The sequence below is a fragment of the Chiloscyllium plagiosum genome, unplaced genomic scaffold (genome assembly GCF_037043375.1).
Source record: "Chiloscyllium plagiosum isolate Xiang-an unplaced genomic scaffold, Cpla_swu_hap1 HiC_scaffold_23, whole genome shotgun sequence".
Classification (NCBI taxonomy): Eukaryota; Metazoa; Chordata; class Chondrichthyes; order Orectolobiformes; family Hemiscylliidae; genus Chiloscyllium; species Chiloscyllium plagiosum.
Genome location: NW_028270161.1, coordinates 64,232,415 through 64,303,129, shown reverse-complemented (window position 1 = coordinate 64,303,129; position 70,715 = coordinate 64,232,415). Strand labels below are relative to the sequence as shown.

The window sequence follows — 70,715 nt, the reverse complement described above, 5'->3', positions numbered from 1 at the left end:
GTACTGATGGAGGGTCAGTACTGAGGGAGCTCTGTACTGATGGAGGGTCAGTACTGAGGGAGCTCTGTACTGATGGAAGTTCAGTACTGAGGGAGCTCTGTACTGATGGATGGTCAGTACTGAGGGAGCTCTGTATTGATGGAGGGTCAGTACTGAGGGAGCTCTGCACTGATGGTGGGTCAGTACTGAGGGAGCTCTGTACTGATGGAGGGTCAGTACTGAGGGAGCTCTGCACTGATGGTGGGTCACGACTGAGGGAGCTCTGCACTGATGGAGGGTCAGGACTGAGGGAGCTCTGCACTGATGGAGGGTCAATACTGAGGGAGCACTGCACTGATGGAGGGTCAGTACTGAGGGAGCTCTGTACTGATGGAGGGTCAGTACTGAGGGAGCTCTGTACTGATGGAGGGTCAGTACTGAGGGAGCTCTGCACTGATGGAGGGTCAGTACTGAGGGTGCTCTGTACTGATGGAGGGTCAGTACTCAGGGAGCTCTGCACTGATGGAGGGTTAGTACTGAGGGAGCTCTGTACTGATGGAGGGTCAGTACTGAGGGAGCTCTGTACTGATGGAGGGTCAGTACTGAGGGAGCTCTGCACTGATGGAGGGTCATTACTGAGGGAGATCTGTACTGATGGAGGGTCAGTACTGAGTGAGCTCTGCACTGATGGAGGGTCAGTACTGAGGGAGCTCTGTACTGATGGAGGGTCAGTACTGAGGGAGCTCTGTACTGATGGAGGGTCAGTACTGAGGGAGCTCTGTATTGATGGTGGGTCAGTACTGAGGGAGCTCTGTACTGATGGAGGGTCAGTACTGAGGGAGCTCTGCACTGATGGAGGGTCAGTACTGAGGGAGCTCTGTATTGATGGAGGGTCAGTACTGAGGGAGATCTGTATTGATGGAGGGTCAGTACTGAGGGAGCTCTGTACTGATGGAGGGTCAGTAATGAGGGAGCTCTGCACTGATGGAGGGTCAGTACTGAGGGAGCTCTGTACTGATGGACGGTCAGTTCTGAGGGAGCTCTGCACTGATGGAGTGTCAGTACTGAGGGAGCTCTGTACTGATGGAGGGTCAGTACTCAGGGAGCTCTGCACTGATGGAGGGTCAGTACTGAGGGAGCTCTGTACTGATGGAGGGTCAGTACTGAGGGAGCTCTGCACTGATGGAGGGTCAGTACTGAGGGAGCTCTGCACTGATGGAGGGTCAGTACCGAGGGAGCTCTGTACTGATGGAGGGTCAGTAATGAGGGAGATCTGTACTGATGGATGGTCAGTACTGAGGGAGCTCTGTACTGATGGAGGGTCAGTACTCAGGGAGCTCTCCACTGACGGAGGGTCATTACTGAGGGAGCTCTGTACTGATGGAGGGTCAGTACTGAGGGAGCTCTGCACTGATGGAGGGTCACTACTGAAGGAGCTCTGCACTGATGGAGGGTCAGGACTGAGGGAGCTCTGCACTGATGGAGGGTCAGTACTGAGGGAGCTCTGCACTGATGGAGGGTCAGTACTGAGGGAGCTCTGTACTGATGGAGGGTCAGTACTGAGGGTGCTCTGTACTGATGGATGGTAAGTACTCAGGGAGCTCTGCACTGATGGAGGGTCAGTACTGAGGGAGCTCTGTACTGATGTAAGGTCAGTACTGAGGGAGCTCTGTCCTGATGGAGGGTCACTACTGAGGGAGCTCTGCACTGATGGAGGGTCATTACTGAGGGAGCTCTGTACTGATGGAGGGTCAGTACTGAGCGAGCTCTGCACTGATGGAGGGTCAGTACTGAGGGAGCTCTGCACTGATGTAGGGTCAGTACTGAGGGAGCTCTGTACTGATGGAGGGTCAGTACTGAGGGAGCTCTGTACTGATGGAGGGTCAGTACTGAGGGAGCTCTGCACTGATGGAGGGTCAGTACTGACGGAGCTCTGAACTGATGGAGGGTCAGTACTGAGGGAGCTCTGCACTGATGGAGGGTCAGTACTGAGGGTGCTCTGTACTGATGGAGGGTCAGTACTGAGGGAGCTCTGCACTGATGGAGGGTCAGTACTGAGGGAGCTCTGTACTGATGGAGGGTCAGTACTGAGGGAGCTCTGCATTGATGGAGGGTCAGGACTGAGGGAGCTCTGTACTGATGGAGGGTCAGTACTGAGGGAGCTCTGCACTGATGGAGGGTCAGTACTGAGGGTGCTCTGTACTGATGGAGGGTCAGTACTGAGGGAGCTCTGCACTGATGGAGGGTCAGTACTGAGGGAGCTCTGTACTGATGGAGGGTCAGTACTGAGGGAGCTCTGCACTGATGGAGGGTCAGAACTGAGGGAGCTCTGTACTGATGGAGGGTCCGTACTGAGGGAGCTCTGTATGGATGGAGGGTCAGTACTGAGGGAGCTCTGCACTGATGGAGGGTCAGTACTAAGGGAGCTCTGTACTGATGGAGGGTCAGTACTGAGGGAGCTCTGCACTGATCGAGGGTCAGTACTGAGGGAGCTCTGTACTGATGGAGGGTCAGTAGTGAGGGAGCTCTGTACTGATGGAGGGTCAGTACTGAGGGAGCTCTGCACTGATGGAGGGTCAGTACTGAGGGAGCTCTGTATTGATGGAGGGTCAGTACTGAGGGAGCTCTGTATTGATGGAGGGTCAGTACTGAGGGTGCTCTGTACGGATGGAGGGTCAGTACTGAGGCAGCTCTGTACTGATGGAGGGTCAGTACTGAGGGAGCTCTGCACTGATGGAGGGTCAGTACTGAGGGAGCTCTGTACTGATGGTGGGTCAGTACTGAGGGAGCTCTGCACTGATGGAGGGTCAGTACTGAGGGAGCTCTGTACTGATGGAGGGTCAGTACTGAGGGAGCTCTGCACTGATGGAGGGTCAGTACTGAGGGAGCTCTGTACTGATGGAGGGTCAGTACTGAGGGAGCTCTGCACTGATGGAGGGTCATTACTGAGGGAGCTCTGTACTGATGGAGGGTCAGTACTGAGGGAGCTCTGCACTGATGGAGGGTCACTACTGAGGGAGCTCTGCACTGATGGAGGGTCAGGACTGAGGGAGCTCTGCACTGATGGAGGGTCAGTACTGAGGGAGCTCTGTACTGATGGAGGGTCAGTACTGAGGGAGCTCTGTACTGATGGAGAGTCAGGACTGAGGGAGCTCTGCACTGATGGAGGGTCAGTACTGAGGGTGCTCTGTACTGATGGAGGGTCAGTACTCAGGGAGCTCTGCACTGATGGAGGGTCAGTACTGAGGGAGCTCTGTACTGATGGAGGGTCAGTACTGAGGGAGCTCTGTAGTGATGGAGGGTCTGTACTCAGGGAGCTCTGCACTGATGGAGGGTCATTACTGAGGGAGCTCTGAACTGATGGATGGTCGGTACTGAGGGAGCTCTGCACTGATGCAGGGTCAGTACTGAGGGAGCTCTGTACTGATGGTGGGTCAGTACTGAGGGAGCTCTGTACTGATGGAGGGTCAGTACTGAGGGAGCTCTGTATTGATGGTGGGTCAGTACTGAGGGAGCTTTGTACTGATGGAGGGTCAGTACTGAGGGAGCTCTGCACTGATGGAGGGTCAGTACTGAGGGAGCTCTGTATTGATTGAGGGTCAGTACTGAGGGAGCTCTGTATAGATGGAGGGTCAGTACTGAGGGTGCTCTGTACTGATGGAGGGTCAGTACTGAGGGAGCTCTGCACTGATGGAGGGTCAGTACTGATGGAGCTCTGTATTGATGGAGGGTCAGTACTGAGGGAGCTCTGCACTGATGGAGGGTCAGTACTGAGGGAGCTCTGTACTGATGGAGGGTCAGTAATGAGGGAGCTCTGTACTGATGGAGGGTCAGTACTGAGGGATCTCTGCACTGATGGAGGGTCAGTACTGAGGGAGCTGTGTACTGATGGAGGGTCAGTACTGAGGGAGCTCTGCACTGATGGAGGGTCAGTACTGAGGGAGCTCTGTACTGATGGAGGGTCATTACTGAGGGAGCTCTGCACTGATGGAGGGTCAGTACTGAGGGAGCTCTGCACTGATGGAGGGTCTGTACTGAGGGAACTCTGTATTGATCGAGGGTCAGTACTGAGGGAGCTCTGTATTGATGGAGGGTCAGTACTGAGGGTGCTCTGTACTGATGGAGGGTCAGTACTGAGGGAGCTCTGCACTGATGCAGGGTCAGTACTGAGGGATCTCTGTATTGATGGAGGGTCAGTTCTGAGGGAGCTCTGCACTGATGGAGGATCAGGACTGAGGGAGCTCTGTACTGATGGAGGGTCAGTACTGAGGGTGCTCTGTACTGATGGAGGGTCAGTACTGAGGTAGCTCTGCACTGATGGAGGGTCAGTACTGAGGGAGCTCTGCGCTGATGGAAGGTCAGTACTGAGGGAGCTCTGTACTGATGGAGGGTCAGTACTGAGGGAGCTCTGTACTGATGGAGGGTCAGTACTCAGGGAGCTCTGCACTGATGGAGGGTCATTACTTAGGGAGCTCTGTACTGATGGAGGGTCAGTACTGAGGGAGCTCTGCACTGATGGAGGGTCACTACTGAGGGAGCTCTGCACTGATGGAGGGTCAGGACTGAGGGAGCTCTGCACTGATGGAGGGTCAGTACTGAGGGAGCTCTGCACTGATGGAGGGTCAGTACTGAGTGAGCTCTGTACTGATGGAGGGTCAGTACTGAGGGAGCTCTCTACTGATGGAGGGTCAGTACTCAGGGAGCTCTGCACTGATGGAGGGTCAGTACTGAGGGTGCTCTGTACTGATGGAGGGTCAGTACTCAGGGAGCTCTGCACTGATGGAGGGTCATTACTGAGGGAGCTCTGTACTGATGGGGGGTCAGTACTGAGGGAGCTCTGCACTGATGGAGGGTCATTACTGAGGGAGCTCTGTACTGATGGAGGGTCTGTACTCAGGGAGCTCTGCACTGATGGACGGTCATTACTGAGGGAGTTCTGTACTGATGTAGGGTCAGTACTGAGGGAGCTCTGCACTGATGGAGGGTCAGTACTGAGGGAGCTCTCTACTGATGGCGGGTCAGTACTGAGGGAGCTCTGTACTGATGGAGGGTCAGTACTGAGGGAGCTCTGTACTGATGGTGGGTCAGTACTGAGGGAGCTCTGTACTGATGGAGGGTCAGTACTGAGGGAGCTCTGTATTGATGGAGGTTCAGTACTGAGGGAGCGCTGTATTGATGGAGGGTCAGTACTGAGGGTGCTCTGTACTGATGGAGGGTCAGTACTGAGGGAGCTCTGCACTGATGGAGGGTCAGTACTGAGGGAGCTCTGTATTGATGGAGGGTCAGTACTGAGGGAGCTCTGCACTGATGGAGGGTCAGTACGGAGGGAGCTCTGTACTGATGGAGGGTCAGTACTGAGGGAGCTCTGTACTGATGGAGGGTCAGTTCTGAGGGAGCTCTGCACTGATGGAGGGTCAGTACAGAGGGAGCTCTGTACTGATGGAGGGTCAGTACTGAGGGAGCTCTGCACTGATGGTGGGTCAGTACTGAGGGAGCTCTGTACTGATGGAGGGTCAGTACTGAGGGAGCTCTGTACTGATGGAGGGTCAGTACTCAGGGAGCTCTGCACTGACGGAGGGTCATTACTGAGGGAGCTCTGTACTGATGGAGGGTTAGTACTGAGAGAGCTCTGCACTGATGGAGGGTCACTACTGAGGGAGCTCTGCACTGATGGAGGGTCAGGACTGAGGCAGCTCTGCACTGATGGAGGGTCAGTACTGAGGGAGCTCTGCACTAATGGAGGGTCAGTACTGAGGGAGCTCTGTACTGATGGAGGGTCAGTACTGAGTGAGCTCTGCACTGATGGAGGGTCAGTACTGAGAGTGCTCTGTACTGATGGATGGTCAGTACTCAGGGAGCTCTGCACTGATGGAGGGTCAGTACTGAGGGAGCTCTGTACTGATGGAGGGTCAGTACTGAGGGAGCTCTGTACTGATGGAGGGTCTGTACTCAAGGAGCTCTGCACTGATGGAGGGTCATTACTGAGGGAGCTCTGTACTGATGGATGGTCAGTAATGAGCGAGCTCTGCACTGATGGAGGGTCAGTACTGAGGGAGCTCTGTACTGATGGAGGGTCAGTACTGAGGGAGCTCTGTACTGATGGAGGGTCAGTACTGAGGGAGCTCTGTACTGATGGTGGGTCAGTACTGAGGGAGCTCTGTACTGATGGAGGGTCAGTACTGAGGGAGCTCTGCACTGATGGAGGGTCAGTACTGAGGGAGCTCTGTACTGATGGAGGGTCAGTACTGAGGGAGCTCTGCACTGATGAAGGGTCAGTACTGAGGGAGCTCTGCACTGATGGAGGGTCAGTACTGAGGGAGCTCTGTACTGATGGAGGGTCAGTACTGAGGGAGCTCTGCACTGATGGTGGGTCAGGACTGAGGGAGCTCTGTACTGATGGAGGGTCAGTACTCAGGGAGCTCTGCACTGATGGAAGGTCAGTACTGAGGGAGCTCTGTACTGATGGAGGGTCAGTACTGAGGGAGCTCTGTAGTGATGGAGGGTCTGTACTGAGGGAGCTCTGCACTGATGAAGGGTCAGTACTGAGGGAGCTCTGTACTGATGGAGGGTCCGTACTGAGGGAGCTCTGTATGGATGGAGGGTCAGTACTGAGGGAGTTCTGCACTGATGGAGGGTCAGTACTAAGGGAGCTCTGTACTGATGGAGGGTCAGTACTGAGGGAGCTCTGCCCTGATCGAGGGTCAGTACTGAGGGAGCTCTGTACTGATGGAGGGTCAGTAGTGAGGGAGCTCTGTACTGATGGAGGGTCAGTACTGAGGGAGCTCTGCACTGATGGAGGGTCAGTACTGAGGGAGCTCTGTATTGATGGAGGGTCAGTACTGAGGGAGCTCTGTATTGATGGAGGGTCAGTACTGAGGGTGCTCTGTACGGATGGAGGGTCAGTACTGAGGGAGCTCTGTACTGATGGAGGGTCAGTACTGAGGCAGCTCTGTACTGATGGAGGGTCAGTACTGAGGGAGCTCTGCACTGATGGAGGGTCAGTACTGAGGGAGCTCTGTACTGATGGTGGGTCAGTACTGAGGGAGCTCTGCACTGATGGAGGGTCAGTACTGAGGGAGCTCTGTACTGATGGAGGGTCAGTACTGAGGGAGCTCTGCACTGATGGAGGGTCAGTACTGAGGGAGCTCTGTACTGATGGAGGGTCAGTACTGAGGGAGCTCTGTACTGATGGAGGGTCAGTACTGAGGGAGCTCTGCACTGATGGAGGGTCATTACTGAGGGAGCTCTGTACTGATGGAGGGTCAGTACTGAGGGAGCTCTGCACTGATGGAGGGTCACTACTGAGGGAGCTCTGCACTGATGGAGGGTCAGGACTGAGGGAGCTCTGCACTGATGGAGGGTCAGAACTGAGGGTGCTCTGTACTGATGGAGGGTCAGTACTCAGGGAGCTCTGCACTGATGGAGGGTCAGTACTGAGGGAGCTCTGTACTGATGGAGGGTCAGTACTGAGGGAGCTCTGTAGTGATGGAGGGTCTGTACTCAGGGAGCTCTGCACTGATGGAGGGTCATTACTGAGGGAGCTCTGAACTGATGGATGGTCAGTACTGAGGGAGCTCTGCACTGATGGAGGGTCAGTACTGAGGGAGCTCTGTTCTGATGGAGGGTCAGTACTGAGGGAGCTCTGTACTGAATGAGGGTCAGTACTGAGGGAGCTCTGTATTGATGGAGGGTCAGTACTGAGGGAGCTCTGTACTGATGGAGGGTCAGTACTGAGGGAGCTCTGCACTGATGGAGGGTCAGTACTGAGGGAGCTCTGTATTGATTGAGGGTCAGTACTGAGGGAGCTCTGTATTGATGGAGGGTCAGTACTGAGGGTGCTCTGTACTGATGGAGGGTCAGTCCTGAGGGAGCTCTGCACTGATGGAGGGTCAGTACTGATGGAGCTCTGTATTGATGGAGGGTCAGTACTGAGGGAGCTCTGCACTGATGGAGGGTAAGTACTGAGGGAGCTCTGTACTAATGGAGGGTCAGTACTGAGGGAGCTCTGTACTGATGGAGGGTCAGTACTGAGGGATCTCTGCACTGATGGAGGGTCAGTACTGAGGGAGCTGTGTACTGATGGAGGGTCAGTACTGAGGGAGCTCTGCACTGATGGAGGGTCAGTACTGAGGCAGCTCTGTACTGATGGAGGGTCAGTACTGAGGGAGCTCTGCACTGACGGAGGGTCAGTACTGAGGGAGCTCTGCACTGATGGAGGGTCAGTACTGAGGGAACTCTGTATTGATGGAGGGTCAGTACTGAGGGAGCTCTGTATTGATGGAGTGTCAGTACTGAGGGTGCTCTGTACTGATGGAGGGTCAGTACTGAGGGAGCTCTGCACTGATGCAGGGTCAGTACTGAGGGATCTCTGTATTGATGGAGGGTCAGTTCTGAGGGAGCTCTGCACTGATGGAGGGTCAGTACTGAGGGAGCTCTGTACTGATGGAGGGTCAGTACTGAGTGAGCTCTGTACTGATGGAGGGTCAGTACTGACGGAGCTCTGCACTGATGGAGGGTCAATACTGAGGGAGGTCAGTACTGATGGAAGGTCAGTACTGAGGGAGCTCTGCACTGATGGAGGGTCAGTACTGAGGGAGCTCTGTACTGATGGAGGGTCAGTACTGAGGGAGCTCTGCACTGATGGAGGGTCAGTACTGAGGGAGCTCTGCACTGATGGAGGGTCAGTACTGAGGGAGCTCTGTACTGATGGAGGGTCAGTAATGAGGTAGCTCTGTACTGATGGAGGGTCAGTACTCAGGGAGCTCTGCACTGATGGAGGGTCATTACTGAGGGAGCTCTGTACTGATGGAGGGTCAGTACTGAGGGAGCTCTGCACTGATGGAGGGTCACTACTGAGGGAGCTCTGCACTGATGGTGGGTCAGGACTGAGGGAGCTCTGCACTGATGGAGGGTCAGTACTGAGGGAGCTCTGCACTGATGGAGGGTCAGTACTGAGGGAGCTCTGTACTGATGGAGGGTCAGTACTGAGGGAGCTCTGTACTGATGGAGGGTCAGTACTCAGGGAGCTCTGCACTGATGGAGGGTCAGTACTGAGGGTGCTCTGTACTGATGGAGGGTCAGTACTCAGGGAGCTCTGCACTGATGGAGGGTCATTACTGAGGGAGGTCTGTACTGATGGAGGGTCAGTACTGAGGGAGCTCTGTATTGATGGAGGGTCTGTACTCAGGGAGCTCTGCACTGATGGACGATCATTACTGAGGGAGTTCTGTACTGATGTAGGGTCAGTACTGAGGGAGCTCTGCACTGATGGAGGGTCAGTACTGAGGGAGCTCTCGACTGATGGCGGGTCAGTACTGAGGGAGCTCTGTACTGATGGAGGGTCAGTACTGAGGGAGCTCTGTACTGATGGTGGGTCAGTACTGAGGGAGCTCTGTACTGATGGAGGGTCAGTACTGAGGGAGCTCTGTATTGATGGAGGGTCAGTACTGAGGGAGCTCTGTATTGATGGAGGGTCAGTACTGAGGGTGCTCTGTACTGATGGAGGGTCAGTACTGAGGGAGCTCTGCACTGATGGAGGGTCAGTACTGAGGGAGCTCTGTATTGATGGAGGGTCAGTACTGAGGGAGCTCTGCACTGATGGAGGGTCAGTACTGAGGGAGCTCTGTACTGATGGATGGTCAGTACTGAGTGAGCTCTGTACTGATGGAGGGTCAGTTCTGAGGGAGCTCTGCACTGATGGAGGGTCAGTACAGAGGGAGCTCTGTACTGATGGAGGGTCAGTACTGAGGGAGCTCTGCACTGATGGAGGGTCAGTACTGAGGGAGCTCTGTACTGATGGTGGGTCAGTACTGAGGGAGCTCTGCACTGATGGAGGGTCAGTACTGAGGGAGCTCTTCACTGATGGAGGGTCAGTACTGAGGGAGCTCTGTACTGATGGAGGGTCAGTACTGAGGGAGCTCTGTACTGATGGAGGGTCAGTACTCAGGGAGCTCTGCACTGACGGAGGGTCATTACTGAGGGAGCTCTGTACTGATGGAGGGTCAGTACTGAGAGACCTGTGCACTGATGGAGGATCACTACTGAGGGAGCTCTGCACTGATGGAGAGTCAGGACTGAGGGAGCTCTGCACTGATGGAGGGTCAGTACTGAGGGAGCTCTGTACTGATGGAGGGTCAGTACTCAGGGAGCTCTGCACTGATGGATGGTCAGTACTGAGGGAGCTCTGTACTGATGGAGGGTCAGTACTGAGGGAGCTCTGTACTGATGGAGGGTCTGTACTCAGGGAGCTCTGCACTGATGGAGGGTCATTACTGAGGGAGCTCTGTACTGATGGAGGGTCAGTACTGAGCGAGCTCTGCACTGATGGAGGGTCAGTACTGAGGGAGCTCTGTACTGATGGAGGGTCAGTACTGAGGGAGCTCTGTACTGATGGAGGGTCAGTACTGAGGGAGCTCTGTACTGATGGTGGGTCAGTACTGAGGGAGCTCTGTCCTGATGGAGGGTCAGTACTGAGGGAGCTCTGCACTGATGGAGGGTCAGTACTGAGGGAGCTCTGTATTGATGGTGGGTCAGTACTGAGGGAGCTCTGTACTGATGGAGGGTCAGTACTGAGGGAGCTCTGCACTGATGGAGGGTCAGTACTGAGGGAGCGCTGTATTGATGGAGGGTCAGTACTGAGGGAGATCTGTATTGATGGAGGGTCTGTACTGAGGGAGCTCTGTACTGATGGAGGGTCAGTAATGAGGGAGCTCTGCACTGATGGAGGGTCAGTACTGAGGGAGCTCTGTACTGATGGACGGTCAGTTCTGAGGGAGCTCTGCACTGATGGAGGGTCAGTACTGAGGGAGCTCTGTACTGATGGAGGGTCAGTACTCAGGGAGCTCTGCACTGATGGAGGGTCAGTACTGAGGGAGCTCTGTACTGATGGAGGGTCAGTACTGAGGGAGCTCTGCACTGATGGAGGGTCAGTACTGAGGGAGCTCTGCACTGATGGAGGGTCAGTACCGAGGGAGCTCTGTACTGATGGAGGGTCAGTAATGAGGGAGATCTGTAGTGATGGAGGGTCAGTACTCAGGGAGCTCTCCACTGACGGAGGGTCATTACTGAGGGAGCTCTGTACTGATGGAGGGTCAGTACTGAGGGAGCTCTGCACTGATGGAGGGTCACTACTGAGGGAGCTCTGCACTGATGGAGGGTCAGGACTGAGGGAGCTCTGCACTGATGGAGGGTCAGTACTGAGGGAGCTCTGCACTGATGGAGGGTCAGTACTGAGGGAGCTCTGTACTGATGGAAGGTCAGTACTGAGGGTGCTCTGTACTGATGGATGGTAAGTACTCAGGGAGCTCTGCACTGATGGAGGGTCAGTACTGAGGGAGCTCTGTACTGATGGAGGGTCAGTACTGAGGGAGCTCTGTACTGATGTAAGGTCAGTACCGAGGGAGCTCTGTACTGATGGAGGGTCAGTACTGAGGGAGCTCTGCACTGATGGAGGGTCATTACTGAGGGAGCTCTGTACTGATGGAGGGTCAGTACTGAGCGAGGTCAGCACTGATGGAGGGTCAGTACTGAGGGAGCTCTGCACTGATGGAGGGTCAGTACTGAGGGAGCTCTGTACTGATGGAGGGTCAGTACTGAGGGAGCTCTGTACTGATGGAGGGTCAGTACTGAGGGAGTTCTGCACTGATGGAGGGTCAGTACTGACGGAGCTCTGAACTGATGGAGGGTCAGTACTGAGGGAGCTCTGCACTGATGGAGGGTCAGTACTGAGGGTGCTCTGTACTGATGGAGGGTCAGTACTGAGGGAGCTCTGCACTGATGGAGGGTCAGTACTGAGGGAGCTCTGTACTGATGGAGGGTCAGTAATGAGGGAGCTCTGCATTGATGGAGGGTCAGTACTGAGGGAGCTCTGTACTGATGGATGGTAAGTACTCAGGGAGCTCTGCACTGATGGAGGGTCAGTACTGAGGGAGCTCTGTACTGATGTAAGGTCAGTACTGAGGGAGCTCTGTACTGATGGAGGGTCAGTACTGAGGGAGCTCTGCACTGATGGAGGGTCATTACTGAGGGAGCTCTGTACTGATGGAGGGTCAGTACTGAGCGAGCTCTGCACTGATGGAGGGTCAGTACTGAGGGAGCTCTGCACTGATGGAGGGTCAGTACTGAGGGAGCTCTGTACTGATGGAGGGTCAGTACTGAGGGAGCTCTGTACTGATGGAGGGTCAGTACTGAGGGAGTTCTGCACTGATGGAGGGTCAGTACTGACGGAGCTCTGAACTGATGGAGGGTCAGTACTGAGGGAGCTCTGCACTGATGGAGGGTCAGTACTGATGGTGCTCTGTACTGATGGAGGGTCAGTACTGAGGGAGCTCTGCACTGATGGAGGGTCAGTACTGAGGGAGCTCTGTACTGATGGAGGGTCAGTAATGAGGGAGCTCTGCATTGATGGAGGGTCAGTACTGAGGGAGCTCTGTACTGATGGAGGGTCAGTACTGAGGGAGCTCTGCACTGATGGAGGGTCAGTACTGAGGGTGCTCTGTACTGATGGAGGGTCAGTACTGAGGGAGCTCTGCACTGATGGAGGGTCAGTACTGAGGGAGCTCTGTACTGATGGAGGGTCAGTACTGAGGGAGCTCTGCACTGATGGAGGGTCAGAACTGAGGGAGCTCTGTACTGATGGAGGGTCCGTACTGAGGGAGCTCTGTATGGATGGAGGGTCAGTACTGAGGGAGCTCTGCACTGATGGAGGGTCAGTACTAAGGGAGCTCTGTACTCATGGAGGGTCAGTACTGAGGGAGCTCTGCACTGATCGAGGGTCAGTACTGAGGGAGCTCTGTACTGATGGAGGGTCAGTAGTGAGGGAGCTCTGTACTGATGGAGGGTCAGTACTGAGGGAGCTCTGCACTGATGGAGGGTCAGTACTGAGGGAGCTCTGTATTGATGGAGGGTCAGTACTGAGGGAGCTCTGTATTGATGGAGGGTCAGTACTGAGGGTGCTCTGTACGGATGGAGGGTCAGTACTGAGGGAGCTCTGTACTGATGGAGGGTCAGTACTGAGGCAGCTCTGTACTGATGGAGGGTCAGTACTGAGGGAGCTCTGCACTGATGGAGGGTCAGTACTGAGGGAGCTCTGTACTGATGGTGGGTCAGTACTGAGGGAGCTCTGCACTGATGGAGGGTCAGTACTGAGGGAGCTCTGTACTGATGGAGGGTCAGTACTGAGGGAGCTCTGCACTGATGGAGGGTCAGTACTGAGGGAGCTCTGCACTGATGGAGGGTCAGTACTGAGGGAGCTCTGTACTGATGGAGGGTCAGTACTGAGGGAGCTCTGTACTGATGGAGGGTCAGTACTGAGGGAGCTCTGCACTGATGGAGGGTCATTACTGAGGGAGCTCTGTACTGATGGAGGGTCAGTACTGAGGGAGCTCTGCACTGATGGAGGGTCACTACTGAGGGAGCTCTGCACTGATGGAGGGTCAGGACTGAGGGAGCTCTGCACTGATGGAGGGTCAGTACTGAGGGAGCTCTGTACTGATGGAGGGTCAGTACTGAGGGAGCTCTGTACTGATGGAGGGTCAGTACTGAGGGAGCTCTGCACTGATGGAGGGTCAGTACTGAGGGTGCTCTGTACTGATGGAGGGTCAGTACTCAGGGAGCTCTGCACTGATGGAGGGTCAGTACTGAGGGAGCTCTGTTCTGATGGAGGGTCAGTACTGAGGGAGCTCTGTAGTGATGGAGGGTCTGTACTCAGGGAGCTCTGCACTGATGGAGGGTCATTACTGAGGGAGCTCTGAACTGATGGATGGTCAGTACTGAGGGAGCTCTGCACTGATGGAGGGTCAGTACTGAGGGAGCTCTGCACTGATGGAGGGTCAGTACTGAGGGAGCTCTGTACTGATGGACGGTCAGTTCTGAGGGAGCTCTGCACTGATGGAGGGTCAGTACTGAGGGAGCTCTGTACTGATGGAGGGTCAGTACTCAGGGAGCTCTGCACTGATGGAGGGTCAGTACTGAGGGAGCTCTGTACTGATGGAGGGTCAGTACTGAGGGAGCTCTGCACTGATGGAGGGTCAGTACGGAGGGAGCTCTGCACTGATGGAGGGTCAGTACCGAGGGAGCTCTGTACTGATGGAGGGTCAGTAATGACGGAGATCTGTAGTGATGGAGGGTCAGTACTCAGGGAGCTCTCCACTGACGGAGGGTCATTACTGAGGGAGCTCTGTACTGATGGAGGGTCAGTACTGAGGGAGCTCTGCACTGATGGAGGGTCACTACTGAGGGAGCTCTGCACTGATGGAGGGTCAGGACTGAGGGAGCTCTGCACTGATGGAGGGTCAGTACTGAGGGAGCTCTGCACTGATGGAGGGTCAGTACTGAGGGAGCTCTGTACTGATGGAGAGGTCAGTACTGAGGGAGCTCTGTACTGATGGAAGGTCAGTACTGAGGGTGCTCTGTACTGATGGATGGTAAGTACTCAGGGAGCTCTGCACTGATGGAGGGTCAGTACTGAGGGAGCTCTGTACTGATGTAAGGTCAGTACTGAGGGAGCTCTGTACTGTTGGAGGGTCAGTACTGAGGGAGCTCTGCACTAATGGAGGGTCATTACTGAGGGAGCTCTGTACTGATGGAGGGTCAGTACTGAGCGAGCTCTGCACTGATGGAGGGTCAGTACTGAGGGAGCTCTGCACTGATGGAGGGTCAGTACTGAGGGAGCTCTGTACTGATGGAGTGTCAGTACTGAGGGAGCTCTGTACTGATGGAGGGTCAGTACTGAGGGAGTTCTGCACTGATGGAGGGTCAGTACTGACGGAGCTCTGAACTGATGGAGGGTCAGTACTGAGGGAGCTCTGCACTGATGGAGGGTCAGTACTGAGGGTGCTCTGTACTGATGGAGGGTCAGTACTCAGGGAGCTCTGCACTGATGGAGGGTCAGTACTGAGGGAGCTCTGTACTGATGGAGGGTCAGTAATGAGGGAGCTCTGCATTGATGGAGGGTCAGTACTGAGGGAGCTCTGTACTGATGGAGGGTCAGTACTGAGGGAGCTCTGCACTGATGGAGGGTCAGTACTGAGGGTGCTCTGTACTGATGGAGGGTCAGTACTGAGGGAGCTCTGCACTGATGGAGGGTCAGTACTGAGGGAGCTCTGTACTGATGGAGGGTCAGTACTGAGGGAGCTCTGTATGGATGGAGGGTCAGTACTGAGGGAGCTCTGCACTGATGGAGGGTCAGTACTAAGGGAGCTCTGTACTGATGGAGAATCAGTACTGAGGGAGCTCTGCACTGATCGAGGGTCAGTACTGAGGGAGCTCTGTACTGATGGAGGGTCAGTAGTGAGGGAGCTCTGTACTGATGGAGGGTCAGTACTGAGGGAGCTCTGCACTGATGGAGGGTCAGTACTGAGGGAGCTCTGTATTGATGGAGGGTCAGTACTGAGGGAGCTCTGTATTGATGGAGGGTCAGTACTGAGGGTGCTCTGTACGGATGGAGGGTCAGTACTGAGGGAGCTCTGTACTGATGGAGGGTCAGTACTGAGGCAGCTCTGTACTGATGGAGGGTCAGTACTGAGGGAGCTCTGCACTGATGGAGGGTCAGTACTGAGGGAGCTCTGTACTGATGGTGGGTCAGTACTGAGGGAGCTCTGCACTGATGGAGGGTCAGTACTGAGGGAGCTCTGTACTGATGGAGGGTCAGTACTGAGGGAGCTCTGCACTGATGGAGGGTCAGTACTGAGGGAGCTCTGCACTGATGGAGGGTCAGTACTGAGGGAGCTCTGTACTGATGGAGGGTCAGTACTGAGGGAGCTCTGTACTGATGGAGGGTCAGTACTGAGGGAGCTCTGCACTGATGGAGGGTCATTACTGAGGGAGCTCTGTACTGATGGAGGGTCAGTACTGAGGGAGCTCTGCACTGATGGAGGGTCACCACTGAGGGAGCTCTGCACTGATGGAGGGTCAGGACTGAGGGAGCTCTGCACTGATGGAGGGTCAGTACTGAGGGAGCTCTGTACTGATGGAGGGTCAGTACTGAGGGAGCTCTGTACTGATGGAGGGTCAGTACTGAGGGAGCTCTGCACTGATGGAGGGTCAGTACTGAGGGTGCTCTGTACTGATGGAGGGTCAGTACTCAGGGAGCTCTGCACTGATGGAGGGTCAGTACTGAGGGAGCTCTGTACTGATGGAGGGTCAGTACTGAGGGAGCTCTGTAGTGATGGAGGGTCTGTACTCAGGGAGCTCTGCACTGATGGAGGGTCATTACTGAGGGAGCTCTGAACTGATGGATGGTCAGTACTGAGGGAGCTCTGCACTGATGGAGGGTCAGTACTGAGGGAGCTCTGTACTGATGGAGGGTCAGTACTGAGGGAGCTCTGTACTGATGGAGGGTCAGTACTGAGGGAGCTCTGTATTGATGGTGGGTCAGTACTGAGGGAGCTCTGTACTAATGGAGGGTCAGTACTGAGCGAGCTCTGCACTGATGGAGGGTCAGTACTGAGGGAGCTCTGTATTGATTGAGGGTCAGTACTGAGGGAGCTCTGTATAGATGGAGGGTCAGTACTGAGGGTGCTCTGTACTGATGGAGGGTCAGTACTGAGGGAGCTCTGCACTGATGGAGGGTCAGTACAGATGGAGCTCTGTATTGATGGAGGGTCAGTACTGAGGGAGCTCTGCACTGATGGAGGGTCAGTACTGAGGGAGCTCTGTACTGATGGAGGGTCAGTACTGAGGGATCTCTGCACTGATGGAGGGTCAGTACTGAGGGAGCTGTGTACTGATGGAGGGTCAGTACTGAGGGAGCTCTGCACTGATGGAGGGTCAGTACTGAGGGAGCTCTGTACTGATGGAGGGTCAGTACTGAGGGAGCTCTGCACTGATGGAGGGTCAGTACTGAGGGAGCTCTGCACTGATGGAGGGTCTGTACTGAGGGAACTCTGTATTGATGGAGGGTCAGTACTGAGGGAGCTCTGTATTGATGGAGGGTCAGTACTGAGGGTGCTCTGTACTGATGGAGGGTCAGTACTGAGGGAGCTCTGCACTGGTGGAGGGTCAGTACTGAGGGAGCTCTGTACTGATGGAGGGTCAGTACTGAGGGAGCTCTGTAGTGATGGAGGTTCTGTACTCAGGGAGCTCTGCACTGATGGAGGGTCTGTACTGAGCGAGCTCTGCACTGATGGAGGGTCAGTACTGAGGGAGCTCCGTATTGATGGAGGGTCAGTACTGAGGGTGCTCTGTACTGATAGAGGGTCAGTACTGAGGGAGCTCTGCACTGATGCAGGGTCAGTACTGAGGGAGCTCTGTATTAATGGAGCGTCAGTTCTGAGGGAGCTCTGCACTGATGGAGGGTCAATACTGAGGGAGCTCTGTACTGATGGAGGGTCAGTACTGAGGGAGCTCTGTACTGATGGAGGGTCAGTACTGAGGGAGTTCTGCACTGATGGAGGGTCAGTACTGAGGGAGCTCTGTACGGATGGGGGGTCAGTACTGAGGGAGCTCTGTACTGATGGAGGGTCAGTACTGAGGGAGCTCTGCACTGATGGTGGGTCAGTACTGAGGGAGCTCTGTACTGATGGAGGGTCAGTACTGAGGGAGCTCTGCACTGATGGTGGGTCACTACTGAGGGAGCTCTGCACTGATGGAGGGTCAGGACTGAGGGAGCTCTGCACTGATGGAGGGTCAGTACTGAGGGAGCACTGCACTGATGGAGGGTCAGTACTGAGGGAGCTCTGTACTGATGGAGGGTCAGTACTGAGGGAGCTCTGTACTGATGGAGGGTCAGTACTGCGGGAGCTCTGCACTGATGGAGGGTCAGTACTGAGGGTGCTCTGTACTGATGGAGGGTCAGTACTCAGGGAGCTCTGCACTGATGGAGGGTCAGTACTGAGGGAGCTCTGTACTGATGGAGGGTCAGTACTGAGGGAGCTCTGTACTGATGGAGGGTCTGTACTCAGGGAGCTCTGCACTGATGGACGGTCATTACTGAGGGAGATCTGTACTGATGGAGGGTCAGTACTGAGTGAGCTCTGCACTGATGGAGGGTCAGTACTGAGGGAGCTCTGTACTGATGGAGGGTCAGTACTGAGGGAGCTCTGTACTGATGGAGGGTCAGTACTGAGGGAGCTCTGTATTGATGGTGGGTCACTACTGAGGGAGCTCTGTACTGATGGAGGGTCAGTACTGAGGGAGCTCTGCACTGATGGAGGGTCAGTACTGAGGGAGCTCTGTATTGATGGAGGGTCAGTACTGAGGGAGATCTGTATTGATGTAGGGTCAGTACTGAGGGAGCTCTGTACTGATGGAGGGTCAGTAATGAGGGAGCTCTGCACTGATGGAGGGTCAGTACTGAGGGAGCTCTGTACTGATGGACGGTCAGTTCTGAGGTACCTCTGCACTGATGGAGGGTCAGTACTGAGGGAGCTCTGTACTGATGGAGGGTCAGTACTCAGGGAGCTCTGCACTGATGGAGGGTCAGTACTGAGGGAGCTCTGTACTGATGGAGGGTCAGTACTGAGGGAGCTCTGCACTGATGGAGGGTCAGTACTGAGGGAGCTCTGCACTGATGGAGGGTCAGTACCGAGGGAGCTCTGTACTGATGGAGGGTCAGTAATGAGGGAGATCTGTAGTGATGGAGGGTCAGTACTCAGGGAGCTCTCCACTGACGGAGGGTCATTACTGAGGGAGCTCTGTACTGATGGAGGGTCAGTACTGAGGGAGCTCTGCACTGATGGAGGGTCACGACTGAGGGAGCTCTGCACTGATGGAGGGTCAGGACTGAGGGAGCTCTGCACTGATGGAGGGTCAGTACTGAGGGAGCTCTGCACTGATGGAGGGTCAGTACTGAGGGAGCTCTGTACTGATGGAGAGGTCAGTACTGAGGGAGCTCTGTACTGATGGAAGGTCAGTACTGAGGGTGCTCTGTACTGATGGATGGTAAGTACTCAGGGAGCTCTGCACTGATGGAGGGTCAGTACTGAGGGAGCTCTGTACTGATGTAAGGTCAGTACTGAGGGAGCTCTGTACTGATGGAGGGTCAGTACTGAGGGAGCTCTGCACTGATGGAGGGTCATTACTGAGGGAGCTCTGTACTGATGGAGGGTCAGTACTGAGCGAGCTCTGCACTGATGGAGGGTCAGTACTGAGGGAGCTCTGCACTGATGGAGGGTCAGTACTGAGGGAGCTCTGTACTGATGGAGGGTCAGTCCTGAGGCAGCTCTGTACTGATGGAGGGTCAGTACTGAGGGAGCTCTGCACTGATGGAGGGTCAGTACTGACGGAGCTCTGAACTGATGGAGGGTCAGTACTGAGGGAGCTCTGCACTGATGGAGGGTCAGTACTGAGGGTGCTCTGTACTGATGGAGGGTCAGTACTGAGGGAGCTCTGCACTGATGGAGGGTCAGTACTGAGGGAGATCTGTAGTGATGGAGGGTCAGTACTCAGGGAGCTCTCCACTGACGGAGGGTCATTACTGAGGGAGCTCTGTACTGATGGAGGGTCAGTACTGAGGGAGCTCTGCACTGATGGAGGGTCACTACTGAGGGAGCTCTGCACTGATGGAGGGTCAGGACTGAGGGAGCTCTGCACTGATGGAGGGTCAGTACTGAGGGAGCTCTGCACTGATGGAGGGTCAGTACTGAGGGAGCTCTGTACTGATGGAGAGGTCAGTACTGAGGGAGCTCTGTACGGATGGAAGGTCAGTACTGAGGGTGCTCTGTACTGATGGATGGTAAGTACTCAGGGAGCTCTGCACTGATGGAGGGTCAGTACTGAGGGAGCTCTGTACTGATGTAAGGTCAGTACTGAGGGAGCTCTGTACTGATGGAGGGTCAGTACTGAGGGAGCTCTGCACTGATGGAGGGTCATTACTGAGGGAGCTCTGTACTGATGGAGGGTCAGTACTGAGCGAGCTCTGCACTGATGGAGGGTCAGTACTGAGGGAGCTCTGCACTGATGGAGGGTCAGTACTGAGGGAGCTCTGTACTGATGGAGGGTCAGTCCTGAGGCAGCTCTGTACTGATGGAGGGTCAGTACTGAGGGAGCTCTGCACTGATGGAGGGTCAGTACTGACGGAGCTCTGAACTGATGGAGGGTCAGTACTGAGGGAGCTCTGCACTGATGGAGGGTCAGTACTGAGGGTGCTCTGTACTGATGGAGGGTCAGTACTGAGGGAGCTCTGCACTGATGGAGGGTCAGTACTGAGGGAGCTCTGTACAGATGGAGGGTCAGTACTGAGGGAGCTCTGCATTGATGGAGGGTCAGTACTGAGGGGGCTCTGTACTGATGGAGGGTCAGTACTGAGGGAGCTCTGCACTGATGGAGGGTCAGTACTGAGGGTGCTCTGTACTGATGGAGGGTCAGTACTGAGGGAGCTCTGCACTGATGGAGGGTCAGTACTGAGGGAGCTCTGTACTGATGGAGGGTCAGTACTGAGGAAGCTCTGCACTGATGGAGGGTCAGAACTGAGGGAGCTCTGTACTGATGGAGGGTCCGTACTGAGGGAGCTCTGTATGGATGGAGGGTCAGTACTGAGGGAGCTCTGCACTGATGGAGGGTCAGTACTAAGGGAGCTCTGTACTGATGGAGGGTCAGTACTGAGGGAGCTCTGCACTGATCGAGGGTCAGTACTGAGGGAGCTCTGTACTGATGGAGGGTCAGTAGTGAGGGAGCTCTGTACTGATGGAGGGTCAGAACTGAGGGAGCTCTGCACTGATGGAGGGTCAGTACTGAGGGAGCTCTGTATTGATGGAGAGTCAGTACTGAGGGAGCTCTGTATTGATGGAGGGTCAGTACTGAGGGTGCTCTGTACGGATGGAGGGTCAGTACTGAGGGAGCTCTGTACTGATGGAGGGTCAGTACTGAGGCAGCTCTGTACTGATGGAGGGTCAGTACTGAGGGAGCTCTGCACTGATGGAGGGTCAGTACTGAGGGAGCTCTGTACTGATGGTGGGTCAGTACTGAGGGAGCTCTGCACTGATGGAGGGTCAGTACTGAGGGAGCTCTGTACTGATGGAGGGTCAGTACTGAGGGAGCTCTGCACTGATGGAGGGTCAGTACTGAGGGAGCTCTGCACTGATGGAGGGTCAGTATTGAGGGAGCTCTGTACTGATGGAGGGTCAGTACTGAGGGAGCTCTGTACTGATGGAGGGTCAGTACTGTGGGAGCTCTGCACTGATGGAGGGTCATTACTGAGGGAGCTCTGTACTGATGGAGGGTCAGTACTGAGGGAGCTCTGCACTGATGGAGGGTCACTACTGAGGGAGCTCTGCACTGATGGAGGGTCAGGACTGAGGGAGCTCTGCACTGATGGAGGGTCAGTACTGAGGGAGCTTTGTACTGATGGAGGGTCAGTACTGAGGGGGCTCTGTACTGATGGAGGGTCAGTACTGAGGGAGCTCTGCACTGATGGAGGGTCAGTACTGAGGGTGCTCTGTAATGATGGAGGGTCAGTACTCAGGGAGCTCTGCACTGATGGAGGGTCAGTACTGAGGGAGCTCTGTACTGATGGAGGGTCAGTACTGAGGGAGCTCTGTAGTGATGGAGGGTCTGTACTCAGGGAGCTCTGCACTGATGGAGGGTCATTACTGAGGGAGCTCTGAACTGATGGATGGTCAGTACTGAGGGAGCTCTGCACTGATGGAGGGTCAGTACTGAGGGAGCTCTGTACTGATGGAGGGTCAGTACTGAGGGAGCTCTGTACTGATGGAGGGTCAGTACTGAGGGAGCTCTGTACTGATGGAGGGTCAGTACTGAGGGAGCTCTGTATTGATGGTGGGTCAGTACTGAGGGAGCTCTGTACTGATGGAGGGTCAGTACTGAGGGAGTCTGCACTGATGGAGGGTCAGTACTGAGGGAGCTCTGTATTGATTGAGGGTCAGTACTGAGGGAGCTCTGTATAGATGGAGGGTCAGTACTGAGGGTGCTCTGTACTGATGGAGGGTCAGTACTGAGGGAGCTCTGCACTGATGGAGGGTCAGTACTGATGGAGCTCTGTATTGATGGAGGGTCAGTACTGAGGGAGCTCTGCACTGATGGAGGGTCAGTACTGAGGGAGCTCTGTACTAATGGAGGGTCAGTAATGAGGGTGCTCTGTACTGATGGAGGGTCAGTACTGAGGGATCTCTGCACTGATGGAGTGTCAGTACTGAGGGAGCTGTGTACTGATGGAGGGTCAGTACTGAGGGAGCTCTGCACTGATGGAGGGTCAGTACTGAGGGAGCTCTGTACTGATGGAGGGTCAGTACTGAGGGAGCTCTGCACTGATGGAGGGTCAGTACTGAGGGAGCTCTGCACTGATGGAGGGTCTGTACTGAGGGAACTCTGTATTGATGGAGGGTCAGTACTGAGGGAGCTCTGTATTGATGGAGGGTCAGTACTGAGGGTGCTCTGTACTGATGGAGGGTCAGTACTGAGGGAGCTCTGCACTGATGCAGGGTCAGTACTGAGGGATCTCTGTATTGATGGAGGGTCAGTTCTGAGGGAGCTCTGCACTGATGGAGGGTCAGGACTGAGGGAGCTCTGTACTGATGGAGGGTCAGTACTGAGGGTGCTCTGTACTGATGGAGGGTCAGTACTGAGGGAGCTCTGCACTGATGGAGGGTCAGTACTGAGGGAGCTCTGCACTGATGGAAGGTCAGTACTGAGGGAGCTCTGTACTGATGGAGGGTCAGTACTGAGGGAGCTCTCTACTGATGGAGGGTCAGTACTCAGGGAGCTCTGCACTGATGGAGGGTCATTACTGAGGGAGCTCTGTACTGATGGAGGGTCAGTACTGAGGGAGCTCTGCACTGATGGAGGGTCACTACTGAGGGAGCTCTGCACTGATGGAGGGTCAGGACTGAGGGAGCTCTGCACTGATGGAGGGTCAGTACTGAGGGAGCTCTGCACTGATGGAGGGTCAGTACTGAGTGAGCTCTGTACTGATGGAGGGTCAGTACTGAGGGAGCTCTCTACTGATGGAGGGTCAGTACTCAGGGAGCTCTGCACTGATGGATGGTCAGTACTGAGGGTGCTCTGTACTGATGGAGGGTCAGTACTCAGGGAGCTCTGCACTGATGGAGGGTCATTACTGAGGGAGCTCTGTACTGATGGAGGGTCAGTACTGAGGGAGCTCTGCACTGATGGAGGGTCATTCCTGAGGGAGCTCTGTACTGATGGAGGGTCTGTACTCAGGGAGCTCTGCACTGATGGACGGTCATTACTGAGGGAGTTCTGTACTGATGTAGGGTCAGTACTGAGGGAGCTCTGCACTGATGGAGGGTCAGTACTGAGGGAGCTCTCTACTGACGGCGGGTCAGTACTGAGGGAGCTCTGTACTGATGGAGGGTCAGTACTGAGGGAGCTCTGTACTGATGGTGGGTCAGTACTGAGGGAGCTCTGTACTGATGGAGGGTCAGTACTGAGGGAGCTCTGTATTGATGGAGGTTCAGTACTGAGGGAGCTCTGTATTGATGGAGGGTCAGTACTGAGGGTGCTCTGTACTGATGGAGGGTCAGTACTGAGGGAGCTCTGCACTGATGGAGGGTCAGTACTGAGGGAGCTCTGTATTGATGGAGGGTCAGTACTGAGGGAGCTCTGTACTGTTGGAGGGTCAGTACTGAGGGAGCTCTGTACTGATGGAGGGTCAGTTCTGAGGGAGCTCTGCACTGATGGAGGGTCAGTACAGAGGGAGCTCTGTGCTGATGGAGGGTCAGTACTGAGGGAGCTCTGCACTGATGGAGGGTCAGTACTGAGGGAGCTCTGTACTGATGGAGGGTCAGTACTGAGGGAGCTCTGTACTGATGGAGGGTCAGTACTCAGGGAGCTCTGCACTGACGGAGGGTCATTACTGAGGGAGCTCTGTACTGATGGAGGGTCAGTACTGAGAGAGCTCTGCACTGATGGAGGGTCACTACTGAGGGAGCTCTGCACTGATGGAGGGTCAGGACTGAGGGAGCTCTGCACTGATGGAGGGACAGTACTGAGGGAGCTCTGCACTGATGGAGGGTCAGTACTGAGGGAGCTCTGTATTGATGGAGGGTCAGTACTGAGGGAGCTCTGCACTGATGGAGGGTCAGTACTGAGAGTGCTCTGTACTGATGGATGGTCAGTACTCAGGGAGCTCTGCACTGATGGAGGGTCATTACTGAGGGAGCTCTGTACTGATGGAGGGTCAGTACTGAGGGAGCTCTGTCCTGATGGAGAGTCTGAACTCAAGGAGCTCTGCACTGATGGAGGGTCATTACTGAGGGAGCTCTGTACTGACGGAGGGTCAGTACTGAGCGAGCGCTGCACTGATGGAGGGTCAGTACTGAGGGAGCTCTGTACTGATGGAGGGTCAGTACTGAGGGAGCTCTGTACTGATGGAGGGTCAGTACTGAGGGAGCTCTGTACTGATGGTGGGTCAGTACTGAGGGAGCTCTGTACTGATGGAGGGTCAGTACTGAGGGAGCTCTGCACTGATGGAGTGTCAGTACTGAGGGAGCTCTGTACTGATGGAGGGTCAGTACTGAGGGAGCTCTCCACTGATGAAGGGTCAGTACTGAGGGAGCTCTGTACTGATGGAGGGTCAGTACTGAGGGAGCTCTGCACTGATGGTGGGTCAGGACTGAGGGAGCTCTGTACTGATGGAGGGTCAGTACTCAGGGAGCTGTGCACTGATGGAGGGTCAGTACTGAGGGAGCTCTGTACTGATGGAGGGTCAGTACTGAGGGAGCTCTGTACTGATGGAGGGTCTGTACTCAGGGAGCTCTGCACTGATGGAGAGTCATTACTGAGGGAGCTCTGTACTGATGGAGGGTCAGTACTGAGCGAGCTCTGCACTGATGTAGGGTCAGTACTGAGGGAGCTCTGTACTGATGGAGGGTCAGTACTGAGGGAGCTCTGCACTGATGAAGGGTCAGTACTGAGGGAGCTCTGTACTGATGGAGGGTCCGTACTGAGGGAGCTCTGTATGGATGGAGGGTCAGTACTGAGGGAGCTCTGCACTGATGGAGGGTCAGTACTAAGGGAGCTCTGTACTGATGGAGGGTCAGTACTGAGGGAGCTCTGCCCTGATCGAGGGTCAGTACTGAGGGAGCTCTGTACTGATGGAGGGTCAGTAGTGAGGGAGCTCTGTACTGATGGAGGGTCAGTACTGAGGGAGCTCTGCACTGATGGAGGGTCAGTACTGAGGGAGCTCTGTATTGATGGAGGGTCAGTACTGAGGGAGCTCTGTATTGATGGAGGGTCAGTACTGAGGGTGCTCTGTACGGATGGAGGGTCAGTACTGAGGGAGCTCTGTACTGATGGAGGGTCAGTACTGAGGCCGCTCTGTACTGATGGAGGGTCAGTACTGAGGGAGCTCTGCACTGATGGAGGGTCAGTACTGAGGGAGCTCTGTACTGATGGTGGGTCAGTACTGAGGGAGCTCTGCACTGATGGAGGGTCAGTACTGAGGGAGCTCTGTACTGATGGAGGGTCAGTACTGAGGGAGCTCTGCACTATGGAGGGTCAGTACTGAGGGAGCTCTGTACTGATGGAGGGTCAGTACTGAGGGAGCTCTGTACTGATGGAGGGTCAGTACTGAGGGAGCTCTGCACTGATGGAGGGTCATTACTGAGGGAGCTCTGTACTGATGGAGGGTCAGTACTGAGGGAGCTCTGCACTGATGGAGGGTCACTACTGAGGGAGCTCTGCACTGATGGAGGGTCAGGACTGAGGGAGCTCTGCACTGATGGAGGGTCAGTACTGAGGGAGCTCTGTACTGATGGAGGGTCAGTACTGAGGCAGCTCTGTACTGATGGAGGGTCAGTACTGAGGGAGCTCTGCACTGATGGAGGGTCAGTACTGAGGGAGCTCTGTACTGATGGTGGGTCAGTACTGAGGGATTTCTGCACTGATGGAGGGTCAGTACTGAGGGAGCTCTGTACTGATGGAGGGTCAGTACTGAGGGAGCTCTGCACTGATGGAGGGTCAGTACTGAGGGAGCTCTGTACTGATGGAGGGTCAGTACTGAGGGAGCTCTGTACTGATGGAGGGTCAGTACTGAGGGAGCTCTGCACTGATGGAGGGTCAGTACTGAGGGAGCTCTGTATTGATTGAGGGTCAGTACTGAGGGAGCTCTGTATTGATGGAGGGTCAGTACTGAGGGTGCTCTGTACTGATGGAGGGTCAGTACTGAGGGAGCTCTGCACTGATGGAGGGTCAGTACTGATGGAGCTCTGTATTGATGGAGGGTCAGTACTGAGGGAGCTCTGCACTGATGGAGGGTCAGTACTGAGGGAGCTCTGTACTGATGGAGGGTCAGTACTGAGGGAGCTCTGTACTGATGGAGGGTCAGTACTGAGGGATCTCTGCACTGATGGAGGGTCAGTACTGAGGGAGCTGTGTACTGATGGAGGGTCAGTACTGAGGGAGCTCTGCACTGATGGAGGGTCAGTACTGAGGGAGCTCTGTACTGATGGAGGGTCAGTACTGAGGGAGCTCTGCACTGACGGAGGGTCAGTACTGAGGGAGCTCTGCACTGATGGAGGGTCAGTACTGAGGGAACTCTGTATTGATGGAGGGTCAGTACTGAGGGAGCTCTGTATTGATGGAGTGTCAGTACTGAGGGTGCTCTGTACTGATGGAGGGTCAGTACTGAGGGAGCTCTGCACTGATGCAGGGTCAGTACTGAGGGATCTCTGTATTGATGGAGGGTCAGTTCTGAGGGAGCTCTGCACTGATGGAGGGTCAGTACTGAGGGAGCTCTGTACTGATGGAGGGTCAGTACTGAGGGAGCTCTGTACTGATGGAGGGTCAGTACTGAGGGAGCTCTGCATTGATGGAGGGTCAATACTGAGGGAGGTCTGTACTGATGGAAGGTCAGTACTGAGGGAGCTCTGCACTGATGGAGGGTCAGTACTGAGGGAGCTCTGTACTGATGGAGGGTCAGTACTGAGGGAGCTCTGCACTGATGGAGGGTCAGTACTGAGGGAGCTCTGCACTGATGGAGGGTCAGTATTGAGGGAGCTCTGTACTGATGGAGGGTCAGTACTGAGGTAGCTCTGTACTGATGGAGGGTCAGTACTCAGGGAGCTCTGCACTGATGGAGGGTCATTACTGAGGGAGCTCTGTCCTGATGGAGGGTCAGTACTGAGGGAGCTCTGCACTGATGGAGGGTCACTACTGCGGGAGCTCTGCACTGATGGAGGGTCAGGACTGAGGGAGCTCTGTACTGATGGAGGGTCAGTACTGAGGGAGCTCTGCACTGATGGAGGGTCAGTACTGAGGGAGCTCTGTACTGATGGAGGGTCAGTACTGAGGGAGCTCTGTACTGATGGAGGGTCAGTACTCAGGGAGCTCTGCACTGATGGAGGGTCAGTACTGAGGGTGCTCTGTACTGATGGAGGGTCAGTACTCAGGGAGCTCTGCACTGATGGAGGGTCATTACTGAGGGAGCTCTGTACTGATGGAGGGTCAGTACTGAGGGAGCTCTGTACTGATGGAGGGTCTGTACTCAGGGAGCTCTGCACTGATGGACGGTCATTACTGAGGGAGTTGTGTACTGATGTAGGGTCAGTACTGAGGGAGCTCTGCACTGATGGAGGGTCAGTACTGAGGGAGCTCTCGACTGATGGCGGGTCAGTACTGAGGGAGCTCTGTACTGATGGAGGGTCAGTACTGAGGGAGCTCTGTACTGATGGTGGGTCAGTACTGAGGGAGCTCTGTACTGATGGAGGGTCAGTACTGAGGGAGCTCTGTATTGATGGAGGGTCAGTACTGAGGGAGCTCTGTATTGATGGAGGGTCAGTACTGAGGGTGCTCTGTACTGATGGAGGGTCAGTACTGAGGGAGCTCTGCACTGATGGAGGGTCAGTACTGAGGGAGCTCTGTATTGATGGAGGGTCAGTACTGAGGGAGCTCTGCACTGATGGAGGGTCAGTACTGAGGGAGCTCTGTACTGATGGAGGGTCAGTACTGAGGGAGCTCTGTACTGATGGCGGGTCAGTTCTGAGGGAGCTCTGCACTGATGGAGGGTCAGTACAGAGGGAGCTCTGTACTGATGGAGCGTCAGTACTGAGGGAGCTCTGCACTGATGGAGGGTCAGTACTGAGGGAGCTCTGTACTGATGGTGGGTCATTACTGAGGGAGCTCTGCACTGATGGAGGGTCAGTACTGAGGGAGCTCTGCACTGATGGAGGGTCAGTACTGAGGGAGCTCTGTACTGATGGAGGGTCAGTACTGAGGGAGCTCTGTACTGATGGAGGGTCAGTACTCAGGGAGCTCTGCACTGACGGAGGGTCATTACTGAGGGAGCTCTGTACTGATGGAGGGTCAGTACTGAGAGAGCTGTGCACTGATGGAGGGTCACTACTGAGGGAGCTCTGCACTGATGGAGGGTCAGGACTGAGGGAGCTCTGCACTGATGGAGGGTCAGTACTGAGGGAGCTCTGTACTGATGGAGGGTCAGTACTCAGGGAGCTCTGCACTGATGGAGGGTCAGTACTGAGGGAGCTCTGTACTGATGGAGGGTCAGTACTGAGGGAGCTCTGTACTGATGGAGGGTCTGTACTCAGGGAGCTCTGCACTGATGGAGGGTCATTACTGAGGGAGCTCTGTACTGATGGAGGGTCAGTACTGAGCGAGCTCTGCACTGATGGAGGGTCAGTACTGAGGGAGCTCTGTACTGATGGAGGGTCAGTACTGAGGGAGCTCTGTACTGATGGAGGGTCAGTACTGAGGGAGCTCTGTACTGATGGTGGGTCAGTACTGAGGGAGCTCTGTCCTGATGGAGGGTCAGTACTGAGGGAGCTCTGCACTGATGGAGGGTCAGTACTGAGGGAGCTCTGTATTGATGGTGGGTCAGTACTGAGGGAGCTCTGTACTGATGGAGGGTCAGTACTGAGGGAGCTCTGCACTGATGGAGGGTCAGTACTGAGGGAGCGCTGTATTGATGGAGGGTCAGTACTGAGGGAGATCTGTATTGATGGAGGGTCTGTACTGAGGGAGCTCTGTACTGATGGAGGGTCAGTAATGAGGGAGCTCTGCACTGATGGAGGGTCAGTACTGAGGGAGCTCTGTACTGATGGACGGTCAGTTCTGAGGGAGCTCTGCACTGATGGAGGGTCAGTACTGAGGGAGCTCTGTACTGATGGAGGGTCAGTACTCAGGGAGCTCTGCACTGATGGAGGGTCAGTACTGAGGGAGCTCTGTACTGATGGAGGGTCAGTACTGAGGGAGCTCTGCACTGATGGAGGGTCAGTACTGAGGGAGCTCTGCACTGATGGAGGGTCAGTACCGAGGGAGCTCTGTACTGATGGAGGGTCAGTAATGAGGGAGATCTGTAGTGATGGAGGGTCAGTACTCAGGGAGCTCTCCACTGACGGAGGGTCATTACTGAGGGAGCTCTGTACTGATGGAGGGTCAGTACTGAGGGAGCTCTGCACTGATGGAGGGTCACTACTGAGGGAGCTCTGCACTGATGGAGGGTCAGGACTGAGGGAGCTCTGCACTGATGGAGGGTCAGTACTGAGGGAGCTCTGCACTGATGGAGGGTCAGTACTGAGGGAGCTCTGTACTGATGGAAGGTCAGTACTGAGGGTGCTCTGTACTGATGGATGGTAAGTACTCAGGGAGCTCTGCACTGATGGAGGGTCAGTACTGAGGGAGCTCTGTACTGATGTAAGGTCAGTACTGAGGGAGCTCTGTACTGATGGAGGGTCAGTACTGAGGCAGCTCTGCACTGATGGAGGGTCATTACTGAGGGAGCTCTGTACTGATGGAGGGTCAGTACTGAGCGAGCTCTGCACTGATGGAGGGTCAGTACTGAGGGAGCTCTGCACTGATGGAGGGTCAGTACTGAGGAAGCTCTGTACTGATGGAGGGTCAGTACTGAGGGAGCTCTGTACTGATGGAGGGTCAGTACTGAGGGAGTTCTGCACTGATGGAGGGTCAGTACTGACGGAGCTCTGAACTGATGGAGGGTCAGTACTGAGGGAGCTCTGCACTGATGGAGGGTCAGTACTGAGGGTGCTCTGTACTGATGGAGGGTCAGTACTGAGGGAGCTCTGCACTGATGGAGGGTCAGTACTGAGGGAGCTCTGTACTGATGGAGGGTCAGTAATGAGGGAGCTCTGCATTGATGGAGGGTCAGTACTGAGGGAGCTCTGTACTGATGGATGGTAAGTACTCAGGGAGCTCTGCACTGATGGAGGGTCAGTACTGAGGGAGCTCTGTACTGATGTAAGGTCAGTACTGAGGGAGCTCTGTACTGATGGAGGGTCAGTACTGAGGGAGCTCTGCACTGATGGAGGGTCATTACTGAGGGAGCTCTGTACTGATGGAGGGTCAGTACTGAGCGAGCTCTGCACTGATGGAGGGTCAGTACTGAGGGAGCTCTGCACTGATGGAGGGTCAGTACTGAGGGAGCTCTGTACTGATGGAGGGTCAGTACTGAGGGAGCTCTGTACTGATGGAGGGTCAGAACTGAGGGAGTTCTGCACTGATGGAGGGTCAGTACTGACGGAGCTCTGAACTGATGGAGGGTCAGTACTGAGGGAGCTCTGCACTGATGGAGGGTCAGTACTGAGGGTGCTCTGTACTGATGGAGGGTCAGTACTGAGGGAGCTCTGCACTGATGGAGGGTCAGTACTGAGGGAGCTCTGTACTGATGGAGGGTCAGTAATGAGGGAGCTCTGCATTGATGGAGGGTCAGTACTGAGGGAGCTCTGTACTGATGGAGGGTCAGTACTGAGGGAGCTCTGCACTGATGGAGGGTCAGTACTGAGGGTGCTCTGTACTGATGGAGGGTCAGTACTGAGGGAGCTCTGCACTGATGGAGGGTCAGTACTGAGGGAGCTCTGTACTGATGGAGGGTCAGTACTGAGGGAGCTCTGCACTGATGGAGGGTCAGAACTGAGGGAGCTCTGTACTGATGGAGGGTCCGTACTGAGGGAGCTCTGTATGGATGGAGGGTCAGTACTGAGGGAGCTCTGCACTGATGGAGGGTCAGTACTAAGGGAGCTCTGTACTGATGGAGGGTCAGTACTGAGGGAGCTCTGCACTGATCGAGGGTCAGTACTGAGGGAGCTCTGTACTGATGGAGGGTCAGTAGTGAGGGAGCTCTGTACTGATGGAGGGTCAGTACTGAGGGAGCTCTGCACTGATGGAGGGTCAGTACTGAGGGAGCTCTGTATTGATGGAGGGTCAGTACTGAGGGAGCTCTGTATTGATGGAGGGTCAGTACTGAGGGTGCTCTGTACGGATGGAGGGTCAGTACTGAGGGAGCTCTGTACTGATGGAGGGTCAGTACTGAGGCAGCTCTGTACTGATGGAGGGTCAGTACTGAGGGAGCTCTGCACTGATGGAGGGTCAGTACTGAGGGAGCTCTGTACTGATGGTGGGTCAGTACTGAGGGAGCTCTGCACTGATGGAGGGTCAGTACTGAGGGAGCTCTGTACTGATGGAGGGTCAGTACTGAGGGAGCTCTGCACTGATGGAGGGTCAGTACTGAGGGAGCTCTGCACTGATGGAGGGTCAGTACTGAGGGAGCTCTGTACTGATGAAGGGTCAGTACTGAGGGAGCTCTGTACTGATGGAGGGTCAGTACTGAGGGAGCTCTGCACTGATGGAGGGTCATTACTGAGGGAGCTCTGTACTGATGGAGGGTCAGTACTGAGGGAGCTCAGCACTGATGGAGGGTCACTACTGAGGGAGCTCTGCACTGATGGAGGGTCAGGACTGAGGGAGCTCTGCACTGATGGAGGGTCTGTACTGAGGGAGCTCTGTACTGATGGAGGGTCAGTACTGAGGGAGCTCTGTACTGATGGAGGGTCAGTACTGAGGGAGCTCTGCACTGATGGAGGGTCAGTACTGAGGGTGCTCTGTACTGATGGAGGGTCAGTACTCAGGGAGCTCTGCACTGATGGAGGGTCAGTACTGAGGGAGCTCTGTTCTGATGGAGGGTCAGTACTGAGGGAGCTCTGTAGTGATGGAGGGTCTGTACTCAGGGAGCTCTGCACTGATGGAGGGTCATTACTGAGGGAGCTCTGAACTGATGGATGGTCAGTACTGAGGGAGCTCTGCACTGATGGAGGGTCAGTACTGAGGGAGCTCTGTACTGATGGAGGGTCAGTACTCAGGGAGCTCTGCACTGATGGAGGGTCAGTACTGAGGGAGCTCTGTACTGATGGAGGGTCAGTACTGAGGGAGCTCTGCACTGATGGAGGGTCAGTACTGAGGGAGCTCTGCACTGATGGAGGGTCAGTACCGAGGGAGCTCTGTACTGATGGAGGGTCAGTAATGAGGGAGATCTGTAGTGATGGAGGGTGAGTACTCAGGGAGCTCTCCACTGACGGAGGGTGATTACTGAGGGAGCTCTGTACTGATGGAGGGTCAGTACTGAGGGAGCTCTGCACTGATGGAGGGTCACTACTGAGGGAGATCTGCACTGATGGAGGGTCAGGACTGAGGGAGCTCTGCACTGATGGAGGGTCAGTACTGAGGGAGCTCTGCACTGATGGAGGGTCAGTACTGAGGGAGCTCTGTACTGATGGAGAGGTCAGTACTGAGGGCGCTCTGTACTGATGGAAGGTCAGTACTGAGGGTGCTCTGTACTGATGGATGGTAAGTACTCAGGGAGCTCTGCACTGATGGAGGGTCAGTACTGAGGGAGCTCTGTACTGATGTAAGGTCAGTACTGAGGGAGCTCTGTACTGTTGGAGGGTCAGTACTGAGGGAGCTCTGCACTGATGGAGGGTCATTACTGAGGGAGCTCTGTACTGATGGAGAGTCAGTACTGAGCGAGCTCTGCACTGATGGAGGGTCAGTACTGAGGGAGCTCTGCACTGATGGAGGGTCAGTACTGAGGGAGCTCTGTACTGATGGAGGGTCAGTACTGAGGGAGCTCTGTACTGATGGAGGGTCAGTACTGAGGGAGTTCTGCACTGATGGAGGGTCAGTACTGACGGAGCTCTGAACTGATGGAGGGTCAGTACTGAGGGAGCTCTGCACTGATGGAGGGTCAGTACTGAGGGTGCTCTGTACTGATGGAGGGTCAGTACTGAGGGAGCTCTGCACTGATGGAGGGTCAGTACTGAGGGAGCTATGTACTGATGGAGGGTCAGTAATGAGGGAGCTCTGCATTGATGGAGGGTCAGTACTGAGGGAGCTCTGTACTGATGGAGGGTCAGTACTGAGGGAGCTCTGCACTGATGGAGGGTCAGTACTGAGGGTGCTCTGTACTGATGGAGGGTCAGTACTGAGGGAGCTGTGCACTGATGGAGGGTCAGTACTGAGGGAGCTCTGTACTGATGGAGGGTCAGTACTGAGGGAGCTCTGCACTGATGGAGGGTCAGAACTGAGGGAGCTCTGTACTGATGGAGGGTCCGTACTGAGGGAGCTCTGTATGGATGGAGGGTCAGTACTGAGGGAGCTCTGCACTGATGGAGGGTCAGTACTAAGGGAGCTCTGTACTGATGGAGAATCAGTACTGAGGGAGCTCTGCACTGATCGAGGGTCAGTACTGAGGGAGCTCTGTACTGATGGAGGGTCAGTAGTGAGGGAGCTCTGTACTGATGGAGGGTCAGTACTGAGGGAGCTCTGCACTGATGGAGGGTCAGTACTGAGGGAGCTCTGTATTGATGGAGGGTCAGTACTGAGGGAGCTCTGTATTGATGGAGGGTCAGTACTGAGGGTGCTCTGTACGGATGGAGGGTCAGTACTGAGGGAGCTCTGTACTGATGGAGGGTCAGTACTGAGGCAGCTCTGTACTGATGGAGGGTCAGTACTGAGGGAGCTCTGCACTGATGGAGGGTCAGTACTGAGGGAGCTCTGTACTGATGGTGGGTCAGTACTGAGGGAGCTCTGCACTGATGGAGGGTCAGTACTGAGGGAGCTCTGTACTGATGGAGGGTCAGTACTGAGGGAGCTCTGCACTGATGGAGGGTCAGTACTGAGGGAGCTCTGCACTGATGGAGGGTCAGTACTGAGGGAGCTCTGTACTGATGGAGGGTCAGTACTGAGGGAGCTCTGTACTGATGGAGGGTCAGTACTGAGGGAGCTCTGCACTGATGGAGGGTCATTACTGAGGGAGCTCTGTACTGATGGAGGGTCAGTACTGAGGGAGCTCTGCACTGATGGAGGGTCACTACTGAGGGAGCTCTGCACTGATGGAGGGTCAGGACTGAGGGAGCTCTGCACTGATGGAGGGTCAGTACTGAGGGAGCTCTGTACTGATGGAGGGTCAGTACTGAGGGAGCTCTGTACTGATGGAGGGTCAGTACTGAGGGAGCTCTGCACTGATGGAGGGTCAGTACTGAGGGTGCTCTGTACTGATGGAGGGTCAGTACTCAGGGAGCTCTGCACTGATGGAGGGTCAGTACTGAGGGAGCTCTGTACTGATGGAGGGTCAGTACTGAGGGAGCTCTGTAGTGATGGAGGGTCTGTACTCAGGGAGCTCTGCACTGATGGAGGGTCATTACTGAGGGAGCTCTGAACTGATGGATGGTCAGTACTGAGGGAGCTCTGCACTGATGGAGGGTCAGTACTGAGGGAGCTCTGTACTGATGGAGGGTCAGTACTGAGGGAGCTCTGTACTGATGGAGGGTCAGTACTGAGGGAGCTCTGTATTGATGGTGGGTCAGTACTGAGGGAGCTCTGTACTAATGGAGGGTCAGTACTGAGCGAGCTCTGCACTGATGGAGGGTCAGTACTGAGGGAGCTCTGTATTGATTGAGGGTCAGTACTGAGGGAGCTCTGTATAGATGGAGGGTCAGTACTGAGGGTGCTCTGTACTGATGGAGGGTCAGTACTGAGGGAGCTCTGCACTGATGGAGGGTCAGTACAGATGGAGCTCTGTATTGATGGAGGGTCAGTACTGAGGGAGCTCTGCACTGATGGAGGGTCAGTACTGAGGGAGCTCTGTACTGATGGAGGGTCAGTACTGAGGGATCTCTGCACTGATGGAGGGTCAGTACTGAGGGAGCTGTGAACTGATGGAGGGTCAGTACTGAGGGAGCTCTGCACTGATGGAGGGTCAGTACTGAGGGAGCTCTGTACTGATGGAGGGTCAGTACTGAGGGAGCTCTGCACTGATGGAGGGTCAGTACTGAGGGAGCTCTGCACTGATGGAGGGTCTGTACTGAGGGAACTCTGTATTGATGGAGGGTCAGTACTGAGGGAACTCTGTATTGATGGAGGGTCAGTACTGAGGGTGCTCTGTACTGATGGAGGGTCAGTACTGAGGGAGCTCTGCACTGGTGGAGGGTCAGTACTGAGGGAGCTCTGTACTGATGGAGGGTCAGTACTGAGGGAGCTCTGTAGTGATGGAGGGTCTGTACTCAGGGAGCTCTGCACTGATGGAGGGTCTGTACTGAGCGAGCTCTGCACTGATGGAGGGTCAGTACTGAGGGAGCTCCGTATTGATGGAGGGTCAGTACTGAGGGTGCTCTGTACTGATGCAGGGTCAGTACTGAGGGAGCTCTGTATTAATGGAGCGTCAGTTCTGAGGGAGCTCTGCACTGATGGAGGGTCAATACTGAGGGAGCTCTGTACTGATGGAGGGTCAGTACTGAGGGAGCTCTGTACTGATGGAGGGTCAGTACTGAGGGAGTTCTGCACTGATGGAGGGTCAGTACTGAGGGAGCTCTGTACGGATGGAGGGTCAGTACTGAGGGAGCTCTGTACTGATGGAGGGTCAGTACTGAGGGAGCTCTGCACTGATGGTGGGTCAGTACTGAGGGAGCTCTGTACTGATGGAGGGTCAGTACTGAGGGAGCTCTGCACTGATGGTGGGTCACTACTGAGGGAGCTCTGCACTGATGGAGGGTCAGGACTGAGGGAGCTCTGCACTGATGGAGGGTCAGTACTGAGGGAGCACTGCACTGATGGAGGGTCAGTACTGAGGGAGCTCTGTACTGATGGAGGGTCAGTACTGAGGGAGCTCTGTACTGATGGAGGGTCAGTACTGCGGGAGCTCTGCACTGATGGAGGGTCAGTACTGAGGGTGCTCTGTACTGATGGAGGGTCAGTACTCAGGGAGCTCTGCACTGATGGAGGGTCAGTACTGAGGGAGCTCTGTACTGATGGAGGGTCAGTACTGAGGGAGCTCTGTACTGATGGAGGGTCTGTACTCAGGGAGCTCTGCACTGATGGAGGGTCATTACTGAGGGAGATCTGTACTGATGGAGGGTCAGTACTGAGTGAGCTCTGCACTGATGGAGGGTCAGTACTGAGGGAGCTCTGTACTGATGGAGGGTCAGTACTGAGGGAGCTCTGTACTGATGGAGGGTCAGTACTGAGGGAGCTCTGTATTGATGGTGGGTCACTACTGAGGGAGCTCTGTACTGATGGAGGGTCAGTACTGAGGGAGCTCTGCACTGATGGAGGGTCAGTACTGAGGGAGCTCTGTATTGATGGAGGGTCAGTACTGAGGGAGATCTGTATTGATGTAGGGTCAGTACTGAGGGAGCTCTGTACTGATGGAGGGTCAGTAATGAGGGAGCTCTGCACTGATGGAGGGTCAGTACTGAGGGAGCTCTGTACTGATGGACGGTCAGTTCTGAGGGAGCTCTGCACTGATGGAGGGTCAGTACTGAGGGAGCTCTGTACTGATGGAGGGTCAGTACTCAGGGAGCTCTGCACTGATGGAGGGTCAGTACTGAGGGAGCTCTGTACTGATGGAGGGTCAGTACTGAGGGAGCTCTGTACTGATGGAAGGTCAGTACTGAGGGTGCTCCGTACTGATGGATGGTAAGTACTCAGGGAGCTCTGCACTGATGGAGGGTCAGTACTGAGGGAGCTCTGTACTGATGTAAGGTCAGTACTGAGGGAGCTCTGTACTGATGGAGGGTCAGTACTGAGGGAGCTCTGCACTGATGGAGGGTCATTACTGAGGGAGCTCTGTACTGATGGAGGGTCAGTACTGAGCGAGCTCTGCACTGATGGAGGGTCAGTACTGAGGGAGCTCTGCACTGATGGAGGGTCAGTACTGAGGGAGCTCTGTACTGATGGAGGGTCAGTCCTGAGGCAGCTCTGTACTGATGGAGGGTCAGTACTGAGGGAGCTCTGCACTGATGGAGGGTCAGTACTGACGGAGCTCTGAACTGATGGAGGGTCAGTACTGAGGGAGCTCTTCACTGATGGAGGGTCAGTACTGAGGGTGCTCTGTACTGATGGAGGGTCCGTACTGAGGGAGCTCTGCACTGATGGAGGGTCAGTACTGAGGGAGCTCTGTACTGATGGAGGGTCAGTACTGAGGGAGCTCTGCATTGATGGAGGGTCAGTACTGAGGGAGCTCTGTACTGATGGAGGGTCAGTACTGAGGGAGCTCTGCACTGATGGAGGGTCAGTACTGAGGGTGCTCTGTACTGATGGAGGGTCAGTACTGAGGGAGCTCTGCACTGATGGAGGGTCAGTACTGAGGGAGCTCTGTACTGATGGAGGGTCAGTACTGAGCGAGCTGTGCACTGATGGAGGGTCAGAACTGAGGGAGCTCTGTACTGATGGAGGGTCCGTACTGAGGGAGCTCTGTATGGATGGAGGGTCAGTACTGAGGGAGCTCTGCACTGATGGAGGGTCAGTACTAAGGGAGCTCTGTACTGATGGAGGGTCAGTACTGAGGGAGCTCTGCACTGATCGAGGGTCAGTACTGAGGGAGCTCTGTACTGATGGAGGGTCAGTAGTGAGGGAGCTCTGTACTGATGGAGGGTCAGTACTGAGGGTGCTCTGCACTGATGGAGGGTCAGTACTGAGGGAGCTCTGTATTGATGGAGGGTCAGTACTGAGGGAGCTCTATATTGATGGAGGGTCAGTACTGAGGGTGCTCTGTACGGATGGAGGGTCAGTACTGAGGGAGCTCTGTACTGATGGAGGGTCAGTACTGAGGCAGCTCTGTACTGATGGAGGGTCAGTACTGAGGGAGCTCTGCACTGATGGAGGGTCAGTACTGAGGGAGCTCTGTACTGATGGTGGGTCAGTACTGAGGGAGCTCTGCACTGATGGAGGGTCAGTACTGAGGGAGCTCTGTACTGATGGAGGGTCAGTACTGAGGGAGCTCTGCACTGATGGAGGGTCAGTACTGAGGGAGCTCTGCACTGATGGAGGGTCAGTACTGAGGGAGCTCTGTACTGATGGAGGGTCAGTACTGAGGGAGCTCTGTACTGTTGGAGGGTCAGTACTGAGGGAGCTCTGCACTGATGGAGGGTCATTACTGAGGGAGCTCTGTACTGATGGAGGGTCAGTACTGAGGGAGCTCTGCACTGATGGAGGGTCACTACTGAGGGAGCTCTGCACTGATGGAGGGTCAGGACTGAGGGAGCTCTGCACTGATGGAGGGTCAGTACTGAGGGAGCTCTGTACTGATGGAGGGTCAGTACTGAGGGAGCTCTGTACTGATGGAGGGTCAGTACTGAGGGAGCTCTGCACTGATGGAGGGTCAGTACTGAGGGTGCTCTGTAATGATGGAGGGTCAGTACTCAGGGAGCTCTGCACTGATGGAGGGTCAGTACTGAGGGAGCTCTGTACTGATGGAGGGTCAGTACTGAGGGAGCTCTGTAGTGATGGAGGGTCTGTACTCAGGGAGCTCTGCACTGATGGAGGGTCATTACTGAGGGAGCTCTGAACTGATGGATGGTCAGTACTGAGGGAGCTCTGCACTGATGGAGGGTCAGTACTGAGGGAGCTCTGTACTGATGGAGGGTCAGTACTGAGGGAGCTCTGTACTGATGGAGGGTCAGTACTGAGGGAGCTCTGTATTGATGGTGGGTCAGTACTGAGGGAGCTCTGTACTGATGGAGGGTCAGTACTGAGGGAGTCTGCACTGATGGAGGGTCAGTACTGAGGGAGCTCTGTATTGATTGAGGGTCAGTACTGAGGGAGCTCTGTATAGATGGAGGGTCAGTACTGAGGGTGCTCTGTACTGATGGAGGGTCAGTACTGAGGGAGCTCTGCACTGATGGAGGGTCAGTACTGATGGAGCTCTGTATTGATGGAGGGTCAGTACTGAGGGAGCTCTGCACTGATGGAGGGTCAGTACTGAGGGAGCTCTGTACTAATGGAGGGTCAGTAATGAGGGAGCTCTGTACTGATGGAGGGTCAGTACTGAGGGATCTCTGCACTGATGGAGTGTCAGTACTGAGGGAGCTGTGTACTGATGGAGGGTCAGTACTGAGGGAGCTCTGCACTGATGGAGGGTCAGTACTGAGGGAGCTCTGTACTGATGGAGGGTCAGTACTGAGGGAGCTCTGCACTGATGGAGGGTCAGTACTGAGGGAGCTCTGCACTGATGGAGGGTCTGTACTGAGGGAACTCTGTATTGATGGAGGGTCAGTACTGAGGGAGCTCTGTATTGATGGAGGGTCAGTACTGAGGGTGCTCTGTACTGATGGAGGGTCAGTACTGAGGGAGCTCTGCACTGATGCAGGGTCAGTACTGAGGGATCTCTGTATTGATGGAGGGTCAGTTCTGAGGGAGCTCTGCACTGATGGAGGGTCAGGACTGAGGGAGCTCTGTACTGATGGAGGGTCAGTACTGAGGGTGCTCTGTACTGATGGAGGGTCAGTACTGAGGGAGCTCTGCACTGATGGAGGGTCAGTACTGAGGGAGCTCTGCACTGATGGAAGGTCAGTACTGAGGGAGCTCTGTACTGATGGAGGGTCAGTACTGAGGGAGCTCTCTACTGATGGAGGGTCAGTACTCAGGGAGCTCTGCACTGATGGAGGGTCATTACTGAGGGAGCTCTGTACTGATGGAGGGTCAGTACTGAGGGAGCTCTGCACTGATGGAGGGTCACTACTGAGGGAGCTCTGCACTGATGGAGGGTCAGGACTGAGGGAGCTCTGCACTGATGGAGGGTCAGTACTGAGGGAGCTCTGCACTGATGGAGGGTCAGTACTGAGTGAGCTCTGTACTGATGGAGGGTCAGTACTGAGGGAGCTCTCTACTGATGGAGGGTCAGTACTCAGGGAGCTCTGCACTGATGGATGGTCAGTACTGAGGGTGCTCTGTACTGATGGAGGGTCAGTACTCAGGGAGCTCTGCACTGATGGAGGGTCATTACTGAGGGAGCTCTGTACTGATGGAGGGTCAGTACTGAGGGAGCTCTGCACTGATGGAGGGTCATTCCTGAGGGAGCTCTGTACTGATGGAGGGTCTGTACTCAGGGAGCTCTGCACTGATGGACGGTCATTACTGAGGGAGTTCTGTACTGATGTAGGGTCAGTACTGAGGGAGCTCTGCACTGATGGAGGGTCAGTACTGAGGGAGCTCTCTACTGATGGCGGGTCAGTACTGAGGGAGCTCTGTACTGATGGAGGGTCAGTACTGAGGGAGCTCTGTACTGATGGTGGGTCAGTACTGAGGGAGCTCTGTACTGATGGAGGGTCAGTACTGAGGGAGCTCTGTATTGATGGAGGTTCAGTACTGAGGGAGCACTGTATTGATGGAGGGTCAGTACTGAGGGTGCTCTGTACTGATGGAGGGTCAGTACTGAGGGAGCTCTGCACTGATGGAGGGTCAGTACTGAGGGAGCTCTGTATTGATGGAGGGACAGTACTGAGGGAGCTCTGCACTGATGGAGGGTCAGTACTGAGGGAGCTCTGTACTGTTGGAGGGTCAGTACTGAGGGAGCTCTGTACTGATGGAGGGTCAGTTCTGAGGGAGCTCTGCACTGATGGAGGGTCAGTACAGAGGGAGCTCTGTGCTGATGGAGGGTCAGTACTGAGGGAGCTCTGCACTGATGGAGGGTCAGTACTGAGGGAGCTCTGTACTGATGGAGGGTCAGTACTGAGGGAGCTCTGTACTGATGGAGGGTCAGTACTCAGGGAGCTCTGCACTGACGGAGGGTCATTACAGAGGGAGCTCTGTACTGATGGAGGGTCAGTACTGAGAGAGCTCTGCACTGATGGAGGGTCACTACTGAGGGAGCTCTGCACTGATGGAGGGTCAGGACTGAGGGAGCTCTGCACTGATGGAGGGTCAGTACTGAGGGAGCTCTGCACTGATGGAGGGTCAGTACTGAGGGAGCTCTGTATTGATGGAGGGTCAGTACTGAGGGAGCTCTGCACTGATGGAGGGTCAGTACTGAGAGTGCTCTGTACTGATGGATGGTCAGTACTCAGGGAGCTCTGCACTGATGGAGGGTCATTACTGAGGGAGCTCTGTACTGATGGAGGGTCAGTACTGAGGGAGCTCTGTACTGATGGAGAGTCTGAACTCAAGGAGCTCTGCACTGATGGAGGGTCATTACTGAGGGAGCTCTGTACTGATGGAGGGTCAGTACTGAGCGAGCGCTGCACTGATGGAGGGTCAGTACTGAGGGAGCTCTGTACTGATGGAGGGTCAGTACTGAGGGAGCTCTGTACTGATGGAGGGTCAGTACTGAGGGAGCTCTGTACTTATGGTGGGTCAGTACTGAGGGAGCTCTGTACTGATGGAGGGTCAGTACTGAGGGAGCTCTGCACTGATGGAGTGTCAGTACTGAGGGAGCTCTGTACTGATGGAGGGTCAGTACTGAGGGAGCTCTGCACTGATGAAGGGTCAGTACTGAGGGAGCTCTGTACTGATGGAGGGTCAGTACTGAGGGAGCTCTGCACTGATGGTGGGTCAGGACTGAGGGAGCTCTGTACTGATGGAGGGTCAGTACTCAGGGAGCTCTGCACTGATGGAGGGTCAGTACTGAGGGAGCTCTGTACTGATGGAGGGTCAGTACTGAGGGAGCTCTGTACTGATGGAGGGTCTGTACTCAGGGAGCTCTGCACTGATGGAGAGTCATTACTGAGGGAGCTCTGTACTGATGGAGGGTCAGTACTGAGCGAGCTCTGCACTGATGTAGGGTCAGTACTGAGGGAGCTCTGTACTGATGGAGGGTCAGTACTGAGGGAGCTCTGCACTGATGAAGGGTCAGTACTGAGGGAGCTCTGTATTGATGGAGGGTCCGTACTGAGGGAGCTCTGTATGGATGGAGGGTCAGTACTGAGGGAGCTCTGCACTGATGGAGGGTCAGTACTAAGGGAGCTCTGTACTGATGGAGGGTCAGTACTGAGGGAGCTCTGCCCTGATCGAGGGTCAGTACTGATGGAGCTCTGTACTGATGGAGGGTCAGTAGTGAGGGAGCTCTGTACTGATGTAGGGTCAGTACTGAGGGAGCTCTGCACTGATGGAGGGTCAGTACTGAGGGAGCTCTGTATTGATGGAGGGTCAGTACTGAGGGAGCTCTCTATTGATGGAGGGTCAGTACTGAGGGTGCTCTGTACGGATGGAGGGTCAGTACTGAGGGAGCTCTGTACTGATGGAGGGTCAGTACTGAGGCAGCTCTGTACTGATGGAGGGTCAGTACTGACGGAGCTCTGCACTGATGGAGGGTCAGTACTGAGGGAGCTCTGTACTGATGGTGGGTCAGTACTGAGGGAGCTCTGCACTGATGGAGGGTCAGTACTGAGGGAGCTCTGTACTGATGGAGGGTCAGTTCTGAGGGAGCTCTGCACTATGGAGGGTCAGTACTGAGGGAGCTCTGTACTGATGGAGGGTCAGTACTGAGGGAGCTCTGTACTGATGGAGGGTCAGTACTGAGGGAGCTCTGCACTGATGGAGGGTCATTACTGAGGGAGCTCTGTACTGATGGAGGGTCAGTACTGAGGGAGCTCTGCACTGATGGAGGGTCACAACTGAGGGAGCTCTGCACTGATGGAGGGTCAGGACTGAGGGAGCTCTGCACTGATGGAGCGTCAGTACTGAGGGAGCTCTGTACTGATGGAGGGTCAGTACTGAGGCAGCTCTGTACTGATGGAGGGTCAGTAGTGAGGGAGCTCTGCACTGATGGAGGGTCAGTACTGAGGGAGCTCTGTACTGATGGTGGGTCAGTACTGAGGGAGTTCTGCACTGATGGAGGGTCAGTACTGAGGGAGCTCTGTACTGATGGAGGGTCAGTACTGAGGGAGCTCTGCACTGATGGAGGGTCAGTACTGAGGGAGCTCTGTACTGATGGAGGGTCAGTACTGAGGGAGCTCTGTACTGATGGAGGGTCAGTACTGAGGGAGCTCTGCACTGATGGAGGGTCAGTACCGAGGGAGCTCTGTATTGATTGAGGGTCAGTACTGAGGGAGCTCTGTATTGATGGAGGGTCAGTACTGAGGGTGCTCTGTACTGATGGAGGGTCAGTACTGAGGGAGCTCTGCACTGATGGAGGGTCAGTACTGATGGAGCTCTGTATTGATGGAGGGTCAGTACTGAGGGAGCTCTGCACTGATGGAGGGTCAGTACTGAGGGAGCTCTGTACTGATGGAGGGTCAGTACTGAGGGAGCTCTGTACTGATGGAGGGTCAGTACTGAGGGATCTCTGCACTGATGGAGGGTCAGTACTGAGGGAGCTGTGTACTGATGGAGGGTCAGTACTGAGGGAGCTCTGCACTGATGGAGGGTCAGTACTGAGGGAGCTCTGTACTGATGGAGGGTCAGTACTGAGGGAGATCTGTATTGATGTAGGGTCAGTACTGAGGGAGCTCTGTACTGATGGAGGGTCAGTAATGAGGGAGCTCTGCACTGATGGAGGGTCAGTACTGAGGGAGCTCTGTACTGATGGACGGTCAGTTCTGAGGGAGCTCTGCACTGATGGAGGGTCAGTACTGAGGGAGCTCTGTACTGATGGAGGGTCAGTACTCAGGGAGCTCTGCACTGATGGAGGGTCAGTACTGAGGGAGCTCTGTACTGATGGAGGGTCAGTACTGAGGGAGCTCTGTACTGATGGAAGGTCAGTACTGAGGGTGCTCCGTACTGATGGATGGTAAGTACTCAGGGAGCTCTGCACTGATGGAGGGTCAGTACTGAGGGAGCTCTGTACTGATGTAAGGTCAGTACTGAGGGAGCTCTGTACTGATGGAGGGTCAGTACTGAGGGAGCTCTGCACTGATGGAGGGTCATTACTGAGGGAGCTCTGTACTGATGGAGGGTCAGTACTGAGCGAGCTCTGCACTGATGGAGGGTCAGTACTGAGGGAGCTCTGCACTGATGGAGGGTCAGTACTGAGGGAGCTCTGTACTGATGGAGGGTCAGTCCTGAGGCAGCTCTGTACTGATGGAGGGTCAGTACTGAGGGAGCTCTGCACTGATGGAGGGTCAGTACTGACGGAGCTCTGAACTGATGGAGGGTCAGTACTGAGGGAGCTCTTCACTGATGGAGGGTCAGTACTGAGGGTGCTCTGTACTGATGGAGGGTCCGTACTGAGGGAGCTCTGCACTGATGGAGGGTCAGTACTGAGGGAGCTCTGTACTGATGGAGGGTCAGTACTGAGGGAGCTCTGCATTGATGGAGGGTCAGTACTGAGGGAGCTCTGTACTGATGGAGGGTCAGTACTGAGGGAGCTCTGCACTGATGGAGGGTCAGTACTGAGGGTGCTCTGTACTGATGGAGGGTCAGTACTGAGGGAGCTCTGCACTGATGGAGGGTCAGTACTGAGGGAGCTCTGTACTGATGGAGGGTCAGTACTGAGGGAGCTGTGCACTGATGGAGGGTCAGAACTGAGGGAGCTCTGTACTGATGGAGGGTCCGTACTGAGGGAGCTCTGTATGGATGGATGGTCAGTACTGAGGGAGCTCTGCACTGATGGAGGGTCAGTACTAAGGGAGCTCTGTACTGATGGAGGGTCAGTACTGAGGGAGCTCTGCACTGATCGAGGGTCAGTACTGAGGGAGCTCTGTACTGATGGAGGGTCAGTAGTGAGGGAGCTCTGTACTGATGGAGGGTCAGTACTGAGGGTGCTCTGCACTGATGGAGGGTCAGTACTGAGGGAGCTCTGTATTGATGGAGGGTCAGTACTGAGGGAGCTCTATATTGATGGAGGGTCAGTACTGAGGGTGCTCTGTACGGATGGAGGGTCAGTACTGAGGGAGCTCTGTACTGATGGAGGGTCAGTACTGAGGCAGCTCTGTACTGATGGAGGGTCAGTACTGAGGGAGCTCTGCACTGATGGAGGGTCAGTACTGAGGGAGCTCTGTACTGATGGTGGGTCAGTACTGAGGGAGCTCTGCACTGATGGAGGGTCAGTACTGAGGGAGCTCTGTACTGATGGAGGGTCAGTACTGAGGGAGCTCTGCACTGATGGAGGGTCAGTACTGAGGGAGCTCTGCACTGATGGAGGGTCAGTACTGAGGGAGCTCTGTACTGATGGAGGGTCAGTACTGAGGGAGCTCTGTACTGTTGGAGGGTCAGTACTGAGGGAGCTCTGCACTGATGGAGGGTCATTACTGAGGGAGCTCTGTACTGATGGAGGGTCAGTACTGAGGGAGCTCTGCACTGATGGAGGGTCACTACTGAGGGAGCTCTGCACTGACGGAGGGTCAGGACTGAGGGAGCTCTGCACTGATGGATGGTCAGTACTGAGGGAGCTCTGTACTGATGGAGGGTCAGTACTGAGGGAGCTCTGTACTGATGGAGGGTCAGTACTGAGGGAGCTCTGCACTGATGGAGGGTCAGTACTGAGGGTGCTCTGTAATGATGGAGGGTCAGTACTCAGGGAGCTCTGCACTGATGGAGGGTCAGTACTGAGGGAGCTCTGTACTGATGGAGGGTCAGTACTGAGGGAGCTCTGTAGTGATGGAGGGTCTGTACTCAGGGAGCTCTGCACTGATGGAGGGTCATTACTGAGGGAGCTCTGAACTGATGGATGGTCAGTACTGAGGGAGCTCTGCACTGATGGAGGGTCAGTACTGAGGGAGCTCTGTACTGATGGAGGGTCAGTACTGAGGGAGCTCTGTACTGATGGAGGGTCAGTACTGAGGGAGCTCTGTATTGATGGTGGGTCAGTACTGAGGGAGCTCTGTACTGATGGAGGGTCAGTACTGAGGGAGTCTGCACTGATGGAGGGTCAGTACTGAGGGAGCTCTGTATTGATTGAGGGTCAGTACTGAGGGAGCTCTGTATAGATGGAGGGTCAGTACTGAGGGTGCTCTGTACTGATGGAGGGTCAGTACTGAGGGAGCTCTGCACTGATGGAGGGTCAGTACTGATGGAGCTCTGTATTGATGGAGGGTCAGTACTGAGGGAGCTCTGCACTGATGGAGGGTCAGTACTGAGGGAGCTCTGTACTAATGGAGGGTCAGTAATGAGGGAGCTCTGTACTGATGGAGGGTCAGTACTGAGGGATCTCTGCACTGATGGAGTGTCAGTACTGAGGGAGCTGTGTACTGATGGAGGGTCAGTACTGAGGGAGCTCTGCACTGATGGAGGGTCAGTACTGAGGGAGCTCTGTACTGATGGAGGGTCAGTACTGAGGGAGCTCTGCACTGATGGAGGGTCAGTACTGAGGGAGCTCTGCACTGATGGAGGGTCTGTACTGAGGGAACTCTGTATTGATGGAGGGTCAGTACTGAGGGAGCTCTGTATTGATGGAGGGTCAGTACTGAGGGTGCTCTGTACTGATGGAGGGTCAGTACTGAGGGAGCTCTGCACTGATGCAGGGTCAGTACTGAGGGATCTCTGTATTGATGGAGGGTCAGTTCTGAGGGAGCTCTGCACTGATGGAGGGTCAGGACTGAGGGAGCTCTGTACTGATGGAGGGTCAGTACTGAGGGTGCTCTGTACTGATGGAGGGTCAGTACTGAGGGAGCTCTGCACTGATGGAGGGTCAGTACTGAGGGAGCTCTGCACTGATGGAAGGTCAGTACTGAGGGAGCTCTGTACTGATGGAGGGTCAGTACTGAGGGAGCTCTCTACTGATGGAGGGTCAGTACTCAGGGAGCTCTGCACTGATGGAGGGTCATTACTGAGGGAGCTCTGTACTGATGGAGGGTCAGTACTGAGGGAGCTCTGCACTGATGGAGGGTCACTACTGAGGGAGCTCTGCACTGATGGAGGGTCAGGACTGAGGGAGCTCTGCACTGATGGAGGGTCAGTACTGAGGGAGCTCTGCACTGATGGAGGGTCAGTACTGAGTGAGCTCTGTACTGATGGAGGGTCAGTACTGAGGGAGCTCTCTACTGATGGAGGGTCAGTACTCAGGGAGCTCTGCACTGATGGATGGTCAGTACTGAGGGTGCTCTGTACTGATGGAGGGTCAGTACTCAGGGAGCTCTGCACTGATGGAGGGTCATTACTGAGGGAGCTCTGTACTGATGGAGGGTCAGTACTGAGGGAGCTCTGCACTGATGGAGGGTCATTCCTGAGGGAGCTCTGTACTGATGGAGGGTCTGTACTCAGGGAGCTCTGCACTGATGGACGGTCATTACTGAGGGAGTTCTGTACTGATGTAGGGTCAGTACTGAGGGAGCTCTGCACTGATGGAGGGTCAGTACTGAGGGAGCTCTCTACTGATGGCGGGTCAGTACTGAGGGAGCTCTGTACTGATGGAGGGTCAGTACTGAGGGAGCTCTGTACTGATGGTGGGTCAGTACTGAGGGAGCTCTGTACTGATGGAGGGTCAGTACTGAGGGAGCTCTGTATTGATGGAGGTTCAGTACTGAGGGAGCACTGTATTGATGGAGGGTCAGTACTGAGGGTGCTCTGTACTGATGGAGGGTCAGTACTGAGGGAGCTCTGTATTGATGGAGGGACAGTACTGAGGGAGCTCTGCACTGATGGAGGGTCAGTACTGAGGGAGCTCTGTACTGTTGGAGGGTCAGTACTGAGGGAGCTCTGTACTGATGGAGGGTCAGTTCTGAGGGAGCTCTGCACTGATGGAGGGTCAGTACAGAGGGAGCTCTGTGCTGATGGAGGGTCAGTACTGAGGGAGCTCTGCACTGATGGAGGGTCAGTACTGAGGGAGCTCTGTACTGATGGAGGGTCAGTACTGAGGGAGCTCTGTACTGATGGAGGGTCAGTACTCAGGGAGCTCTGCACTGACGGAGGGTCATTACTGAGGGAGCTCTGTACTGATGGAGGGTCAGTACTGAGAGAGCTCTGCACTGATGGAGGGTCACTACTGAGGGAGCTCTGCACTGATGGAGGGTCAGGACTGAGGGAGCTCTGCACTGATGGAGGGTCAGTACTGAGGGAGCTCTGCACTGATGGAGGGTCAGTACTGAGGGAGCTCTGTATTGATGGAGGGTCAGTACTGAGGGAGCTCTGCACTGATGGAGGGTCAGTACTGAGAGTGCTCTGTACTGATGGATGGTCAGTACTCAGGGAGCTCTGCACTGATGGAGGGTCATTACTGAGGGAGCTCTGTACTGATGGAGGGTCAGTACTGAGGGAGCTCTGTACTGATGGAGAGTCTGAACTCAAGGAGCTCTGCACTGATGGAGGGTCATTACTGAGGGAGCTCTGTACTGATGGAGGGTCAGTACTGAGCGAGCGCTGCACTGATGGAGGGTCAGTACTGAGGGAGCTCTGTACTGATGGAGGGTCAGTACTGAGGGAGCTCTGTACTGATGGAGGGTCAGTACTGAGGGAGCTCTGTACTGATGGTGGGTCAGTACTGAGGGAGCTCTGTACTGATGGAGGGTCAGTACTGAGGGAGCTCTGCACTGATGGAGGGTCAGTACTGAGGGAGCTCTGTATTGATGGAGGGTCAGTACTGAGGGAGCTCTATATTGATGGAGGGTCAGTACTGAGGGTGCTCTGTACGGATGGAGGGTCAGTACTGAGGGAGCTCTGTACTGATGGAGGGTCAGTACTGAGGCAGCTCTGTACAGATGGAGGGTCAGTACTGAGGGAGCTCTGCACTGATGGAGGGTCAGTACTGAGGGAGCTCTGTACTGATGGTGGGTCAGTACTGAGGGAGCTCTGCACTGATGGAGGGTCAGTACTGAGGGAGCTCTGTACTGATGGAGGGTCAGTACTGAGGGAGCTCTGCACTGATGGAGGGTCAGTACTGAGGGAGCTCTGCACTGATGGAGGGTCAGTACTGAGGGAGCTCTGTACTGATGGAGGGTCAGTACTGAGGGAGCTCTGTACTGTTGGAGGGTCAGTACTGAGGGAGCTCTGCACTGATGGAGGGTCATTACTGAGGGAGCTCTGTACTGATGGAGGGTCAGTACTGAGGGAGCTCTGCACTGATGGAGGGTCACTACTGAGGGAGCTCTGCACTGACGGAGGGTCAGGACTGAGGGAGCTCTGCACTGATGGATGGTCAGTACTGAGGGAGCTCTGTACTGATGGAGGGTCAGTACTGAGGGAGCTCTGTACTGATGGAGGGTCAGTACTGAGGGAGCTCTGCACTGATGGAGGGTCAGTACTGAGGGTGCTCTGTAATGATGGAGGGTCAGTACTCAGGGAGCTCTGCACTGATGGAGGGTCAGTACTGAGGGAGCTCTGTACTGATGGAGGGTCAGTACTGAGGGAGCTCTGTAGTGATGGAGGGTCTGTACTCAGGGAGCTCTGCACTGATGGAGGGTCATTACTGAGGGAGCTCTGAACTGATGGATGGTCAGTACTGAGGGAGCTCTGCACTGATGGAGGGTCAGTACTGAGGGAGCTCTGTACTGATGGAGGGTCAGTACTGAGGGAGCTCTGTACTGATGGAGGGTCAGTACTGAGGGAGCTCTGTATTGATGGTGGGTCAGTACTGAGGGAGCTCTGTACTGATGGAGGGTCAGTACTGAGGGAGTCTGCACTGATGGAGGGTCAGTACTGAGGGAGCTCTGTATTGATTGAGGGTCAGTACTGAGGGAGCTCTGTATAGATGGAGGGTCAGTACTGAGGGTGCTCTGTACTGATGGAGGGTCAGTACTGAGGGAGCTCTGCACTGATGGAGGGTCAGTACTGATGGAGCTCTGTATTGATGGAGGGTCAGTACTGAGGGAGCTCTGCACTGATGGAGGGTCAGTACTGAGGGAGCTCTGTACTAATGGAGGGTCAGTAATGAGGGAGCTCTGTACTGATGGAGGGTCAGTACTGAGGGATCTCTGCACTGATGGAGTGTCAGTACTGAGGGAGCTGTGTACTGATGGAGGGTCAGTACTGAGGGAGCTCTGCACTGATGGAGGGTCAGTACTGAGGGAGCTCTGTACTGATGGAGGGTCAGTACTGAGGGAGCTCTGCACTGATGGAGGGTCAGTACTGAGGGAGCTCTGCACTGATGGAGGGTCTGTACTGAGGGAACTCTGTATTGATGGAGGGTCAGTACTGAGGGAGCTCTGTATTGATGGAGGGTCAGTACTGAGGGTGCTCTGTACTGATGGAGGGTCAGTACTGAGGGAGCTCTGCACTGATGCAGGGTCAGTACTGAGGGATCTCTGTATTGATGGAGGGTCAGTTCTGAGGGAGCTCTGCACTGATGGAGGGTCAGGACTGAGGGAGCTCTGTACTGATGGAGGGTCAGTACTGAGGGTGCTCTGTACTGATGGAGGGTCAGTACTGAGGGAGCTCTGCACTGATGGAGGGTCAGTACTGAGGGAGCTCTGCACTGATGGAAGGTCAGTACTGAGGGAGCTCTGTACTGATGGAGGGTCAGTACTGAGGGAGCTCTCTACTGATGGAGGGTCAGTACTCAGGGAGCTCTGCACTGATGGAGGGTCATTACTGAGGGAGCTCTGTACTGATGGAGGGTCAGTACTGAGGGAGCTCTGCACTGATGGAGGGTCACTACTGAGGGAGCTCTGCACTGATGGAGGGTCAGGACTGAGGGAGCTCTGCACTGATGGAGGGTCAGTACTGAGGGAGCTCTGCACTGATGGAGGGTCAGTACTGAGTGAGCTCTGTACTGATGGAGGGTCAGTACTGAGGGAGCTCTCTACTGATGGAGGGTCAGTACTCAGGGAGCTCTGCACTGATGGATGGTCAGTACTGAGGGTGCTCTGTACTGATGGAGGGTCAGTACTCAGGGAGCTCTGCACTGATGGAGGGTCATTACTGAGGGAGCTCTGTACTGATGGAGGGTCAGTACTGAGGGAGCTCTGCACTGATGGAGGGTCATTCCTGAGGGAGCTCTGTACTGATGGAGGGTCTGTACTCAGGGAGCTCTGCACTGATGGACGGTCATTACTGAGGGAGTTCTGTACTGATGTAGGGTCAGTACTGAGGGAGCTCTGCACTGATGGAGGGTCAGTACTGAGGGAGCTCTCTACTGATGGCGGGTCAGTACTGAGGGAGCTCTGTACTGATGGAGGGTCAGTACTGAGGGAGCTCTGTACTGATGGTGGGTCAGTACTGAGGGAGCTCTGTACTGATGGAGGGTCAGTACTGAGGGAGCTCTGTATTGATGGAGGTTCAGTACTGAGGGAGCACTGTATTGATGGAGGGTCAGTACTGAGGGTGCTCTGTACTGATGGAGGGTCAGTACTGAGGGAGCTCTGTATTGATGGAGGGACAGTACTGAGGGAGCTCTGCACTGATGGAGGGTCAGTACTGAGGGAGCTCTGTACTGTTGGAGGGTCAGTACTGAGGGAGCTCTGTACTGATGGAGGGTCAGTTCTGAGGGAGCTCTGCACTGATGGAGGGTCAGTACAGAGGGAGCTCTGTGCTGATGGAGGGTCAGTACTGAGGGAGCTCTGCACTGATGGAGGGTCAGTACTGAGGGAGCTCTGTACTGATGGAGGGTCAGTACTGAGGGAGCTCTGTACTGATGGAGGGTCAGTACTCAGGGAGCTCTGCACTGACGGAGGGTCATTACTGAGGGAGCTCTGTACTGATGGAGGGTCAGTACTGAGAGAGCTCTGCACTGATGGAGGGTCACTACTGAGGGAGCTCTGCACTGATGGAGGGTCAGGACTGAGGGAGCTCTGCACTGATGGAGGGTCAGTACTGAGGGAGCTCTGCACTGATGGAGGGTCAGTACTGAGGGAGCTCTGTATTGATGGAGGGTCAGTACTGAGGGAGCTCTGCACTGATGGAGGGTCAGTACTGAGAGTGCTCTGTACTGATGGATGGTCAGTACTCAGGGAGCTCTGCACTGATGTAGGGTCATTACTGAGGGAGCTCTGTACTGATGGAGGGTCAGTACTGAGGGAGCTCTGTACTGATGGAGAGTCTGAACTCAAGGAGCTCTGCACTGATGGAGGGTCATTACTGAGGGAGCTCTGTACTGATGGAGGGTCAGTACTGAGCGAGCGCTGCACTGATGGAGGGTCAGTACTGAGGGAGCTCTGTACTGATGGAGGGTCAGTACTGAGGGAGCTCTGTACTGATGGAGGGTCAGTACTGAGGGAGCTCTGTACTGATGGTGGGTCAGTACTGAGGGAGCTCTGTACTGATGGAGGGTCAGTACTGAGGGAGCTCTGCACTGATGGAGTGTCAGTACTGAGGGAGCTCTGTACTGATGGAGGGTCAGTACTGAGGGAGCTCTGCACTGATGAAGGGTCAGTACTGAGGGAGCTCTGTACTGATGGAGGGTCAGTACTGAGGGAGCTCTGCACTGATGGTGGGTCAGGACTGAGGGAGCTCTGTACTGATGGAGGGTCAGTACTCAGGGAGCTCTGCACTGATGGAGGGTCAGTACTGAGGGAGCTCTGTACTGATGGAGGGTCAGTACTGAGGGAGCTCTGTACTGATGGAGGGTCTGTACTCAGGGAGCTCTGCACTGATGGAGAGTCATTACTGAGGGAGCTCTGTACTGATGGAGGGTCAGTACTGAGCGAGCTCTGCACTGATGTAGGGTCAGTACTGAGGGAGCTCTGTACTGATGGAGGGTCAGTACTGAGGGAGCTCTGCACTGATGAAGGGTCAGTACTGAGGGAGCTCTGTACTGATGGAGGGTCCGTACTGAGGGAGCTCTGTATGGATGGAGGGTCAGTACTGAGGGAGCTCTGCACTGATGGAGGGTCAGTACTAAGGGAGCTCTGTACTGATGGAGGGTCAGTACTGAGGGAGCTCTGCCCTGATCGAGGGTCAGTACTGATGGAGCTCTGTACTGATGGAGGGTCAGTAGTGAGGGAGCTCTGTACTGATGTAGGGTCAGTACTGAGGGAGCTCTGCACTGATGGAGGGTCAGTACTGAGGGAGCTCTGTATTGATGGAGGGTCAGTACTGAGGGAGCTCTCTATTGATGGAGGGTCAGTACTGAGGGTGCTCTGTACGGATGGAGGGTCAGTACTGAGGGAGCTCTGTACTGATGGAGGGTCAGTACTGAGGCAGCTCTGTACTGATGGAGGGTCAGTACTGACGGAGCTCTGCACTGATGGAGGGTCAGTACTGAGGGAGCTCTGTACTGATGGTGGGTCAGTACTGAGGGAGCTCTGCACTGATGGAGGGTCAGTACTGAGGGAGCTCTGTACTGATGGAGGGTCAGTTCTGAGGGAGCTCTGCACTATGGAGGGTCAGTACTGAGGGAGCTCTGTACTGATGGAGGGTCAGTACTGAGGGAGCTCTGTACTGATGGAGGGTCAGTACTGAGGGAGCTCTGCACTGATGGAGGGTCATTACTGAGGGAGCTCTGTACTGATGGAGGGTCAGTACTGAGGGAGCTCTGCACTGATGGAGGGTCACAACTGAGGGAGCTCTGCACTGATGGAGGGTCAGGACTGAGGGAGCTCTGCACTGATGGAGCGTCAGTACTGAGGGAGCTCTGTACTGATGGAGGGTCAGTACTGAGGCAGCTCTGTACTGATGGAGGGTCAGTACTGAGGGAGCTCTGCACTGATGGAGGGTCAGTACTGAGGGAGCTCTGTACTGATGGTGGGTCAGTACTGAGGGAGTTCTGCACTGATGGAGGGTCAGTACTGAGGGAGCTCTGTACTGATGGAGGGTCAGTACTGAGGGAGCTCTGCACTGATGGAGGGTCAGTACTGAGGGAGCTCTGTACTGATGGAGGGTCAGTACTGAGGGAGCTCTGTACTGATGGAGGGTCAGTACTGAGGGAGCTCTGCACTGATGGAGGGTCAGTACCGAGGGAGCTCTGTATTGATTGAGGGTCAGTACTGAGGGAGCTCTGTATTGATGGAGGGTCAGTACTGAGGGTGCTCTGTACTGATGGAGGGTCAGTACTGAGGGAGCTCTGCACTGATGGAGGGTCAGTACTGATGGAGCTCTGTATTGATGGAGGGTCAGTACTGAGGGAGCTCTGCACTGATGGAGGGTCAGTACTGAGGGAGCTCTGTACTGATGGAGGGTCAGTACTGAGGGAGCTCTGTACTGATGGAGGGTCAGTACTGAGGGATCTCTGCACTGATGGAGGGTCAGTACTGAGGGAGCTGTGTACTGATGGAGGGTCAGTACTGAGGGAGCTCTGCACTGATGGAGGGTCAGTACTGAGGGAGCTCTGTACTGATGGAGGGTCAGTACTGAGGGAGCTCTGCACTGACGGAGGGTCAGTACTGAGGGAGCTCTGCACTGATGGAGGGTCAGTACTGAGGGAACTCTGTATTGATGGAGGGTCAGTACTGAGGGAGCTCTGTATTGATGGAGTGTCAGTACTGAGGGTGCTCGGTACTGATGGAGGGTCAGTACTGAGGGAGCTCTGCACTGATGCAGGGTCAGTACTGAGGGATCTCTGTATTGATGGAGGGTCAGTTCTGAGGGAGCTCTGCACTGATGGAGGGTCAGTACTGAGGGAGCTCTGTACTGATGGAGGGTCAGTACTGAGGGAGCTCTGTACTGATGGAGGGTCAGTACTGAGGGAGCTCTGCACTGATGGAGGGTCAATACTGAGGGAGGTCTGTACTGATGGAAGGTCAGTACTGAGGGAGCTCTGCACTGATGGAGGGTCAGTACTGAGGGAGCTCTGTACTGATGGAGGGTCAGTACTGAGGGAGCTCTGCACTGATGGAGGGTCAGTACTGAGGGAGCTCTGCACTGATGGAGGGTCAGTACTGAGGGAGCTCTGTACTGATGGAGGGTCAGTACTGAGGTAGCTCTGTACTGATGGAGGGTCAGTACTCAGGGAGCTCTGCACTGATGGAGGGTCATTACTGAGGGAGCTCTGTACTGATGGAGGGTCAGTACTGAGGGAGCTCTGCACTGATGGAGGGTCACTACTGCGGGAGCTCTGCACTGATGGAGGGTCAGGACTGAGGGAGCTCTGTACTGATGGAGGGTCAGTACTGAGGGAGCTCTGCACTGATGGAGGGTCAGTACTGAGGGAGCTCTGTACTGATGGAGGGTCAGTACTGAGGGAGCTCTGTACTGATGGAGGGTCAGTACTCAGGGAGCTCTGCACTGATGGAGGGTCAGTACTGAGGGTGCTCTGTACTGATGGAGGGTCAGTACTCAGGGAGCTCTGCACTGATGGAGGGTCATTACTGAGGGAGCTCTGTACTGATGGAGGGTTAGTACTGAGGGAGCTCTGTACTGATGGAGGGTCTGTACTCAGGGAGCTCTGCACTGATGGACGGTCATTACTGAGGGAGTTCTGTACTGATGTAGGGTCAGTACTGAGGGAGCTCTGCACTGATGGAGGGTCAGTACTGAGGGAGCTCTCGACTGATGGCGGGTCAGTACTGAGGGAGCTCTGTACTGATGGAGGGTCAGTACTGAGGGAGCTCTGTACTGATGGTGGGTCAGTACTGAGGGAGCTCTGTACTGATGGAGGGTCAGTACTGAGGGAGCTCTGTATTGATGGAGGGTCAGTACTGAGGGAGCTCTGTATTGATGGAGGGTCAGTACTGAGGGTGCTCTGTACTGATGGAGGGTCAGTACTGAGGGAGCTCTGCACTGATGGAGGGTCAGTACTGAGGGAGCTCTGTATTGATGGAGGGTCAGTACTGAGGGAGCTCTGCACTGATGGAGGGTCAGTACTGAGGGAGCTCTGTACTGATGGAGGGTCAGTACTGAGGGAGCTCTGTACTGATGGCGGGTCAGTTCTGAGGGAGCTCTGCACTGATGGAGGGTCAGTACAGAGGGAGCTCTGTACTGATGGAGCGTCAGTACTGAGGGAGCTCTGCACTGATGGAGGGTCAGTGCTGAGGGAGCTCTGTACTGATGGAGGGTCAGTACTGAGGGAGCTCTGTACTGATGGAGGGTCAGTAGTCAGTGAGCTCTGCACTGATGGAGGGTCAGTACTGAGGGTGCTCTGTACTGATGGATGGTCAGTACTCAGGGAGCTCTGCACTGATGGAGGGTCAGTACTGAGGGAGCTCTGTACTGATGGAGGGTCAGTACTGAGGGAGCTCTGTACTGATGGAGGGTCTGTACTCAGGGAGCTCTGCACTGATGGAGGGTCATTACTGAGGGAGCTCTGTACTGATGGAGGGTCAGTACTGTGGGAGCTCTGTACTGATGGAGGGTCTGTACTCAGGGAGCTCTGCACTGATGGAGGGTCATTACTGAGGGAGCTCTGTACTGATGGAGGGTCAGTACTGAGCGAGCTCTGCACTGATGGAGGGTCAGTACTGAGGGAGCTCTGTACTGATGGAGGGTCAGTACTGAGGGAGCTCTGTACTGATGGAGGGTCAGTACTGAGGGAGCTCTGTACTGATGGTGGGTCAGTACTGAGGGAGCTCTGTCCTGATGGAGGGTCAGTACTGAGGGAGCTCTGCACTGATGGAGGGTCAGTACTGAGGGAGCTCTGTACTGATGGAGGGTCAGTACTGAGGGAGCTCTGCACTGATGAAGGGTCAGTACTGAGGGAGCTCTGCACTAATGGAGGGTCAGTACTGAGGGAGCTCTGTACTGATGGAGGGTCAGTACTGAGGGAGCTCTGCACTGATGGAGGGTCAGTACTGAGGGAGCTCTGTACTGATGGAGGGTCTGTACTCAGGGAGCTCTGCACTGATGGAGGGTCAGTACTGAGCGAGCTCTGCACTGATGGAGGGTCAGTACTGAGGGAGCTCTGTACTGATGGAGGGTCAGTACTGAGGGAGCTCTGTACTGATGGAGGGTCAGTACTGAGGGAGCTCTGTACTGATGGTGGGTCAGTACTGAGGGAGCTCTGTCCTGATGGAGGGTCAGTACTGAGGGAGCTCTGCACTGATGGAGGGTCAGTACTGAGGGAGCTCTGTACTGATGGAGGGTCAGTACTGTGGGAGCTCTGTACTGATGGAGGGTCAGTACTCAGGGAGCTCTGCACTGATGGAGGGTCAGTACTGAGGGAGCTCTGTACTGATGGAGGGTCAGTACTGAGGGAGCTCTGCACTGATGGAGGGTCAGCACTGAGGGAGCTCTGCACTGATGGAGGGTCAGTACTGAGTGATCTCTGCACTAATGGAGGGTCGCTACTGAGGGAGCTCTGTACTGATGGAGGGTCAGTACTGAGGGAGCTCTGCACTAATGGAGGGTTGCTACTGAGGGACCTCTGTACTGATGGAGGGTCAGTACTGAGGGAGCTCTGCACTGATGGAGGGTCAGTACTGAGGGAGCTCTGTACTGATGGAGGGTCAGTACTGAGGGAGCTCTGTACTGATGGAGGGTCAGTACTGAGGGAGCTCTGTACTGATGGAGGGTCTGTACTCAGGGAGCTCTGCACTGATGGAGGGTCAGTACTGAGGGAGCTCTGTACTGATGGAGGGTCAGTACTCAGCGAGCTCTGCACTGATGGAGGGTCAGTACTGAGGGAGCTCTGCACTGATGGAGGGTCAGTACTGAGGGAGCTCTGTACTGATGGAGTGAGTGAAATGTTCTTGTTTAAAGAGGGCAGCTCCTACTCTCGAGTACAGAAGGACAGCTCTGAGACGTGTTTTCACATTTGGAATAAACGGTCTCAATGCAACATTGGTTGAAATAATTTGTGATCTCGGGATGAACTGCTTGGTGTTTAAGTGGATTATGTTATTCCCAGCAGATTCCAAATTCTGTTTTTATTATTTCATTTTGATGTACTGAGCAGCAACGCTCCTCCATAATTGGGATTAAACTTGTTATTGTAATTAGTTTGTTCATTTACAGAAAACGAGAAAGTTGAGCTTCCACACAGCATAAGGCAGTGTCTCTGGGAATACGTCAGCTCAGAGTTTCAAACAAGGAGTTTGTCACCTGCCTGAAGAGAGAGATCACGTCACACAGAAAAAATACTTCAACCAATTCAACTGGTGGAGAAAGTGTTCTACACCATCCTTGCTTTTACTGGCATCCCTGGTATGGCATTATGACAACTGAACTTGTCTTAATCTGCTGTGTATCTGCTCTCTGCATTTAACTATTGAACAATAACATCTGCAGCTGACTGACTGCTCTGCATTATGCAGATATCAAAACAATGACAGCAATTCACTGAGCAGCATTCTCAGTAAAATTCTCCACTGTCAGAGACTCCCAACATCACTGCTGCTGCAGCACTTTCTGTTTCAGCTGTTCCAGTTTCATACAGTTTAAAGGCATGAGGAGAGGTCAAGCAAGTTAGATCCGTGGAATAGTCACAGGACCCAAACGTTAACTCTGCTTTCTCTCTCAGATGCTGATAGACCTGCTGAGCAACTTGTGTTTCTTTTTTAATACAAATGAGGCCTGGTTGCTTCAGGAGATTGAAGCTTAAGGGATGATCTGACTGAAATTCTACAAGATATTAACAAAATAAGACAGGAAAGGATAAAAATATTTCCATTGGCTGAAGATTCTGGAATGAAGAAGCAGAGTCTGTAGATTAGGGCCAGAGGATTCAGGAGAGATTTTACGGAGTATTACTACATACAAAGGGGTGGGAGAGGTTTGGAACTCTCTGCCACGAAGGGCGGTAGATTCTCAACAGTTTGGTCAGTTAAACGAGACAAAAGGAATTGAGGGATATGTGTCCAATTTTGGTTTGTAAAGCTTCATCAAACTACCATCCCTGTGGGAATTCTGTCCTCCTCATTGTCGCTGGTCAGGAGATTGGAATCTTGACAGATTGCCCTCCTGATCCCTCCATGTCGAGATGTTTGTTATGTACAGATGTGTAGATTTACAGTGTAAATCTCACAGACTTCCTTCTGCTCTCCTAGGAGGATGTTTGAGCTCAGTCTGTGTTCAAACTGTGTAGTCTCTGGAGTGGTTAGGCTGGATGGCAATCTGAGGTAGATATAAAAATCTCAAGATTCAAGCTCACTCGACCCAGAACACTTCCACTCTCACAGTGCCCAGATATTTGATGGTAAAATCCTACTGTTGCTCTGTGAAACATCAAGGGGGAATTTCTGATGTGTAACTCAATGTGTCTTCACCCATTTGTCTCCCACAGTTAATTCTCTGGCCATTGGAACCCTTTCCCAAGGAAAGTGTGGTGTTTCTCCTTGCACTACTCGCTATCTGGTGGGGATGGCAGCTGCTGATCTGATGGTCATTATCTCTTATGTTATACTAACAAGATTTCGCTATTATTATTATGGGCTGTCTTTCCTGAACATTACTCCTGTGTGTAGTGTCATTGAGGTCCTGCTACGCACAACTAGAGACTGCTCTGTCTGGTTCACAGTCATGTTCACCTTTGACCGATATATAACTGTTTGTTGTCAGAAGCTGAGAACAAAATATTGTACTGCAAAAACTGCGACTGTGGTTCTAGCAACAACCTGCAACCTGTTCTGTTTCAAAAATATCCCCTTCTATTTTTCGATTGAGTTGCTGAGGATAATCAACAATGTGCCATTCGACTGTATAACAAAGACAAACTACTACACTGAGACTTGGTGGGTGGCATTAGATTGGCTTGATACAGTTTTAACTCCGTTTTTGCCATTCACTTTCATCCTGTTACTCAATGCTCTGACAGTCAGACACATTTTCGAGAGCAGTCGAGTCTGGAAGAGGCTGAAGGGTGAGAGCAAAGGAGACAATCCCAGAGACCCAGAGATGGAGAGCAGAAGGAAGGCTGGGATTTTGCTCTTCACTATTTCTGGGAGCTTCATCCTCCTGTGGTTAATCGCTGTTGTTGCTTTCTTGTATTATGCCATCCGAGGAATCAGTACTGCTGATTACCCGCCTTTTCTATATGACTTCAGTACAGTTGGTTACATGCTGCAGAATTTAAGTTGTTGCACAAACACATTTATTTATGCAGTAACATTGTCTCGGTTCAGAGCGAAAATCCGTCATGCAGTGAAATACCTGGTTACGCACATTCCTCGCATTATGAATAAATAAAGCTCCTCAGTGAAACCAAGTGGACTGCTTTGTCCTCGATGGGGTCAAGCTTCCTGAATATTTGTTGGAGCTGCACACATTTGGGGAATACTCTGTCACAGTCCTGACAGGGAGTCCTTATCCCAGCGCAGGGACAGAGTTGGCTGGAAACCTGCAGATTCCCCATCGTAGCACTATCCAAAGGAATGTTCTGGGGAATTAGAAATTACCTGGTCGGAAATTCCATCAGCTTGGAACTTTCTGTAAGTCTCCATCAAAACAAAATCCTTTGGAGGGTTCTGATGAAATTAAATAGAATAGTTCATCAGAAAATGTTTTACTGCGAAATTTGTTAATGGCTGGGCTCTCTATTTTTCAGCATCATGCTGTCCAATTTCTGGACCATCTCTGACACCTCCCTCCCCTTCCTGGACCTCTCCATCTCCATTAATGACGACCGACTTGACATTGATATTTTTTACAAACCCACCGACTCCCACAGCTACCTGGATTACACCTCTTCCCACCCTACCTCTTGCAAAAATGCCATCCCGTATTCCCAATTCCTCCGCCTCTGCCGTATCTGCTCCCAGGAGGACCAGTTCCACCACAGAACACACCAGATGGCCTCCTTCATTAGAGACCGCAATTTCCCTTCCCACGTGGTTAAAAATGCCCTCCAACGCATCTTGTCCACATCCCGCACCTCCGCCCTCAGACCCCACCCCTCCAACCGTAACAAGGACAGAACGCCCCTGGTGCTCACCTTCCACCCTACCAACCTTCGCATAAACCAAATCATCCGCCGACATTTCCGCCACCTCCAAAAAGACACCACCACCAGGGATATATTTCCCTCCCCACCCCTTTCTGCCTTCTACAAAGACCGTTCCCTCTGTAACTACCTGGTCAGGTCCACGCCTCCCTACAACCCACCCTCCCTTCCTGGCACCTTCCCTTGCCACCGCAGGAATTGCAAAACCTGTGCCCACGCCTCCTCCCTCACCTCCATCCAAGGCCCTAAAGGAGCCTTCCACATCCATCAAAGTTTTACCTGCATATCCACCAATATCATTTATTGTATCCGTTGCTCCCGATGCGGTCTCCTCTACATCGGGGAGACTGGACGCCTCCTTGCAGAGCGCTTTAGGGAACATCTTTGGGACACTCGCACCAATCAACTACACCGCCCTGTGGCCCAACATTTCAATTCCCCCTCCCACTCTGCCGAGGACATCGAGGTCCTGGGCCTCCTTCACCGCCGCTCCCTCACCACCAGACGCCTGGAGGAAGAATGCCTCATCTTCCGCCTCGGAACACTTCAACCCCAGGGCATCAATGTGGACTTCAACAGTTTCCTCATTTCCCCTTCTCCCACCTCACCCCAGTTCCAACCTTCCAGCTCCGCACTGTCCCCATGACCTGTCCGAAATGCCTATCTTCTTTTCCACCAATCCACTCCACCCTCCCCCTGCCCCCGACCTATCACCTTCATCCCCTCCCCCACTAACCTATTGTACTCTCTGCTACTTTCTCCCCACCCCCACCCTCTCTCACTTATCTCTCCACGCTTCAGGCTCTCTGCCTGTATTCCTGATAAAGGGCTTTTGCCCGAAGAGTCGATTTTCCTGCTCCTTGGATGCTGCCTGAACTGCTGTGCTTTTCCAGCACTACTCTAATCTAGACTCTGGTTTCCAGCATCTGCAGTCATTGTTTTCACCCTGTCCAATTCCAATAGGCTGCCACTACAATGCAATCTTATCAGACATTCCCTGTCATGGGGTGAAGAATCAAATTGTGGAATCAAGCTCCCTTATCTGCAAAGATGATTCTGAATAGGAACGAAAGTAACAGGGTAGTTGTTATGGGAATATTGACTGGAAATGCTGTAGTTTGAGTAACTTAGATGGGTCAGTTTTTGTCCAATGTGTACAGGATGGTTTCCTGACACAGTATGTAGAAGACCAACAAGGGGTGAGGCCACACTAGATTTGGAACTGGGTAATGAACCCGGCCAGGTGTTAGGTTTGGAGGTAGGTGAGCACTTTGGTAATTGTGACTGCAATTCGGTTATGTTTACTTTAGCGGTGGGAAGGGACAGGTATGTACCACAGGGCAGGAGTTATAGCTAGGGGAAAGGCAATTTTGATGTGATTAGGCAAGATATAGGATGCACAGAATGGGGAAGGAAACTGTGGCTTAATTGAAATGTGGAGTTTATTCAAGGACCAGCTACTGTGAGTCCGTGATAAGTATGTACCGGTCAGGCAGGGAGGGAGTGGTCAAGCGAGGGAGCCATGGTTTACTAAAGAAGTTGAATCTCTTGTCAAGAGGAAGAAGGAGACTTTTGAGGGGGTGAGTGTGAAGGCTCAGTCGGGCAGTTGAGAGTCACATGTTCTCCAGGAAAAGTAAAGAGAGAGCTAAGAAGAGCCAGGAGTGATCATGAGATGTCTTTGGTGAGTGGGATCAAGGAGAACCCTAAAGCTTTCTATAGGTATGTCAGGAATAAAACAATGATGAAGTAAGATGAGGGCCAGTCAAGGATAGAAGTGGAAAGTTCTGCATGGAGATAGGAGAGACACTAAATGAATAAGTTTTTGTCAGTATTCACACTGGAAAAAGAAAAGAGAATACTGAGATACAGGCTATTAGACTAGATGGGACTGAGGTTCATTCATAAGGAGGCGGTGTTAGCAATTCTGGAAAGTGTGAAAATAGATAAGTCCCTTGGGCCGGATTCGATTTATCCTGGCAGATTGTAGACCCTTTGGCTTTGTTCTTTATGTTGTCATTGTCTCCAGGAATAGTGCCAGAAGACCGGAGGACAGCAAATGTGGTTCCCCTGTTCAAAAAGGGGAGTAGAGACAATCCTGGAAACTATAGACCAGTGAGTTTTACTTTGGTTGTGGGTAAACTGTTGGAAAGGTTGTAAGGGATAGGATTTATAATCATTCAGAGAGGAATAATTTGATTTGGGATAGTCAACACGGTTTTGTGAAGGGTAGATTGTGCCTCATAAAAATTATTGAGTTCCTTGAGAAGGTGACCATACAGGTGGATGAGGGTAAAGCAGTTGATGTGGTGTATATGGATTTCAGTAAGATGTTTAATAAGGTTCCTCACTGTTGGCTATTGCAGAAAATACGGAGGCATGGGATTGCGGGTGATTTAGCGGTTTGGATCAGGAATTGGCTAGCTGAAAGATGACAGAGAGTGGTGGTTGATGGGAAATGTCCATCCTGGAATTCAGTTACTAACCGTGTACCACAAAGATCTGTTTTGGGTCCACTAAGGCTTGTTATTTTTATAAATGATCTGGATGTAGGCATCTTGGGTGCAAGCATAAGAGGTACAGTTAGTAAGTTTGCAGATGACACCAAAATTGGAGATGTAGTGAACAGTGAAGAGGGTCACTATAGATTGCAAGAGGATCTTGATCAGAGGGGTGAAGAATGGCAGATGGAGTTTTATTCAGTTAAATGTGAGGTGCTGCATTTTGGGAAAGCAAGACTTAGCAGGCCTTATACACTGAATGGTAAGGTCCTGGGCATGTTGCTGAACAAAGAGACCTTGGAGTTCTGGATGTAGGTTTGCTCGCTGAGCTGAAAGGTTCATTTTCAGATGCTTCATCACCATACTAAGTAACATCCTCAGTGAGCCTTCGTGCGAAGCACTGCTGATGATTCCTGCTTTCTATTTATATGTGTAGGTTTCTTTGGGTTGGTGATGTCATTTCCTGTGGTGACACCATTTCCTAAGATGATGTCATTTCCAGTTCCTTTTCACAGTGGGTTCTCAAGTCTTCTCAAAACTTGCTAAGACCTTGGAGTGCAGGTTCATAACTCCTTGAAAGTGGATTCACAGATAGATAGGATGGTGAAGAATGCGTTTGGTATGTTTTCCTTTATTGGTCAGAGCACTGAGTACAAGAGTTGGGAGGTCATGTTGCGGTTGTACAGGACATTGGTTAGACCACTTTTGGAATATTGTGTGCAATTTTGGTCTCCTTCCTATTGGAAGGATGTTGTGAAGGATGTTGGGGGCATTCTAGCGAAGTTTGCCCTTGATATGAAGTTAGGTGGACAGGCAGGTAGTACTGAGGAAGTGGGGAGGCTGCAGAAGGATCTAGACAGTTTGGAAGAGTGGTCCAGGAAATGGCTGTTGGAATTCAATGCGAGCAAATGCGAGGTCTTGCACTTTGGAAAAAAGAATACAAGCATGGACTACTTTCTAAACGGTGAGAAAATTCATAAAGCCAAAGTACAAAGGAGTCTGGGAGTGCTAGTCGAGGATTCTCTGAAGGTAAACATGCAGGTTGAGTCTGTAATTAAGAAAGCAAATGCAATGTTGTCATTTATCTCAAGAGGGTTGGAATATAAAAGCAGTGATGTGCTCCTGAGACTTTATAAAGCTCTGGTTAGGCCTCATTTGGAGTACTGTGTCCAGTTTTGGTCCCCACACCTCAGGAAGGACATACTGGCACTGGAGCATGTCCAGCGGAGATTCACACGGATGATCCCTGGAATGATAGGTCTAACATATGAGGAACGGCTGAGGATCCTGGGATTGTATTCATTGGAGTTTAGAAGATTAAGGGGAGATCTAATAGAAACTTACAAGATAATACATGGCTTGGAAAGGGTGGATGCTAGGAAATTGTTTCTGTTAGGCGAGGAGATTAGGACCCGTGGACACAGCATTAGAATTAGAGGGGGTCAATTCAGAACAGAAATGCAGAGACATTTCTTCAGCCAGAGAGTGGTGGGCCTGTGGAATTCATTGCCGCGGAGTGCAGTGGAGGCCGGGACGCTAAATGTCTTCAAGGCAGAGATTGATAAATTCTTGATGTCTCAAGGAATTAAGGGCTACAGGGAGAATGCGGGTAAGTGGAGTTGAAATGCCCATCATCCATGATTGAATGGCGGAGTGGACTCGATGGGCCGAATGGCCTTACTTCCACTCCTATGTCTTATGGTCTTATGGTCTTAATCTTGAAAGGGTTCAGAAAAGATTTACAAGGAAGTTGGATGGTTTGAACTACAGGGAGATGCTGAATAAACTGATTTCCCCGAACCTTTGGAGGCTGAGGGATGACCTTATAGAGGTTTATAAAATCATGAGGGGCATGGACAGGGTAAAGAGACAAAGTCTTTTCCCTGGGGTGGGGGAGTCCAGAACTAGAGGGCATAGGTTTAGGGTGAGAGGGGAAAGAAATAAAAGAGACCTAAGGGGCAACATTTTCATGCAGACGGTGGTACGGAATGAGCTGCCAGAGGAAGAGGTGGAGGCTGGTACAATCACAACAATAAAAAGGCATCTGGATGGGGAAATGAATAGGAAGGGTTTGGAGGGATATGGGCTGGGTGCTGGCAGGTGGGACTAAATTACATTGGGATATTCAAAGTTTGGGAGAAGATTTGTGGCTCGGGTGCTCGTTGTTGTGGTTCTGTTCGCCGAGCTGGGAATTTGTGTTGCAGACGTTTCATCCCCTGTCTAGGTGACATCCTCAGTACTTGGGAGCCTCCTGTGAAGCGCTTCTGTGATCTTTCCTCCGGCATTTATAGTGGTTTGAATCTGCCGCTTCCGGTTGTCAGTTCCAGCTGTCCGCTGCAGTGGCCGGTATATTGGGTCCAGGTCGATATGCTTATTGATTGAATCTGTGGATGAGTGCCATGCCTCTAGGAATTCCCTGGCTGTTCTCTGTTTGGCTTGTCCTATAATAGTAGTGTTGTCCCAGTCAAACTCATGTTGCTTGTGATCTGTGTGTGAGGCTACTAAGGATAACCTTCAGCAAGGTTATTACACCAATCATGCCAGAAGAGAGCAGATGATGAGGAAGGCAGAGAGGAGACAGGTGCAAGAGACCCCGGGGGAAGTACCTGTCAGGAACAAGTTGAATCTTTTGGAAACAGTAGAGACTGATGACACTGCCAGTTTGCAAGGTGGCCAGGTCTGTCAATCAAAGGTTGGCTCAGAGGCAGAGCGGAAGAGTCGGACATCGCACAGAGCCGTGGTAATGGGGACTCCATAGTGAGAGGAACTGACCGGGGTTTTTGTGGCAGCAGGCGGGATTTAAGGATGGTGTGTTGCCTTCCTGATGCCAGGGTGAAAGACATCGCGGACAGAGTGCAGGAAATTCTCAAGGATGAGGGTGAAGAGCCAGAGGTGGTGGTACATGTCGGCAGTAATGATGTTGGGAAGAAGGTGAGGAACATACTACAGCGGGACTTCGGAGAACTAGGAAGAAGGCTGAAAAGCAGGATGTCCAAGGTGGTTATCTCCGGTTTGCTTCCAGTTCCTCGGGCTGGTGAGACCAGAAACAGGAAGATAATGGACTTGAACGTGTGGTTGGGGAACTGGTGCAGGAAGCAAGGATTTAAGTTCTTGGATCACTGGGGTATGTTTTGTGGTAAGCATAAATTCTACAAGAGAGACGGTTTGCACCTTAGTAGGTTAGGGACCAGCATTCTGGCAGGCAGGTTTGCTACTGCAACACTGCTACGTTTAAACTAAGTAGCGGGGGGGGGGGGGAGGGGGGAGGGGACAAACTGGATGTTTAAGAAGGAAATTGAAGGGAAAGTTAGAACAAGAGAAGTCAAGAAAGACAACTGTATCAATGAGGTAGAAAACTCGGAAAGGCATCATGCTGTAAGGTTGAGTGAAATAAGGGTTGATGGGAAGGGTGAGAGCAGTAACAAATTAAAAATATTATACATGAATGCACGAAGCATTAGACATAAGATGGACGAGCTTGAGGCTCTTTTGGAAATTGGCAGATACGATATTGTGGGGATAACTGAGACATGGCTTCAAATGGACAGGGCCTGGGAAATGAATATTCAAGGCTACACGTGCTATTGTAAGGACAGACAGACGGGCAGAGGGGGTGGGGTGGCCTTGTTGGTAAGGGAGGATATTCAGTCCCTTGCGCGGGGGGACCTAGAGTCAGGGGATGTAGAGTCAGTGTGGATAGAGCTTCGAAATACTAAGGGTAAAAAGGCCCTCTTGGGAGTCATCTACAGGCCCCCAAACAGTAGTCTGGATGTTGGATGTAAGTTGAATCAGGAGCTGAAATTGGCCTGTCGCAAAGATGTTACTACAGTTGTTATGGGGGATTTTAACATGCAGGTAGACTGGGAGAATCAGGATGGTATTGGACCTCAAGAAAGAGACTTTGTGGAGTGCCTCAGAGATGGATTCTTAGAGCAGCTGGTGCTGGAGCCCACCAGGGAGAAGGCAATTCTGGATCTGGTATTGTGCAATGAACCAGAATTGGTCAGAGACCTCGAAGTGAAGGAGCCATTGGGAAGTAGTGACCATAATACATTAAGCTTCAATCTGCAATTTGAGAGGGAGAGGGTACAGTGGGAAGTGACAGTACTTCTGTTGAATAAAGGGAACTATGGAGCTATGAGGGAGGAGCTGGCCAAAGTTCAATGGTGCAATACCTTAGCAGGGATGACCGTGGAGGAACAATGGCGGATATTTCTGGGTATAATGCAGAAGATGCAGGATCAGTTCATTCCAAAAAGGAAGAAAGATCCCAGAAGGAGGCATGGGTGGCTGTGGCTGACGAGGGCAGTTAAGAAACATATAAAGGTAAAAGAAAAAAAGTATAACATAGCTAAGATAAGTGGGAAAATGGAGGGCTGGGAAGCTTTTAAAGAACAACAGAGGATTACTAAAGGAAATACGCAGAGGAAAAATGAGGTACGAAGGTAAACTGGCCAATAATATAAAGAAGGATAGTAAAAGTTTTTTTAGGTATGTGCAAGGCAAAAAAATGGTTAGGACTAAAATTGGGCCCTTGAAGACAGAAACAGGGGAATATATTACGTGGAACAAAGAAATGGCAGAAGAATTAAATGGGTACTTCAGATCTGTGTTCACTGGGGAAGATACAAGCAATCTCCCTGAGGTAACAGTGGCTGAAGGACCTGAACTTAAGGGAATTTATATTTGCCAGGATTTGGTGTTGGAGAGACTGTTAGGTCTGAAGGTTGATAAGTCCCCGAGGCCTGATGGTCTACATCCCAGGGTACTGAAGGAGGTGGCTCGGGAAATCGTGGATGCGTTGATGATTATTTTCCAGAGTTCGATAGATTCAGGGTCGGTTCCTGAGGATTGGAGGGTGGCTAATGTTATGCCACTTTTTAAGAAAGGTGGGAGAGAGAAAGCAGGAAATTATAGACCAGTTAGTCTGACCTCAGTGGTGGGAAAGATGCTGGAGTCTATTATAAAGGATGAAATTACGACACATCTGGATAGTAGTAACAGGATAGGTCAGAGTCAGCATGGATTTATGAAGGGGAAATCATGCTTGACTAATCTTCTTGAATTTTTTGAGGATGTAACTCTGAAGATGGACGAGGGAGATCCAGTAGCTGTAGTGTACCTGACTTTCAGAAAGCTTTTGATAAAGTCCCACACAGGAGGTTAGTGAGTAAAATTAGGGCACATGGTATTGGGGGCAAAGTACTAGATTGGGTTGAAAATTGGTTGGCTAATAGGAAACAAAGGGTAGTGATAAACGGCTCCATTTCGGAATGGCAGGCAGTGACCAGTGGGGTACCGCAGGGATCTGTGCTGGGACTGCAGCTTTTTACAATATATGTTAATGATATAGAAGATGGTATCAGCAATAACATTAGCAAATTTGCTGATGATACAAAGCTGGGTGGCAGGGTGAAATGTGATGAGGATGTTAGGAGATTACAGGGTGACCTGGACAAGTTAGGTGAGTGGGCAGATGCATGGCAGATGCAGTTTAATGTGGATAAATGTATGGTTATCCACTTTGGTGGCAAGAACAGGAAGGCAGATTACTACCTCAATGGAATCAATTTAGGTAAAGGGGCAGTACAGAGAGATCTGGGTGTTCTTGTACACCAGTCAATGAAGGCAAGCATGCAGGTACAGCAGGTAGTGAAGAAGGCTAATAGCATGCTGGACTTCATAACAAGAGGAATTGAGTAAAGAAGCAAAGAGGTGCTTCTGCAGCTGTACAGGGCCCTGGTGAGACCACACCTGGAGTATTGTGTGCAGTTCTGGTCTCCAAATTTGAGGAAAGACATTCTGGCTATTGAGGAAGTGCAGCATAGGTTCACGAGGTCAATTCCTAGAGTGGCGGGATTACCTTACACTGAAAGACTGAAGCGACTGGGCTTGTATACCCTTGAGTTTAGAAGACTGAGAGGGGATCTGATTGAGACATATAAGATTATTAAAGGATTGGACACTCTGGCAGCAGGAAACATGTTTCCGCTGATGGGTGAGTGCCGAACCAGAGGACACAGCTTAAAAATACAGGGTAGACCATTTAGGACAGAGATGAGGAGAAACTTCACCCAGAGAGTGGTGGCTGTGTGGAATGCTCTGCCCCAGAGGGCAGTGGAGGCCCAGTCTCTGGATTCATTTAAGAAAGAGTTGGATAGAGCTCTCAAGGATAGTGGAATCAAGGGTTATGGAGATAAGGCAGCAACAGGATACTGATTAAGGATGATCAGCCATGATCATATTGAATGGTGGTGCAGGCTCGAAGGGCAGAATGGCCTACTCCTGCACCTATTGTCTATTGTCTATTGATAGCTGGTCATGTCGTTTCGTGGCTAGTTGATGTTCATGGATGCAGATCGTTAGCTGTCTTCCTGTGTGTCCTATGTAGTGTTTTGTGCAGTCCTTGCATGGGATTTTGTACACTACATTGGTTTTGCTCATGCTGGGTATTGGGTCCTTCATTCTTTGTCCAGATTCTATGGACTACCTAAAGTGCACAAACCAGACATCCCACTCAGACCCATAGTATCACTACCAGGGACACCATCACACAAACTGGCTAAAGAACTACAACAGAAACTGAAACACCTGATCTGCGGATCCAGACACTCCATACAATCAACACAGGAATTCTTGGACATCATCAGAAATATACACATAGACAAGGAAGAAACCATGGTCTCATTCGATGTAACAGCACTGTTCACCTCTATCGACAAAACCCTAGCCAGAGAAACAATAGCCAACCTGCTGGACATACAGAACAGACAACAGGACGTTGAACCTATCAACAAAGACGGCATACTCAAACTACTGGACCTGTGCCTCACAACACACTTCACATTCAACAACCAAATATATGAACAAATCAACGGAACACCCATGGGCTCACCCATCTCTGGACTCAAAGCAGAAGCGGTAATGCAAAGATTAGAACAAACAGTCTTACCGCAAATTCAACCCAAACTCTGGGTCAGATATGTGGATGACACCTTTGTAATCATTAAAAACACAGAAATAGAGAAAACACACCGGATCATCAACGCCACACTCACAGGAATCCAATTCACTAGAGAGGAAGAAAAGGACAACCAACTCCCATTCCTAGACGTGATGGTACAGAGAACACCGAACGGAGAATTCACCACTAAGGTATACAGGAAAGCCACACACACAGACCAAGTTCTGAACTACGAAAGCAACCACCCCAACACACACAAACAAAGCTGCATCAAGACACTGTTCAAAAGGGCCACAACACCAGAACTGCAGAAGAACACCTCTACAATGTATTCGCCAAAAACGGATACCCCCGCAATTTCATTAACAGATGCCTAAGAGAAAGACAACGGAACGAGGACATGCCACAACCCAAAGGACTAGCCACACTACCATACATCAAGAGCATTTCCGAACTGACAGGCAGACTACTGTGACCACTAGGACTCATAACGGCACACAAACCAACAGCCACCCTCAGACAACAACTCACCAGGACGAAGGACCCGATACCCAGCATGAGCAAAACCAATGTAGTGTACAAAATCCCATGCAAGGACTGCACAAAACACTACATAGGACAAACGGGAAGACAGCTAACGATCCGCATCCATGAACACCAACTAACCATGAAACGACACGACCAGTTATCCTTAGTAGCCACACACACAGATGACAAGCAACATGAATTCGACTGGGACAACACTACTATTATAGGACAAGCCAAACAGAGAACAGCCAGGGAATTC

At 53.2% G+C, this 70,715-nt stretch overlaps 2 protein-coding genes across 2 annotated transcripts; one reads left to right on the top strand and one right to left on the bottom strand.

Annotated features, from left to right (window-relative positions):
* Positions 1 to 29,227: 29,227 nt before the first annotated feature.
* On the bottom strand, positions 29,228 to 58,826 carry LOC148145913 (uncharacterized). Its single transcript, XM_087999753.1, has 3 exons — positions 58,794 to 58,826; positions 33,436 to 35,343; positions 29,228 to 29,374 (listed from the first exon to the last, which is right to left on the bottom strand). Exons 1-3 carry the CDS (start codon positions 58,824 to 58,826, stop codon positions 29,228 to 29,230), a joined length of 2,088 nt encoding a protein of 695 aa, XP_087855879.1.
* A 61-nt stretch (positions 58,827 to 58,887) lies between these two features.
* LOC122546137 (putative G protein-coupled receptor 139) lies at positions 58,888 to 59,712 on the top strand. Its single transcript, XM_043684955.2, has one exon. The coding sequence runs from the start codon at positions 58,888 to 58,890 to the stop codon at positions 59,710 to 59,712; it is 825 nt and encodes a 274-aa protein (XP_043540890.2).
* Positions 59,713 to 70,715: the final 11,003 nt, after the last annotated feature.

Coding starts and splice junctions, on each gene's coding strand:
- LOC148145913 (XM_087999753.1), bottom strand. CDS start 58,826: ATGGCCAGAGAATTAACTGTGGGAGACAAATGG. Junction 35,344..58,793: donor TAACTGTGGGAGACAAATGG/GTGAAGACACAT, acceptor CCATTAATACAG/AGCTCCCTCAGTACTGACCC. Junction 29,375..33,435: donor TCAGTACTGACCCTCCATCA/GTACAGAGCTCC, acceptor ACCCTCCATCAG/TGCAGAGCTCCCTCAGTCCT.
- LOC122546137 (XM_043684955.2), top strand. CDS start 58,888: ATGGCAGCTGCTGATCTGATGGTCATTATCTCTTATGTTATACTAACA.